At 40.3% G+C, this 58,792-nt stretch overlaps 3 protein-coding genes across 21 annotated transcripts; 2 read left to right on the forward strand and 1 right to left on the reverse strand.

Annotated features, from left to right (window-relative positions):
- The first annotated feature begins 820 nt into the window (after positions 1-820).
- add1 (adducin 1 (alpha)) lies at positions 821-24,132 on the forward strand. Of its 19 annotated transcripts, none has more exons than XM_029444071.1 (18): positions 821-981; positions 7,570-7,778; positions 8,554-8,716; positions 9,028-9,179; positions 9,555-9,635; positions 9,772-9,921; positions 10,022-10,165; positions 10,345-10,443; positions 10,835-11,008; positions 11,151-11,501; positions 14,286-14,381; positions 14,489-14,581; positions 14,957-14,974; positions 16,063-16,149; positions 16,994-17,150; positions 17,493-17,834; positions 18,686-18,778; positions 21,913-24,132. In XM_029444071.1, exons 2-18 carry the CDS (start codon positions 7,584-7,586, stop codon positions 22,197-22,199), a joined length of 2,682 nt encoding a protein of 893 aa, XP_029299931.1. In that variant the 5' UTR covers positions 821-981; positions 7,570-7,583; the 3' UTR covers positions 22,200-24,132. The 19 variants fall into 19 exon arrangements, with proteins under 19 accessions (XP_029299931.1, XP_029299920.1, XP_029299924.1 ...); XM_029444060.1 differs by lacking the exons at positions 14,957-14,974; positions 16,063-16,149 and adding exons at positions 19,575-19,612; positions 20,209-20,224 and having other exon boundaries at positions 18,674-18,778; positions 21,913-22,028; XM_029444064.1 differs by lacking the exons at positions 14,957-14,974; positions 16,063-16,149 and adding exons at positions 19,578-19,612; positions 20,209-20,224 and having other exon boundaries at positions 18,674-18,778; positions 21,913-22,028.
- Positions 24,133-25,053: 921 nt separating this feature from the next.
- nop14 (NOP14 nucleolar protein homolog (yeast)) lies at positions 25,054-35,541 on the forward strand. The gene is made up of 19 exons (XM_029445484.1): positions 25,054-25,238; positions 25,677-25,859; positions 26,721-26,855; positions 26,983-27,124; positions 27,403-27,548; positions 28,146-28,277; positions 28,396-28,518; positions 28,631-28,762; positions 28,898-29,237; positions 29,440-29,570; positions 29,689-29,774; positions 29,864-29,999; positions 30,362-30,463; positions 30,901-31,054; positions 31,731-31,890; positions 34,316-34,463; positions 34,564-34,682; positions 34,817-34,972; positions 35,064-35,541. The coding sequence occupies exons 2-19, from the start codon at positions 25,677-25,679 to the stop codon at positions 35,158-35,160; spliced, it is 2,622 nt and encodes an 873-aa protein (XP_029301344.1). The 5' UTR covers positions 25,054-25,238; the 3' UTR covers positions 35,161-35,541.
- A 2,209-nt stretch (positions 35,542-37,750) lies between these two features.
- Positions 37,751-46,058, reverse strand: LOC115017221 (alpha-synuclein-like). Its single transcript, XM_029445517.1, has 6 exons — positions 45,765-46,058; positions 45,214-45,373; positions 44,967-44,996; positions 43,073-43,203; positions 38,945-39,016; positions 37,751-38,462 (listed from the first exon to the last, which is right to left on the reverse strand). The coding sequence occupies exons 2-6, from the start codon at positions 45,332-45,334 to the stop codon at positions 38,445-38,447; spliced, it is 372 nt and encodes a 123-aa protein (XP_029301377.1). The 5' UTR covers positions 45,335-45,373; positions 45,765-46,058; the 3' UTR covers positions 37,751-38,444.
- Between the last annotated feature and the right edge of the window lie 12,734 nt (positions 46,059-58,792).

Raw genomic sequence — 58,792 nt, forward strand, 5'->3', positions numbered from 1 at the left:
CTAAATGTAATTATTTGAATATTATTTTGTTTTTGAAAGCTATGCCATATGGTCTATAAATAAAATACTAATTTAGTATTATTGTGAGTTGCTATAGGTTAAAAATATTGTTGTCAACAAATGCAAAACACGTTTATATGCTGCAGCACAGGAACACGTAAAATGCAGTATCATACCATATAGGTTAGCCTTCAACTTATTGGTATATTATTGTCACCAACAGTGCATGGTGGAAGAAGTACTTAGATGCATTTACTTAAGTAAAAGTACAAAAGTATTAACAACACAATGTAGGTAAAGTATCAAAAGAGAAAGTACTGAATGTCCCCTGCAACTAATATTGTTATAGCCTATTAGACATTATTAGATTGTTAATATTGATGCACCAATGTCATTCAATGTCATTCATTATATGTTTTAAAGTACAATCTTAATTTCTAAATGTATCAAATAAATGTAGTAAAGTAAAAAGAATACACTATTTCCCAATTTAGTTCAGTAGATATAAAGTAGCATAACAAGGAACAACTTAAGTAGAGTACAAGTACCTCAAAGGCTGCACTTCAGTATAATACTTGAGTAAATGTACTTTCCACACACTAGCCATCAATAGGACAGGTACATGAAACTGAACAAATATACGCGTAGCAGCTCCATGGCTTTAGCATCAGCAGTAAAATACAAACCATGGATGCATTTATACCCAAAGCCTTTTTCAGAGGGGCGGGCAAAGAAGCTCGTGCTCCAATCACTCGCCCCGGTGCTGTCACGTGCCTCCAGGTGACCAATAGTGAGCCGAAGATTAACCAGTTTGCCGCACCCAAGTGGGATGATGGTGGCTCGTTGAAGCGACGCAGGGACGACGAGCGCAGAGAGATAAACCCACTCTGAGATCACCAGGGTAGGGGATAAAGATAGTGTAACCCGCCGTCCTGCTTTCACCGAGCACTGTTTATATATTTCATCACATCAAAAGAGAGGGTAAGCTCGGAAATAATCGATACTGTTTGCATTTCAGTGGTACAACATAACCCATGTGTGTGTGTGTTTTTAAAAAATGTTTCTTCCACAGTCTCGTTGTGTTTCAGTGTGGCGACTTCTCCCACTGTTTTGCTAATATGTTGCTCGGTGCAGTCTGCAGAGAGGCAGCGCTGCACGTTTTCTCACCTTTTTAAAACGAGTATTTCTGCGTTTTAGTTTGATTTAAAAACTCGCCTGACCTTCGACGGTGTTCTGTGCTGAACAACAGCCCAGGGCCAAACACTTTGTGTCCGGTGTGTGTGTGTCGTTAGCCCGCCCTGCTGCCCGAGCAGGCCCGTGGTTGCATTATTTTGCAGTTCACATGCGCACAGTTGCTGTAGTTATTTAATATGGGCTGCTCGAGTCGATAGGTTTCTTCCATGTAGTGTTTCTGTTTGTTTCTAGTCTGGGCGTGTTTTAAAGCAGGATGATATGGGTTTTTGCGATGGAGCAGTTTCCTGTTGTTCAGATGGCACTATGTCCTGCATAATAATAATAATAATAATAATAATAATAATACTTATTGTGCACATTAGTTTTCCTTATTTGTAAGCACATCTCTTCTCACCCTGTCGTTTCACAGTATAAGGAGAAATACCATGCCACACTGCATCAGATAGATAGTTGTTACAGTATCCAAGGCCACTTTATAAGTGAAAAGGATTTAATAAAACATTATAGAAACCTAAAATTATAACCAGAGACAGAGATAAAACTGGGGCCATACTCTTAACTCCAAATATACAGTGTACATACGATGATAGTGCATTATTAAACACTGTACATTAGTAGTGCAAGATTGCAATGAAGCTATATCATCATATTCCTGCACCATAGCAACAAGGAAAAATGAAATATTTGCTGCTTCAAGTTGGATTATCTCCACGTTTTGCTCTTAGTGAGACAAAACAATGTCACCTTGGGCTCTTTCAATGTTTTCTGACATTTTATAGACTTACAGATTAATAGAGAAATTGAAGAAATAATTGTAAATTGCAGCGCTAATTGTCCAGCTCTCGTAAGAGTGTGTCAGGGGATTGAAGGTTATAATAACCTGAGGGTTTAATATGCTTTGTTGATGACTGTTTGTTTGTTTGTTTTTAGCCCCAAACTGGAGAACATAACCACATAGTTGTGTCTGGCTTCTTACTAAAGTCCACTGTGAATCCCTTCCCCCTCGCACTGTATGAGGATTAGCAAAGCCAAACTGTCGAGATGAAATGTCTGTGAGTGTTAAGGGATGGTAACTCCCTGGATTTGGTAATTCTGTTAGAATGAGTAAAACTCCCAAAGGAGGAGCTTAGCTCTGTCAGTCCGGCTCCATGTTGCCACCCTCGGCACACACACACTACACTACTACTACTACACACATAGACACACACACTCACTCTAGATACAGAGTATTTGTTTTACTCCCACTCCCCACGCCCACACCCTTGACTGCAGTGCAGCTGAAAATGTGTTCCTCATTTCAAGTCCATTCTCTCTCGATTTCACTCTTTCCTTCCTTCCTCCCCATATGTGATCACTTAGCAGGACACTTTATTTTTTAAAGTTAGAGATGCGAAAACAGTCATTCTTGAACTTTCTTTCACACCACAGGGGTCATTTAGGATCGTGTCAATAAATGTATCCATGTTTGCGTCAAATATTTAGCCTACACAATTCTATACAGATGTACACATGATGGTACAGGCGAAAGTGAGACTAAGGAAGCTGCGCAGGGAGGGGTGTGTTGTTTCAGAGAGTAATCTTCCACCCCTCTGTCCCATATGACATGCGACGACTAGATAAACCCCGAGCCACTCTACTCGCACTCAACTAAACACATCGCCTGGCCTGGCCATGATAGTCTGCAGCAGATAATACCTTTCCCATGAGCGATAGTGAAGCTTATATAGTAGGCTACATTTATAAAAAGCATTTTGTTGGCTTCGTCTCAGGAGTTATTTACTTGTCTTTCGAATGAAACTTCGATGTATCTCTTTGCTCTCTTGGTGGTGCAGATTCTGGTGACAATTGGCTGTAGGTTCATCAGTACAAGTGACCCCCTTCACGTTGTTATTTAATGCGTTGCACTTTACATTTTCATCGTAGTTCCTCTTTTGCTGTGTGCGTCTACCCAGTGTTTTTCAGATTGTTAGCATCAGATGGCTAAGCACAAAAACCTGGACACTACACTGTGGGATACAATTACATAATTGAAAAAATGGATAAAGACTCAATGTATTCGTGAAGTGGATGCCAATGAACTATAATTCTACAGCAGTCGATCTGACTCCAAAGGGGAAACGCACACGGTCCGCTGGAGTAAGGTCACAGCCTTTGCACATGGGCTGCCCCCTCTACCAGGTGCACAAGACCATACTTGGGGCAGAGCTAAAATGACACTTAATGCATTCCTACCAGTCATAGTATTAGGGTCTGTAGCACACACGCACACACACACACACACACACTAAAGAGCAGTTGCTGGTGGATTCTTCATCTCCAGTAATGACAGGCATCCAGCTCAGCGATATATAAAGAGCTTTGTCCAAGTGCATTTCTCAAATGTCTGAAAGAAGCTTCTCACACATGCACACTCTAAAACTGTAACAGAAAGACCAGCAGGAGGTCAATAATCTTTTTCCCACACCATAATGATCTTTTCACTGCCGAATCCTTGATTGGCATATTTCTGGAACAAATGAAACGGATCTCTTAGCTTCACTTTTTTTTTTTTTTTTCATAGAGCTTAGTCATGCTTTAAAATATATTTTTTAGTGCAAGCTTCCGTCTCTTTAATTATGATTGAAATATGCACAATGTACACCCAGAGCTTTAAAGTTGACACAAAGCCAGCCACCGTGAGAGCAGAGAGGCTGGTGCTTCTCTACATATATCTCTCTCTCTTCGTATCATTGGCTCACAGCAACTGCTGTTGAGAATGGAAACGTCTGTATTGAGTGGTGTCATTGCAAGTTCAAAACATCGGTTTAGTCAGTCATCTAGAAGAAAGAAATTCAATCGCTTGTTTAACAGCATCCTGTTCATTTTCCTTTTCAACTGTGCATTGTCATAGTAACCACATAAATTATGGGTTTGAGACTAAGAGATATTTCTTCCAGAGAACGTAGACTTCTCTACTGTGTTTGAGCGATTTTGAAGATACAATGAAGTATGTAAATGTGTCAACCTTCAGACATTTGGCCGTAGTGTTAGTACTGAGGTAACAATGAGACGTGTTGCAGGACTGCTTTATAGCCATGTTTAATTTGTACAGTTTATTTGATTTAATTCCTGAAATTATACTGAATCATGCGTTTTAATATCACAATATAGAATAAGATTAGGGCTGCTGCTAACAATTATATGATTGATTAATCTCTTGAAATCACAGATTTCCTTTTCCCAACAGTCCAAAGATTTTCAGTTTACTAAATAGTTCAATGCGAATGGCACCTGCAAGCTTTGTTCTTATTTAAGATATTTAACTAGCCACCTGTGGCCACTCGGTTTACAACAAACAGAATTAGTTGTGCAAAAGCAGATGGCATATACTGTTCTGTATGAAATGTGTTTCGATTTTAAGGTCACAGTTTGATTCAAGTCGATTTTAAAACATATTTTTCCAGCACAGAGAGCTATGCCATTGAGTCTGTATTCGTAAAGATCAACAGATTATTGGTTTTGTAAACTGCCATTTACATTTAAAAAAGATGGGCTACATGGTATCAAGCGGATATATCCACCACATATTTGTGGGAATGTTCCACACTCAGGACATGAGGTCAAATTTTAAATAACTCAAGAGTCAAAATCGTGATACGATCTGCACCATGAGTTTATGATCCGTTGAACCCTTTAGAGTATAACCAGGTCATGTTGTTCCTTTTTGAGATTCCTTTTGGGAACTCATTTTAATAATTATTTCAAAGCTCCATAAAAATATATTAACATTTCTAGAAGTCCCTGAATAAGACACAGAGTCCCTGACATGTTGTTGATTCTAATGTAAAAGGAGTAACACATTAGTTTGGAGTTGGCTTGCAGCGTGATGTTGGCCTACAGCTGGTCTTACATAACAGCAATCTTTAAAAGGCTGTCCCGTGTTTCCATGGTAATGCGTTTGGTTTCTATAGCGATTGCACTCCTAGCGGGAGTGGAGGATAGCCGATCCCCTTCACCTCCATATCTGAGGAGAGAGGAGAAGTAGGGGGTCTGACGAGGCGGGGGTTGTAAGGAGACGACATCGTGCATAGATAGTGAAAGCTTCCTCCATCTACGGCCTTTTGTTACTGCTGTATTCTCCACGGGAAACAAACAACGCACGGATCTGGTTGTTTGTTTGAACATAGAAAAAGATGCTTAGGGATGTTCATGCTGGAATGGTGTCTCTAGATTTTGTGGTCGTGCGCTCTGCAGTGTCTGACTGATGGCAGCCTCAAGACAATCAAAAGGATCGTATTACACAATTCCTGCAGTGCATAGAGATGGGTCGTTGTGAGCAATATTAGCATTGATATCGAGCCTAAATGACTATATTCTCCTCTTCAAACTAAAAAGCAACAGTATGAATGTTACATTTTTACATTTTCAGTTGTCCCGCTGTCCGCAGACATGCTTGATTCCTATCATTGCCGCGAGCAATAAGCACCACCAACATGAACCACAGACAGCAAATGCAGCATAAACAAGTCAGAGCAAAGTGAAGGAGATCAGACGGGCAGTCTAGAAGCATGAAGACCGTCTTTCTGTAAACTAGGCTGACAAGAGCCAGTCTGGCAAGGAGCTGCAGAGAATGTAGTAGGGGTGTCACGACCCTGTTGTGTTGTTGCTAATTTTCCAGCATCAATCCAACCTGAGCTGTTGTTGTTTGCAGTGCATGGCAACACTTTTGTATTAATAACAGGCCAGAGACTCTTTCTCCCTAATGAGAGTATTTGGAACCAGAGCTAATTGCTGACGTCCTTCTTCTTCTTCTGTCAGTGACTGTTGTTGGGCTCCACTTGTGTGATTACGACATCAGAGTTTTCCCTCCTGAATGTTTTCAGACTATGCAGCTTGCGGTTCTCATATTCTTTGTTTCGTAATTGCAAATTAAGACCGTAGTTATGATTAAAGGAAAACAGGAGAGACGAGATGCCAAAGAGAAGAATGTGAGAGGATTCGTTTTTATGAAATTGGGGGCGAATGTCATTACAAAGGCGCTGGTCTGGACCCCGACTACCGCCTCTTCTATGGACAGAGATTGGAATTTCTTCCAACGTGTTGGGCGTAAAGACTCCTAGAGTATTTAATTTGAATCTTGGTCTGAATAAATAATGTTAGATGTTGAAGTTAATCCAGAATGACCCTTTGATAAGATGCACAAAAACTACAAAAACGAATTTAGTTAAAAAATGAATCTGACTTTAAATGTATTTTATATAATTGTGTAATTTCAAAGATGCATGTTAAATTGGCAGTGGACAATACATGGTCATTGATTGGAGCAGGTGACCTGAGATTCGTGGAGAGATGTTGGGTTTGATGTTGTGTAAAATCTCAGAACACTAATAAAAGAGTGAGGCTCTGCCAGCTCGCAGTGTGATACTGGATGCTTTGGGTTCGGTCTACAGTTGTCATGGTAGTTGTGACTGAACATTTGTATTGATGCCGACTAATGGGCTGCATCAGTTTCTGCCAGAGCAACCCCACATTACCCATGCATGCTTGCACAGACTCATTTCCTTGTGCTCATAAATCTGTCTGTCTTTCAGAGTCACGGCTTGAGTAGCCTGAGCTGTGATGGACAGCTAGAGACTATTTATCCTCAAGTACACCCAGCCAGCTGGATTGACATGGATCTATAAGAAATATATCTCTCTAGTCTCTTTATGTCTCTAAATCAGCTGAAGGCGACGCGTGATAATGTTTTGAGCTAAATGTTGGTTATTGAATCCCGAGCATACAGTAATTGTGATGTCCACAACATACTTAGTGTTAGTGAAGACTTTTGCTCCTAATGTTTTTCAAGAGACATGTGGATATATTTCCAGCCTTGACAGCTGAGTGGTGTTGTTGTGATTCCAGGAAACACATTGTGGAAATCAATGAACAGCCATCTCAGCTGGGAAGAGTGGTCACATGATCGTGACAGGAAGTAGGGGAAAGTGTGGGCTCTGTGATCTTGGTTTTCTGGTCTAATGACTAGCAATGTTCATTTCTTCACTTTCTTATCGTCTCCTACTTGATATTTATTTTATATTTTCATTAAATATATGGACTGAAGAAACGAGCCCTTTTTTTAAAGTTGTATATAATTATACTGTTTAAAGTATCTATTGGTGACAAATGTTTTAATCCTAATGAACAAGATCTTTTATATACACAGAAGCTTACATAAAACAAAGCACATCAGAGACAGAATAATATAAAGAGTTCATCCATCACTGTCTCACCGCAGAGACGTAAAGCTTTGATTTAGTGAGTTATTTAGAAACCCATGTAATGGGAAGGGATGTGTGTTATCTAATTGTTTTTAATTGACAGAAAAAGTTAAATCTCTTATCGCTCCCTCTACAGGAGGCCAGCCCAGGATGAACGGCGACTCAGGTGCCGGCGTGGTGACGGCCCCCCCTCCCACCACAGCCCCCCACAAGGAGCGATACTTCGACCGGGTGGATGAGAGCAGCCCGGAGTACCAGAGGGAGAGAAACATGGCTCCCGACCTGCGGCAGGACTTCAACATGATGGAGCAGAGGAAGAGGGTCTCCATGATACTCCAGAGCCCGGTCAGTGGAACAGACGCATGAAATAAATTCAGATTCAGTTGCATACACTACATTAACTGACGACATACTGTGGTCACACTGCCATCACCAGCGTGTTAACATGTGAATGGGCTCTTTTCGTGTAAAGGCAGCAGCCGTTTCAACATCACATGATAAATCCAGTTTTTTCTCCAACAACAGTGTGTCTGTGACCTGCTGAGTACTCAGATTACTGTAGAGGCCTATTGTATGTGTGATGCATTCAAGTCCTGGAAAGAGAGTCCGGAGGTTCTCACTTTGTTAAACTCACGTCAGTGTTTTCTCTTGATCTCAACCTTTTACCTGGCTGTAACTATTGCGGTCTAATAAAACAGTCCCGTTGAACTGTAGTGAATTATACAAGAGCGGTGTTTCTAAAAGTAGAAATGAATGTTCATACCTGAGTTATGTTCATATTCTTAGATTTTATATTTATTTTCTCTCTTATTGAGTATATACGCATTTATTTGATCTTTGTCAATTAGTTTTTTTATTAAATTGTTTCTTTTATTTAGAAAATGTTTGTCACTTTTTTAATTTGCTTTATTTGTTTTGATACTGTTCCAATCCAAAAAACTATCTTTTTAAATCATCTGTTTTATTTCTGTTAATGTACATGCATATAATATTTTAAAATGTAATCACATTAATATTTAATTTATAATTATTTCATATGAATGGAAATGAACATTGACGCAACATATTTTACCATTTTTCTGTGTTTCTGTCTGTTTTTGTGTGCGTTGATGTCCCGCAGGCCTTCTGCGATGAGCTGGAGACAATGATCCAGGATCAGCTGAAGAAGGGAAAGACGCCCACTAGCCTTCTGGCTCTGCAGCAGATCGCTGACTTCATGACCACCAGCATGCCTTCCATGTATCCCGCTGCACCGCAGGGAGGCATGGCGGCTCTCAATATGAGTAAGCAGTGAAGAGAATGAGTGTGTGTGACTTTTTGACAGGCCTGCTATGTCTGTGCTCTCAATGAGTGATGCAGCGTATGTCAAAGTTCATTTCTGTCCAGTTGGTTTCCAGTAGGCAGACTTTATCTAACTATTATTATCTGTAAGTGAGATTCTTTTCCCATTCTTGCTAGCAAGGAATCAGGACTGTTTTCTTGTACAGAGCACTATATTTGATCCATTTGTCTCTTTTTCCACAATGTAATTAGTATTGTTTTGTACCTCCTTTCATGTAAGCGAACCCCGTCTGACCCCATCTCTTCCTCTCAGGTTTGGGTATGGTGACTCCTGTGAATGATCTGCGTGGCTCAGACTCTATTTCCTATGACAAGGGCGAGAAGCTGCTCCGCTGCAAGCTGGCTGCCTTTTATCGGCTCGCTGACTTGTTCGGCTGGTCCCAGCTCATCTACAACCACCTCACAGTAAGAACTGTTGACTGACTTTGTCATCCAGCAGTAAAGATATATTCATATTGAGGCTTTAAGGCTCTTTATTTATTTATTTATCTGTTCCACTTAAGAAATTGCCTGATTATCATCACATTTTTGAGCAAAAAATACATTATCCAGTGATAGTTATCTGTGTATCCATGGCTACATTGCAAACAGGAAGTGCTCTTAGCTAATTCAGCATACTTTCCACTTTCCCAAAATGTTAACAAATATAGTACATGCACAATGCTAAGTGGGTAGATGATTTGATTTAGAGGTGTATAACATATTCTAAGCGTGTATGCTTTGGTGTTTGTAAGTGAACAGTATAGTACCACTATAATCTAACGTGTCTATCTTTTTTAGGTCAGGGTGAACTCGGACGAGGAGCGCTTCCTAATTGTCCCTTTTGGGCTCCTGTACAGTGAAGTCACCGCGTCCAGTCTGGTGAGAATCTGTGCTGGTCTCTATTAGAGCTTTACTTCACATGTGATTTTAATACATTGAAACAAGTGAAATTCATAGCTAAAGTGATTAAAGCTGTGGCTTTGATTAACCCCTTGCTCTCTGCCTTGCTCTCCAGGCAAAGGTAAACTTTCAAGGGGAGATAGTTGACCGGGGAAGCACCAACCTCGGGGTCAACAAAGCCGGCTTCACTCTCCACTCTGCCATCTACGCTGCACGGCCCGATGTCAAGTGTATCATACACATACACACACCCGCGGGTGCTGCGGTAAGGGACAGTGTATACAAAGTAGTCATTCCCATTATAAGCACAGACACGGGCTCATTATAGTCTCACGTCATATGTTGTGTGTCCTGTTCGGTTGCAGGTGTCAGCCATGAAATGCGGCCTGTTGCCCATCTCACCTGAGGCACTGTCCCTGGGCGAGGTGGGCTATCATGACTACCAGGGCATACTGGTGGATGATGAAGAAATTGATATCATACAGAGGAACATTGGGCCTAACCGCAAGGTAACCGTGTGTTTCTGCATGCATGTGAAAGGGAAAATGAAAACAAGATCATTACTGCTTCCGCAGCTGTGGGGATGTCATTTTGAAACCTGCTATATTCTAATTGTGTAACTTCTGATAAACGTTTAAGAAATGAGAATGATTTTCTTTGCAACATTTTTACATTTCCTCTCTCCCAGGTGCTCATCCTGAGGAACCATGGCTTGGTGTGTGTAGGCGAAACAGTGGAGGAAGCTTTCTATTACATCCACAATCTGGTCACTGCTTGTGAGATCCAGGTAGGATGCACACTAAGCTCTGTAAAGGACATTCCCTCTGAAATATCATTTGCAATTGCGACTAGCACATGGACATTTATTTATGTCAATTACTCACACGTATTGTCACTTTGAACTGTTTATTTTCATTTGGGTTGTTATATTTGGCACCATATGTTCGTCTGCGTTTTTCATAACAATTGTCTATGTCCTTTGTCTCTCCACCTTTTTTTATACACGTTCATCTTTCTTCATGTTGATTTCTGTCTGTCTGTCTGTCTGTGTGTGTGTGTGTGTGTGTGTGTGTGTGTGTGTGTGTGTGTGTGTGTCCTCATGTCCACATTTTATTTTTCTTCTGTATTCTGGATCCGTCTGTGGTTTTTCTGTCGGGATCCCTCCCCATTTCTTTCAGGTGCGAACACTGGCCAGCGCTGGAGGGCCAGATAATCTGGTGTTGCTGGACCCAACGAAATACAAGTCACGCCCACGGGTCCCAGAGCCAGCTGGCGACGGCTCTTCTGCACACCCCAAGTGGCTGGTCGGGGAGCAGGAGTTTGAGGCTCTCATGAGAATGCTCGACAACTTGGTAAGTCTAAAACTTTTGCAAGGGACTGGAAGTATATTATTATCTCTTTCAAAACATTGTCATAGCTCTATGACCTCTAAACATTTATAGTTTGTGTATTAACAATTTGCTAACCCCTGTTGTTTGTCCTCCTGTTTCCCAGGGCTACAGGACGGGCTACCCTTACCGCTGCCCGGCATTGCAAAACAAAGCTAAAAAGTACAGTGACGTGGAGATCGCTCCCTCCGCCCACAGTGGTTACTCATACGGGGAGGACAGTGACTCAGGTGCTCGCTCCCCGCTGAAACAGAGCTTCCAGCGCGGCCAGCGCGACAAGACCCGCTGGCTCAATGCCGGCGGCCGGCCCGACGAGGCCCACGAGGACGGGCTTGACGGCAGCAGCCCCAAGTCGAAGCCTAAGGTGTGGACGAACATAACACACGATCACGTGAAACCCTTGCTGCAGTCTCTCTCGTCTGGTGTCTGCGTGCCAAGCTGTATAACCAACTGCTTGGTCTGTGCCTACCTTATTGTTCATAGTAAAGATTTTACAGCTACCTTGTTGGTGGAAACGGGCAGGTGGTCGGCATCCTGAGGTTCTGGGGACAGCGAGGAGTAAAAGTGTAGTACAAGGCTGAAACTGAGGCTTTCTTTTATTGAGCCTTTTTATACAACTGCTAGGCTAAAGCACAAGTTGGTATACTTCTGCTTTTTTTAGGCTCACTCGCACTGTACTTTCAGATTTCCTATTAACCCACCTTTCTAATGCAGTTAACTCTGCTCTGTTAATTACTTCGTAGCATAGCTGTGAGTAGTTGTTGACCCTCTTTGCTCCTTTTCCCCTTCTGGTCTCCTAATGCTTCATGATGCCGGGCCAGCAGCTCAAAGCATGCCCCACTGCATGTGTAGTAGTGAAATGCATTGTTGGTGTTGATGTTTTTCCCAAAGGAGCGAGCAGCAGGGGTGTGGCATGAGTCCTCAAGTGGGCAGGTGAATGTAGAAAGACGCGGTGAGGTTGCCGCTAACTATACTTTTGCCCCGCCAGTACACAATCTAAGTTTTGTCTTTGCATCTTGACGTTAGCTTTGTTAACTTTTGAGGATTTAGCAAACGGGATAAAGAATCAGAAATCCCGTATTAGTCCCACAACGGGGAAAGTTACCTTGTTACAGCAAAAGAACAAGAAAGTAAAGTGGAGAGTACACAATTAAATAGAATAAAATAGAGTAACAGTAGTATAAGTACAGAGTTGATAAGTGAATAATGCACATGGCAGTGATAGTTGCAGAAGTTATAAAAAGTGAATATTGCACAGTATGCAAGTACTATGAACTATATCAACCTCAAGTGTGAGTTTGCTTTGTGGGCTGCTCACAAAGCATAGTTATAAGATTTATATTGCCTGCACAAATAAGGGAGGTGGCATGTCTCTGTCTGAACATCTTTAATAACCAGAATAATGCCTGATATATTATAGATATTAAATCAAAAGCAAAATTCTCTTGGCAAACTATTTATGCAGCCTGCTTTTCTACAACTGCTCCCAGTTGTCTTCTTCTTCTTTGTTTTGGTTTCAATTTATTCTGAAAATGTTTTTGACCTCAAGGCCCGCATGAGTGGATTTGTTTGGATAAAAAAAAAACAAAAAAAACAATTTGACCTGACTTTTGAATCAATTATCTCCTGTTGGGAAAGTAGGAAATGTTGTGTTGTGAGACTCTTTCTCAGTGAGTATATCGCGTATACATGTTCATCTCATACTCAGCCAACCCAACCCAGCTACTCCATGCAGAAACCCTCCCTCATCCTGCCCCTGGCTTGGCAGCTAACCAGCCAAGCTTAACGTAAACACAGGAATGAGCTTACGCCGTACAACCGTGAATTACATGCCTAGTATAAAAAAAAAAAAAAGGTTAATGAAATAATTTTTGCATGAAAGCTGAAGATTTGATTTGTTTATTCACCCGCTGCTCATTCAGTTTGGTGCAAATAATGGGAAGAGGCTTTTTTTTTTTCTTTCTTCTTCAATCATGCTGAGCATTACCAGGTTTACAAAAGCATTGTGAAAAGTAGATGGTGGGGGCGGGGGGGGGGTATTTTTTTCACATTACAAGGAAAATGTCAAGGCAATTTAAAGGTTTCATCCTCTGCAGGAAAGATGCACTCTTGTCTCAGTTTGTAGTGTTGTGACTTTTTGTCCCAACGTGGGCGAGTGTCCTCGGGTGTGTTTCTCTCTTATCTCTGTCGTCCTTGTTGTTGTGTATCAGCCTGGGGAATGACTTTGGTGATGCCAGCTCACCCCTCACTGCCACTCTCGCTTTGTAAGCCAGCCTCATCATCTGTCACCCATCCAGCCACCCCTCACTCCCTCACCCTTTTTTGTTTTTTTTACTTTGTTTTTCTCATTCGGTGATGTTTTCAGTTGATCTTCAGTGTGCTCTTTCTATTAGTTTTTGATTCTAATAGTACATCAATGATGATGACAAATGCTTTTCAGCAGTACGAATACACTGTTAAGCTTTAGTCGTTGCATCTTATGCCTTAAACTGTCTTTCCATTAGCTTCTGACCGAGCATCACCAACACTGATGCCCTCAGAAGTATTCTGTTGGCACCTTTGACCTGTCATACAAGCTTTGCCTCTCAGCAACTTAAGGGAAAACACTTGCAGCTGCCTTCTGCAGGTTCATCTGGGGAGATTCTAGTTTTTACCATCGACTCTATTGGATGAAAAAATAGCCAATTTGTAGGAAATTCTATGCATAATCTCAAAATACTAAAACTGTTTTTTAATTAACTTAACTTGTACTCCTGTGAGCATTGTGCCTGTAGCTTTCTAGCATTTCCTGACAAATTATTACATTTTTGCGACTTCAGCTCTATGCAACAGTTTCATGTCTAAGGACAGCCCTAACGCTCTCCATTTAGAGAAAGTAGTCCCGGCTCCGGCCTGTTTGTGAACCCCGCTGCACAAATCAAACATATTAGACTGAATTAGGTGATCATCCCACATTACTGGGTACTGATAAGTAAGCATCAGAGGGAAATGTAGGTTTTGATGGAAAACAGTCCTCTTACTAAATTTATAAAAGTGTAAATGAATCTCATCATCATTGGTTCACTTTTTACATTCAAACCTTTTTACAGTCATCCAACTTTGTCCATTTCAGTTCAGCATGATTCCCGTATCGTGAAGCCTGCATAGTATTTTGTCTAAATCTATTTTTGTGCTTGGGTTATCATGTCATTCAGTTGATCTGTTTTTAGCTGTGTTTTAACACTTTATGTGGTGTTTACAGTGGACAAAGGAAGACAGTCTCCGCCAGGCTGCCGTAGCCAATCAGTTCATCCCATTGAACACCAACCCAAAAGATGTCCTGGAAATGAGGAATAAGGTATCTCGTCTTTCTCAATGTATTGCCTTTTTACTATAAGCCATCTGCTGCTCCTGATGCACATGGATGCACTTTATGTTTATCATTCTGTTATGACTTATTTGTAGATCAGAGAGCAGAACCTGCAGGACATAAAGACAGCAGGGCCTCAGTCGCAGGTTCTGTGTGCCGGCACCGGGATGGAACGCACCTTCAACCAGGTCAGTCTGCATACTCGCAACAGAAACCCCCTCGCTGCTACAGCCGTCCTCACCTGGAGATGAATATGGTTCTCATATTCATGAGATCTTTCAGTGTTTGTCTTGTTTGGTCACTTTTATTCAATTTAAATACAGTTGAATGAAAAACAAAGTCCGAGTATATTCTGTCCAGGTGTGGAGATAAGCCTTAAACTAAAATGCTGCAAAGTGTGAATATTGTCCGTGAAGTTGTCCTTAACTTGGACAGATATTGGATGCAATCAAAACCTATTCTTTGTAATCTGATCTGGCGTCAGTTGCAAAACGTGTCCTTCATGTTGTGTCCCGGAGCATGGGGGTGACTTTTGTAACTGTCACATTATTCTTTGACCACAGAGATTGTCAATCTGGCAGGTGAGTAGCGTTTGGTAGAGGTAACCTCACTCTGCTCTCCAAACTGGCCAGCTCGGGTTGTGTCCATATTCATACATAGTTTCTTTTTTTCTCTCCTGCATTTTGAGTTGAGGCTGTAATCTGTTTCAGCACTGGCTGACTGGTTATTTTGGACTCTTGTAATGTTTAACAAAATCTCCACTACAGTCTTGTATACTTTTATTTCTGTGCATGCATTCGTTATCCTCTTTTAAAAGTCAAAATGGAAAATTGCTTAACATTTCCCCTTTTTGTTCAGTTTGCATGGTTTGCCCTCCCTTCGCTGGGCTCAATCTTTTTCCGTTTGTAAAGCTTTCTCCACAAACCAAACGGCATGAGTAGCAGGACATGGGCAAATTAAAACGGAGCAGCTAATAATAAGTGCAATAACCAAGTTTTAGTAGTACCTAAAACTTCACCCAGCATGTCGGTAGTGAGACCGAAGGCGCCCTTGATGTACGATGATGATGCTGTTTTGTACGAGGCACTTACTGTATAGCTCCCCCTTGTGTGGATCATTTCTCTTTACAATGCATGATCTTAGCTGTTTGTTCCATCACTCCTCTGCTTCGCAAGGCCCTGCGTCTCTTTCCACAATCATCTCTCTTTGCATGCGTTTCCAATGCTTGTGTATGTGTGCGCTGTATGTGTGCTTGCAGAGGTGGAAAGCAACTTCTCAAAAACAAAAAAATAAGCACGTTATTAAACCTACGAGCTCTTACAGCTCAAATCATAAGCCTGCAGGTGTGTTTTTATTTTCTATGCAACAGTACTTCTTCATTTTGACGTTAGTGTATTTGTATTGAAATGATTTCACAGTAACTAATAAATATATTAGCCAAAGTAGTAGCCTGACATGTGCTTGAGGATTATAGTGTTTGTACTATCGAAGTACTCTTTCCACCTTTTGTGTGTGTGTGTGTTTGTGTTTGTGTGTGTGTGTGTGTGTGTGTGTGTGTGTGTGAAAGGTGGTATGTTTCTGAACGTCTGCCTGACGGACAGCTGATCTGAATGTGCTGGTGTTTAAGAGCTGGGTTGTGCTCCCCCCCTCACTGGGTTTACTATTGCAGGACGCCCCTCTATCTGACTGTACAGACACTATTGATGGCCTCGATGTGTCCGAGGGGTCCTATAGTCCTGCTAAATCAATTAGAAAGGTACTTGCTGCTCCAGTCACAAATACTATTCACCTTCACATCATCCTCCAGTCATTCCTCTGAGCCTGCAGATTGGCACTTGATATCTACAATGAGGCCATTTCCTTGTTATATTTGTATGGTCATGTGACGTAGTCTTTTATGGCGTGTTTATGCACTCCAGAGCCTGACAACTAATGTTTTTTGTGCCAGCTAAGATCCTTTATCTAGCTGTCATGCATCTGACTGCAGGAGATATTTTCAGCATTGTTTCAAAACGTGTTGTTGCAAGTTGACGTGGGAAGTGAAGAGAAGCAGGTATCAGATCCAGTGATGGTGGTGTTTGATGCATGTATTGTAAATAATTTACACAAAGTCCTTGTAAGTGCAGTTAAAACTAATGTTTTTGTTTTAAAGAACACACACATTGCTGTTTATGCAGTCGTGCTCTTTCTGCTTCACCTTGACACTGTGTTGTGCGCTTGGTGATATGCTATTGGCTTGAACTCTTTCTAAATATCTGTAAGAGCGTGGCTTTTATGCATCAGTGTTACTGTATGAAATGAAACCGGAACATTTTGCATATTCCTAATATAATACGAAGTAACATGTTTGACATCATAATGTGTGTTTTCTGAATTTTGAAATGGCGTGTTAGCTCTGAACACATACATGTATTCATCTATGGCTTATACTTCTGCTCACACTGCATAATAATTATGCGTGTAGACTGCCTCTGATCAAGTGAGACGTTGTAAACCTTTGATACTGCAGCTAGTTTACAATCGATCCTTCCAGAAACAACCTGCAGTGACTGTTTCCTTGATTCTCATCTCGTCCTGCCTTCCTTCTGTGTGTCCTGAAGGGGGAGCTGGTGACTGCATCCAAGGCCATCATCGAAAAGGAGTATCAGCCCAAGGTTATCGTGAGCAAGCAGGGTCCCAACCCCTTCACCAAACAAACCGACCAGGAGCTGGAGGAATACCGCAAGGAGGTGGAGCAGAAACAGAAAGGGCCTGAAGGTAAAGCTGATGAGTGGAGGAGATTACATGAATCTCAGTGTAATGTGGAAAAACTAACTCTTAGATTAGTCTTCACAGTAGTTATAGATACAGATCACCTGAGCTGGTACTTGTTGTTCTTCACTTTATTATGATGTCATAACATGAACATTACATTTTATTAGGTGCAGCTATTTTAAACGGTCACAATACAATTTAGAATAATTTTTAAAAGATACTTGTAATAAAATACCATTTGCCTTCCTGCAAAATCATACAGAAACATGAATGAATGAACTTCAGGTTGGTGATGTTATCTCTCCACACACACACACACACACACACACACACACAACTTCACAGTGCATGCAGGAGACGATAGTAAGGGGGGATCAACCTCCAGCGTACCCTGTCGTGAGCCTGAAACTCTACAGAGGAGTCAAGCTTCTGCCTCCACACCTCCGCCGTCTGCGACTGACTCACCCAGCGTAGAGAGAGCTCCACCTCCAACCGCCACACCTTCTTCCCTCGTCCTCTCCAGCGGGGCCGAGCCGGCTCAGGGTGGCGCAGACTCTGCAGATGATGTTTTTTCGACCGCAGAAGATTTTTTTTCGGCTCCAGATTCCCCACAAAAGGAGTTCCACTGTGCCGTGCTGCGAGCCCTCAGCAAGGAGCCGTCAGTGATAGAGGCCGATCAGGCTCCAGGTACACCAGATGAAGCGGAGTCATGCCTAAAATCCGGCTTTCCGCTTTCCTCCTCCCCCTGCTCAGCCCTGGTCACCGCTGCTCTGTGGGAGCGTGGGAATCCCTGCCTGCTGTGTCCTCTCCTTTTTCTGAGGGTTTGGAGTCTGCTGCCGTTGTTTTACCATGCGCAAGCATCCTCCCTACCCACAGTTCAATCTTCGAAGCCTTTGTTTGATTATTTTCCCCCCATCCCCTCTCTCTGATGTCTTGTCCAAAGGCATCAGAGTTCGGGCAGATCTGATATCTTTCTGCAGTTTGATTGGACGAGGAGCTGAGTAGAGAGGACGTAAGCAGTTAAAACAAACCCATTTTGAGATTTAAAGCCACCCCGCCCTTTAAGGGAGATCTCTCCTCAAGTCTAAAAGTGCTTTTGCAGTGGAGTGTGAGGGAGTGTGAGCTCAGTCATCCAATCAGCATCCCATGTATGGACATGAGTAATGGTGTCCTCCTTCTCTTCCTGCTAACCTGTCCTGGATATATCTCTGTCGGGGTCCACTCTCCCCCCCCCCCCCCCGTGCCTCTGACTGATTGCCAATAAAACAAATTGCAATTTTGGTTGCGAGATGCGCTTGAATTTGATACGGTTGATTTAGTTTTTTTCCATAACTTTTTCTCCACTGGGTTTTGTTTTGAAAGCGTTTGCCGTGTTCTCCTGATTAAATCTTCCTCCCTGGTTTGGTTCTTTGTGTTGTCCTCCCTTTTCTTCCATGTTGACATCTTAAAATTCTTTGAGGGTTAAAAAACAAATGGCCTATAAATAATTTAAATGCTTATTGTTTTTTATATTTTGTTTTCTGCTGATTTTCATTTAGACCTGGAGCAGCTTGTAGTGCCTGAGGAGGAAGAGCCCCAAAGCCAGAAACCCACCACCACACCCCCCAGCACCCCGGTCCGAGCAGAGGAAGGTAGGTTTGCCCGACATACTCAACATTACCTGGCGCGGCCTGATTCTGCCTGGCTCAGCATGGGTTTCTCCAGTCCTCTTGCTGGGTCTTGGTGCTTTTCTAGGTTCTGCAGAGGGAGTGCGGAGGCTCCTGCCCGTCCGCCTGCCTGCCTGTCTTGGGGTCTGTTCATGTTGTGGTCTTTAATACTACTACTACAGGTGCTGTGCTGTGTTCTCTGTAATAACAGGCCAAGAGGTTTAGATTATTTAATCAGGTCAATATTTAACCTATATTGATGGACCCCAGTATAGACATCTTCAATCTATTTTTGTTCTTTTTACATTTATTTTTCTCCCTCTTGGTCTTTATTACTGTTAGATTACACCTATGTGAACAGTATCATCCATGATGATACCAGAACTGGCTCTAAAAGTTAGTAAATCAAAATTGTAATCTTTTATTTAAACAACAATTGGCTTTATTTCAGTCAAACACTTTCTTCTTTATATGAGCTCCAGTCAACATGAGGGAGATCGCAGGTGTAATCTAATACTGAAATGTTGTTATATAACATGTGTCTCTACGTACAGTATCTCCTTTACCCCTTCACTTCCATTCTCCATCTTTTTTGGAGTCTACTAAGAATGGTTCCCAACCATTCTTTTTAAGATTTTCTTCGGGTGTTTTTGTTCTTCTTCTTATTTCACATTTTAATTTTTTTAATTTTTTTTAAGTTAACACTGGTCTGTGGTTTGATCTACATAGACATTTGTTTCTACTTGTGCTTTTTCTTCTTTGTGGCTGCGATTACAATCAGGAGATGGAAATACAAAAGAGTACCTGTTGCCATAGTAAGTACGTACTGTTCCACCTCCTAACCACCCTCTTAAATTACCCGTCACCTTCATACCCGTGTTTGATCCTTTACCCTTTTTTCTCTGCATGGCGTCACTAGTAGAGCTGTTCTGTGGTCTGAACTAACCCTTTGTCCCGGGGGCTTGAGACTGTTCAGTCAGTTTTAACTCGGTTCTCTGAGTCTCTCTTCTTGGGGTTGATGGGGGTTATTTCAGAGTTCCTCCTTCTCTCTTAATTAGCTGGGATTCACTGATTTTAAGTTTCTGTTAAGGCAAGAAATCTTGACACAGTTCCTTTACAAATTTCAGGTTTGATCATTAGATGTAATATCATACATTTAAGTCTCATTTACCCAAATGAAAGTGACCTGGTCTAAACAAAAGTGGAGGATGTTCCTGAAGTAAACCTCACAACTCTCCAAACCTTTTACATTAGATAACCTCTCTTTTCTTTCCTGCCAATGATTCACTGTCAAATTAATCAACCTTTCTTGCACATGTTCACATTTTTATCACTGTTATATGAAACTGTATATTTGTGTTTCATGTGGGGAAAAACATCAGGTAACGTTTTGAAAATGTTTGTTTGTCTTGCAGACGAGTCCTTTACCAGGTACATCACTTTGTTTGGGTGTGGCTTTCCAACCAAAGCTGCTGCTGCTGTCGGCTTTGCTGAGACTCTGTTGGTTTAGCTTGAAAGATGGTTGAGGTCCGATGCTTTGGCTGTGGTGTTGTTTAGTCTCCATTTTATCTGTGTTGTGTGTTCTTCCACATCTCTGTTCTGAGTGACAGACACAAGAGATGTAAAATGAAGACTGGTGTGTCTGTGTGGTGTTTTCTCAGGTATTGACAAAGGGGTTTCCTCGCTAGTCTCTCTGTAGCATGTGAGCAATATTAAAAAATAAACCAAGCTGTAGTTTTGCTCCTGGCTGCACCGTGTGAGCTTGTACCTGAGTTTGAGTTGGTGGTGTGGAAGCTGTCTGGGCCACTGAAGCAGAGCTTCTGGATGAAGCACCAGCGCTTGTTGCTTCTTGACTCTTTTTGCTGGGAGTACCGGTATTTTAAAAAGGATGACACAGGCTTTTCTAACTGTCGGGTGATGGGTGCATGATTTCAGGCGGAATCGGACAAAAGCAGCGCCTCGTTTTCAGTCAGAGACCGTTGATCTCAGCTGGAAACTGAGACTTGCAGATTTTTTTGTTATTTGTTAGACTGCTATTATCATTAGCCCTGTGAAGGGGTCTTGTCTTCTGACTTTTTAATGTCGCAATTGACGTGAATAAAAGGATAAAAAAAATCTGCAAAAAAGGTCTTTAATCTGCATTTTGCTAAAGCTAACAGGCCTCAGGTATTGCAGCACTGCTCAACTAGTATGTGTGTATGTATGTATATAGATATGGATGGATGGATGGATGGATGGATGGATGGATGGATGGATGGATGGATGGATATATATATATGTAGATATATGTAGATAGATATATATGTAGATAGATATGTATATATATGTAGATAGATATGTATATGGATGGATGTATGTATAGATATCCAGAATAATTAATAGATTATTGTAGTTGATTGTGATCTGTGAAAACAAGACATGCATACTCTTTAATAACTCATTAAGATCAGAGGGTAGTGTCTATACTCTCAGCAACTGGATTAAATTGCATTCAAATAATTCATCAAGGCGTCATTATAACTAATTTCTCCTTTTTAAGAGCTGCGCTATTCAACGCGATACCCTCCCCAGGCTTGTTATGTAACCTCTCTTGTGTGGTTATGTTATTAAAATCTTTGAAAAACACTTCAATATTCTGTGTTAGACTTTGATTTGTGTTTGTTTGTATGTAGGGTGCAAATGAGCCAGGGAACGTCCCTCATTAAGATTTGCCTGTTTAAATGAAGGTAAAACAAACGTGCTGTGTACCAGCACCCGGCAGAATAAGGACAATAAGGATAATGGTTTGGCTTTTGATCAGAGGAAAGGTGTCGGGTGTATTTTGTTTCTGTGAATTTAGTAGGAATGATTCCTTTGGAAATGTTACTTTTGTATTCTTGATATATCTTAAAGTCAGCAGTATCTTGAACTGATTTTAAATACAGAAATGTCAGAGGCCAAGTTGTGTGGAGTCATGTAATGACAAGTGCTAATGTTTTTTTTTAAAGTAGAAACTCATGGATTTACCAGCTTATCCAGCGGTCGATTTGTAGTAGCTTCAGTGCTGTGTGAGCTCAGCAGCGCAGATCCATCAATTTGTCCCACAAGATCAATAACTATCTCCTTCCTCCTCCCACCAGAGTCCTTGCCGGAGCAAACCTATAAGGATGAGAGCGACGCCGCCACCCTGAGACAGACCCTTCCAGATTTAACACCTGATGACCCCTCCGACGCCCCGGCACTTCCTGCCGAAGACTCCGACCCTGCCCCTGCCCCTGCCACCGCAGACGCAGCTGAGGGAGAGGAACCCGCTGATGCTGGCGACCAGGAGGGAGAAGAGTCTCCCAGCAAATCCCCCTCCAAAAAGAAAAAGAAGTTCCGCACTCCTTCCTTCCTGAAGAAAAACAAAAAAAAGACAGAGTCCTAGAGAGGAGCATGTTGGATCGGTCCTCAAGGCCTCTGTCTCTTTTCATTTTTGCTTTTTGTCTGCTTTCATTGCACCCTTCGAGCAAGCCACAGTAACAGTTATGCTTTTTTTGTTGTTTTGATATCATTTGTCGCTGGCTTATTAACCTATTTTTCCTCGTTAGTGTGTGCCAATTTTGTATACAGTGTAAAAATGATTGATTGCATAAAGGTTTTTAATTATTAGAGGCTTTTTCTTTAGTTGTGAGTGAGTGATGCATTCGGTCTTGTCCAATCCATCTGGCCTTTTGATGCATGTCTATTACTACAGGCCCACACACTTAATGTGAGGTTTTAGGGTTTTATCGCCCTCATTTAAAAAGTTTAGTATTACTAAACTGTTGTAACCACTAGAATGTATTGGGATTGTATCAAAAAATATGTCAAAAGTGTCTTTAAAAAAACGCTGAATGCAGAAAGAGGAGTTCGTACTCCTGTGTACTGGTGGTAAATTTGAGAACTACAAATTGCATAGCGCTAATTTGACCTCTGAAGCTGTGCACACATGTAATTACATGTTGGTAGGCCAGGGGAATTGCAGCTGGGTTGTTAAGTTGATTATTTATGTGAAATTCAGTCATACAAAGTCCATAATATGTCTCCATAATCCAAATGGTTTATTCATTCATCCACAAGCTAAATCACATCTGGGTGTCTGACTTCTTTTTGTTTTGTTTACTAAAAACCTTCTACCCTCAAGCATTTAACGCAGCCTTAGCTTACAGGTATGTCTTTTTATATGATGTGGAAGATAATATTTCTCAAAACTAGATTAATCTGCGGTGCTGCAAACCTGCATATGATGATGTTTCAACCTGGTGATGTTGGATCACAAGTGTGAGTCATCCCGGGAAGCATCGGCAAGCGTTGCTGATTATTCCAAGGGTTGATGTATTTGCTTTTTGTCTTTAGTATAAAGGAATGTGTAAAAAAAACAAACAAATTCTCAATTTTATGTTTTTCATTTATTCTAATTATATGAGCGTGGCTTTGTTTTGCATTTGTCCCCAAAAACTGGCAGAAAAGCGACATATTGTGTGAGATTTCAGTTTGTTTTCCATTATGTAATTATTTTTAAGTAGATCGAGCCATGATTGCTTGCTGTAAGAGTACTGTGAACCTCCTCTTTTGTAAACCACTGTCTGGGAGCTCGTACCTCTCGTCTATCATAAACGTACATACAGTTGTTACGGAACATGTAAATGGCGAGTATAAAGCTGCATGATCAATCATATGTCAGAAACCCTCAACCTGGACTTTCCTGTGTAAAACGCCACTCTGAGCAGATAGACTTTGTCATTGAATGCCTGTTTCCAGCTGCAGTAAAGACACAATGTACACTGGAGAAGCATTTTCTTTTTATGTCACTGATGTGTAATTAATGATGCGATTGCTAATGAGCTGTGTTTTAAGGTTTGCAGGGCATTAATACTAAGGCCATCTCCATGCATTGCGTCCTAACTTGTTTATTCATCCTGTTTTAGTGAAGGTAACTCATGGTGACAGGATGCTTCACTTAATCTGAGACGCTAAATAAACCTTTATTCAGGGCAGTTGGTGCATCATTGCAAGCCGAGTGTCTAACTCATGAAGGAGTGCATGTGTAGAGTGCTTAGCGTGTGTACTGTCCTTTAAATGGCTAACCACCCCTTTTTATTTGAATTGTTTTTACTTTTAGCTTTAGTGTGCTGATAACGATACTAAAGTCCTTGTCATGGTTTTCATTTAAGTCCATTTTTATATCTCACAGCTATGCAGATTTGTTTTCTGTCTGAGCTAATTTAAATGTGTTATAATACCATCTGCAGCCATAATATTTGCACCTGTTTTTCTCATGGCTCTGGCTATTGTACAACCATGCATTAAAAAAAAAAAAAACACTATCATGAAAATCAGTATTGTGTGAATGTAGTAATTTTTTGTAAAAGCTTGATTAGTGTAGAAATATAGTGTAAGCCAGCTCCATCAGTGCATAATCATGAGTCAATATTGAAATATTGCGTTCAGTGCATGATAAAGATGGATCAAGAATGTCAAATAGTAAAGAAAAGCATATAGTTTTATGGTTTACCGTTTATTAGCTGATTAAGAGTGAAAATATAAAGGATGGAAAAATGAAAATAAAAACATGGAGGGGAAATATATTGAAAAATGAGCATTAAAATACATAACAATAGTTGTATCCAGACATTTGATATAGTACCATTTATTTGACCTCTTTTCAGGGCCTGGTGTGATATTACCATGACCACTGGACTTACTGAATCTCCTGTTAGTGGCTCTGTGCTCACCTCAGCAGGCTAAAATGCCTACAACGATAGTGCTAGCATGTTCACCTTGTAAACCACTGTGAGCGGCATCTCCTGGATGAAATTTACTATACATATTAAATGTATTATTATTAATATCCTGCTGGCCAATGGGGACATTTCTACAAGTGCATTGGACCAAAATAAAGAGTTTCACAGTGGGCAGAGAAGAGATTGATAATGGATGTAAAGGATATCAGTAAACAGTACGCAACGGTTGAACAAGTACTCAGATCTTCCATTCGAGTAAAAGTAGTGTGTAGAAATACTCCGTTACAAGTGAACGTCATGCATTCAGTACAAGAGTATCGGTATCAAAATACACTAAGTACCAAAAGGAAAAGTACTCATGCAAAATTTCAGAATTATATTTAGTATACTGTATATTAAATTAGGATACATGCATGTGTAAGCATCACTTTAACTACAGTGGTAAATCTACATATGCTCTTATTTTGAAGGATGAACTTTTGTTCAGCGCTAGGGGCGCTGTGGGGAATCGCACAGGAGCTCTTGTTTGCTCCCTTCCTTGTTTTCAACTTTGACCTCAGACTTGTGCACGCTGTAAATGGAAACAACGTGGATAGGAAAAGATTAAAGTGTTATTTATTAAATACAGAGTTGGCAGAGAGTTAGTGTCCCATGTTTTCTTCCGCCTCGACTTAACAACTCGACTCCTCCGCGGCTGAAAGGTAAACGCTGCTTCTGCGATAATAATGTCACTTTGTTTACAAACGGTTGACGCCGCATAGTGAAGCTAGCTAGCTATAAAGTAGCTCCAGCGTTTTGCTTTTTGTCAAATAATCGTCGTTTTTTTTATTACATTTGATACTGTTGTTTTCATGATTATATTAGAGCCACTCATTTACGTCAGTGTTAACCTAAAACTCCCCACATGCTAGCTGTTAGCTAATGTTAGCCAGAGTAACCGTTAACGAGACTTAACTGATGCAGGAGGATCATTTGCACCATTATAGCTGCACACATCCACAATGTCATGTTATTCAATGCTCATTCAAATCATGTGGTGTATTAAATTAGAGTTGCGAAAGACTCAGTCTCTCAGATGAAGCCTGACTGACAGAGTCTGTAATGTCAGTGTTGTTAGCTCCATCACTTCTCTGTTACAGATGGGGAAGGTGCCTAAGAAGAGGAGTCTTGCCGACAAGGTCCGCAAGACCAAGACCTCTACTGAGATCAAAAACAACCCCTTTGAAGTGAAAATCAACAAGAAGAAATTTGACATTCTGGGCAGAAAAACCAAGCATGATGTGGGTCTGCCTGGTGTGTCTCGATCCAAAGCCATTAATAAGGTATGAGGAAATGTTATGTTTATTTTCATACACTTTTACCAACTTCTCTCTCTCTGCAAGCAATTACACAGAGCAAATCTGCTACTCACCATTTACAAACTCATTAAAACATCCTTTGTTTGTGTTTACAACCCATAATACAAATTAAGGGTCCAACAAGTGGCTGAATTTATACACGCATTTTAATTTTCTTTTACTTTTGGAGCGTAGTGCATGTATTCTCCTATAATATAATGTAATGTAATGTAATGTAATGTAATGTAAATGGACAATGAAAATCCCACCTGGTTCTCTGACCAAACGGATTAAATGCACAGGGACCTGCATCTGCAAGAAGAAGCCATAGAAGTGGAAAATGTTAATGTGAGACAAATCTGTGCAATACTGCAGACTAAGTAAAAAGTACTGTAGACTCTGAATAAAATAAAATTTGATTTTGCCGTCTGATGAAATACAAAATCACTGTAGCACTGTATCTGGCAGCCATGATGGGTCACAGCTCATCATCCATTTAACACTATCTGTGCTGTGAAGCCTGGTGCTCACAGTATCATGCTGAGAGAGGGGATTTCTGCAGGAGAGCTTTGTAGGGAACAGAGAAAACCATGAACAGAACTAAGAAGAAGTTAAAGTGAAGACAAAAGTTGAATCTGCACACTTGATTAAATCGGTTCTTATTTATGATTTTGTATGTTTGAGGTTTTTTCTACTTATCAGAGCAGATTGAAGGATCATTGAAGCATTACAACAACTCTAAAGGGTCACATTTGTAACTCTCATAGAGATGAAATGTTTTGTAACGTGTGTGTGTGTGTGTGTGGAGACATAAATCATTTGCAATTCTTGATTTTTGATCTGTAGAGAAAAGAGACTCTCCTGAAGGAATACAAACAGAAGGGCAAGTCCAGCAAATTCATTGACAGACGCTTTGGGGAGTATGACACCAACATGGCACCAGAAGACAAAATCCTGAAGAGGTTCGCGATGGAGAGACAGGTCAGTGATGTGATGATTTGTATTAAGACTCACCGGACATTTAGGAACATCACTATCTAAGCTCCCGTTTGATCATACTTTGACTTACCACTGTAGCTTTGAATGAATACTCTGCTTTCTCGTTCAGCGTGTGCACGATAAGAAGGATTTGTTCAACTTGAATGAGGAGGAGGAACTCACTCATTACGGCCAGTCGCTGGCTGAGATGGAGAAATTCAATGACCATGTGAATAGCGATGATGAATTAGAAGAGAAAGGTTCTTTGTCAGGTGAGCAACGATCAGAGCTTCCGATGTTTGTCAATTTTTTGTTTTATATTTAGCATCTATTTATTCGTGTGTGTGTAAATTAATAATGATGAAATATAACAATGATCAGAATCATGAATTTACAAACTGTATATTATCAAATAGCGAAGCGCATGAATGTTGTGGCTTTTTTTGGTGAGGGTTTATCATTCCCAGCCCACAAGTGGACTTTTATAAGCCATGTTATAGATGACGGAGCTGGTACATAACAGGGAAACTGTTTTCTCTTTGTCATCTAGCTGAGCTGACTGCCACCCACTTTGGAGGAGGGGGCCTCCTCAGAAAGAGAACATTAGGGGAGCAGGAGGGGGAAGAAGGAAGGATGAGGGCCAAGTCCAGGCAGGAGCTGATAGAAGAGCTCATCCAGAAGTCCAAGAAGGAGAAGGTGAGCCAGTAACACAATCCTGTCGATTTTTAATTTGTTTCCACACGGACCATTTCCCCCTGTTAAACATGGATATATGCCAACAATTGTATTAAGTCAAGCCAAAGTCTACATTTGTTAAATTGATCACACTAACAAACTTCGTCTGTGAGATGTTCCTTTACTATAAACACGGCCATTGTAGTTTATTTTGAGTCGATCCCACTTACACGTCCTGCTGCTGTAAACACTCACTAGTGCACCACATGAAAATAGTCCCCAACAAATGTACCATTTACTCCTGTTTTAATTAATTTAGGCTAAAACGCCAATACCCAGCTGTTTAAGAAGGAGTGTTTTTTAATAAAAGTATTTATTAGGGAACTGCCTTTTTTAAAGGCTTAGTTAGAACCAATGGGCTTATTGCCACAGATGTTGGGAAGTACTTTGTAGTTGTACTGTTGTTAACAGTAACACAAATATAAAACGTCACCAGCCTTTTACCTTTAAGCGTGTTTGCTTTATACTGACTACTGATTGTGGTCATATTTTATGGGAGATGTGGCTTGTGGTCCAGATGATTAACTTCTTCCATTTCTTTTGTTTTCACTTTGTCAGCGTGACCGACAGGTGCAGAAAGAGGAGTCACAAGAGCTGACTGAGAAGCTGGATCATGAGTGGAAGAGCATCCAGGCTCTGATGGTGCAAAAGATGCCCAAAAGCGAACGTCCCGAGGAGGAGAAGCCAAAGGTAGGGTCGCGTCATACCAGCCATAGAACAAAATGTTCCTCCGCTGTTTGCTTTCATTCATCAGTCGCAGAGCCCGATGTTTCTTTGTTCTCCCTCTGATTCCTCTGTGCCATTCCAGTTGGAACAGTACGACATGATGGTCAGAGAGCTCGTCTTCGAGATGAAGGCTCAGCCATCGGAGAAGCTGAAAACCCCAGAGGAGCTCGCCCGGGAGGAAAGGGAGAAGCTGCAGAAACTGGAGGTATGTTCCCACTGCGGGATAGCTGTTGACTATTTTTGCCAACTTCTTGTCATTACCACATATTTTAATGCTCTGTGTGACGGTAGATTTCTTGTGCTCTGCTGTTCTCCAGGCGGACCGTCTCAGGAGGATGATGGGAGATCAAGTCGCGGAGAGTTCACAGAGTCAGATTCACATGTCTGCTGATGACCTCAATGATGGCTTCATCCTGGATAAGGACGACCAGAAGACCCTTTCTTATCAGGTAAAAGACAAAAGCAACCAGAACGGTTTGCGTGATGAAGAACGGGTTCATTTCTGGAATATTCTTTACTTTTAAAAAATGTATCTATATGTTAATACAGAATGTGTTTAATTCACATTTACTTTGTGTGTCCAGGATGGAAAATGGAACATTGGAGAGGAAGATAAGAATGAAGAAGAGTTACAGAGTGGAGAGGAGGAGGAGGAGGAGGGAGAGGAGGAGGAGGAGGAGGAGGAGGAGGAGGAGGAGGGGGAATCAGAGGCAGATGAGGAAGATGGAGATGAAGAAGAAGAGGAGCAGGAGGGGAGCAGTGAAGAAGAAGATGCACACTCAGACCTGGAGTCCGAGCAAGAGAGCGAGGATGAGGAGAGAAAACAGGAGGATGAGGAGACCAGTGCCAAACCGAGTCTGAGCAAAGAGGAGATAAAGGCTCAGCAGGAGGCAGCTAAAGCAGAGCTCCCATACACATTTACTGGTAACTACACACACTAACAAACGTACAATACTCAGGACCGATGCCATTAAAGTCAGACCTCAATTTGACCCTGATCTTACAAAGGAAAGAACAATACTCTTATTTGTATGGACATTTCTTAACTAAAATAAAGACATTGCATCATCTTGAGTAAAGCTGAGATTAGTACCATCACCATTCTCTCTGCTTCCTCCTCTTGTAGCTCCAGAGAGCTTCAGCGACCTGAAAGATTTGCTGCATGGCCACACCCCGGACAACCAGCGCCTCATTGTGGCCAGGACTCAGAAAAGCAACCACGCTAGTTTGGCTGTAGGCAATAAGCTCAAACTGCAGGTACAATATAGTAGACTACATATTTCTCTGAATGAGTGTGTAGCTTCTGTCTCTTTAGACGGATTCGGGTCGTGTTCAGTGTCGTATGAACTTCCAATGTTCTCTCTGTTTGTCTCAGAAACTGTTAGGCTTTCTGTTGGAGTACGTTGGAGAACTGGCCACCAGGAGTCCACCTGAACTCACCACCATAGATAAGCTCATACCGTGAGTTTAAAAAGTTTTAACTTCCTAATTCAAACATTTAGTCCCTAGAAACGTATCTGCTCATGGTTTTTGTTTGTCTCTTGCTGTAGAGAGTTGTACACTTTGTGTCAGATGTTTCCGGAAGCCGCCTGTAAGGCCATGCAGAGCGTCCTCGGAGACGCTGGACACAGCACGGAGGAGGTGCTTGAGGTCAAAGGGCATCTTGCTTTCCCAACACTAGACATGGTATTCATCATATTCTGTGAATACTATAAACACATTGAACGTTCACCAGGGTGTATTGAGATTTTTGAGGTTTTTAAATGTTTCTCGACTGCTCTATATCCATTCTAGCCTCAACATAAAATGTTACAAGTTTGGATTTGAAAGTAGAAACAAAAATAAAAGGTTAGATATAATGTTGTATTTACATCTTTGCTACAAATATTGTACGGATCGATGTTTTGATTCTAATGTCTTTTGAGGAGAATATAAACTCCAAATAAATATTATTGCTCGAGATATTAAATGACAATATATGTTCATTATTCTCTCTTCTCTATAAGACAAATGCAGCTACAGTGTGTTTTTTGTTTTTGCGTTTCAAGCTCATCTACTTGAAGGTGACAGCCCTGCTGTTTCCTACCTCAGACTTCAGACACCCTGTCACCACTCCAGCGCTGCTTTACATCAGCCAGGCTCTCACCAAGGTACACGCAGTCTTCAGTGTGTTTGTTATTGTCTGTGTGCTTTGAGCTGTTTTTGTACCGTTTTCACTGTTCTTGCCTCCTAATGGGATTTCACCATCTCTCATTCCGTTTGAATCCAGCCCTCTTTTTAGTGTCTGGATTTTCTCCGTATAAGAAAATGCTTTCTTTATATATCCCTCCAAGCATTTTCAATTATTCAAGTTTTCCAGGTCACAACAGCTGTATGAAGTTACACTGTTGTTTTCTTCCCAGTGCTGCGGCTGAAGCACTCGCATGGGAGTTATGTTGACGTGAATCTCGTCCTTAAAGATCACAAAATCAATGTTGCTGGATGAATGGATGTTTGGTTTTCAGCACTAATGCCATGATTGTGTGTGTGTGTGTGTGTGTGTGTGTGTGTGTGTGTGTGTTTCTGTTCATGTTTTGTACGTCCTTAGTGTCCATTGAGATCCTTACAGGACGTGACGTCAGGTTTAGTGCTGTGCTGTCTGGCTGTGGAGTACGTCTCTTTTTCAAAGCGCTTCCTGCCTGAGCTCATCAACTTCCTGGCTGGAACGCTACATCTGGCCGTGAAGGACAAGACGTCTCTAGGTAGCTGTGCACTCGTGTTTAACAACACTTTTCACAATTCCATCATGCATGTTTTGAGTGTCTCCTGCTCACACTATGAGTGTAAAGCTTCGACGCTTCATTCATAACGTTACGTTCAAATTCTAAATCAACATTTGAATGCTGCTCAGCTTTTTATTTGCGTTGTTATTCATTGTGTTTAAAGACGGTATTTCTGCACAGTTTGCAAATAAAGATTAGGCCACACTAATATTATTAGTATTGTATTATTTATATTATTAGATTCCAGTGGTGGCTGCGTAGGATTGTTTCCTACTCTTGTGATAACTCTAGTCTAGAGAGTTGTAAAAAAAAATGTATTGAATAATTTCCAAATTCACAACATGTTTTAATCTGATGAAATGTTCTGTTTCAATCCATATTTGTCAGTGTTTAGCCTTTCAAAAACAAAATTTTCACTGAAGTCAAAAAACTGGCACTGACTATAAAAAATAAATCTATTTTAATAACAAATTTAACTGGATGAATCACTTCATTCAAATTGAGTTTTTTTTTTTTTTTTTTTTTTTTTTTTTTCTAGCTTCATTTGAAAAAGGGAAAGCGAGCGAGGAGCAGAAGTTCTCACTGCTCCACTCCGCTCGTGTGTCCTGGTGCCAGAAGTCCTAAACTCAAACGGACTTTGACGTTTGTGTTGCAGGTCGCATTGTGGTGCCGCCTTTTAGGCCATCGGGGAAGTGCAGTGATCTGCTGGTGTTGTCGGATCCCGAGTCCTGCAAGAACTGGAGCAAGAAAAGCCTTTCATTGTCCGCGACCCAACACCTGGAGCTCAAAAACGACCTGGACAGAGATCACCATAGGTAGGAGGGGAAGAAGCTGGTCAAACTCCAAAACCAAATTCATTAGATATTATTTCAATCAGTCAGCTAAAAATTCTATTATTAGCTATTCTATTTTAACATTTTCTACCACAACATTGAAAAAGCTCCAGCAAGGAAACTTTCTACATTTAAAAAAAAAAACCACTTAACTTTAGAAGATCCCCACTGGCGGCTGACGTTTCATATTGGCTTCCACAGAACAAGGACTTTACATTTTGTCCCCCATCTCTTCCATTGGAGAAACATTATGAAGGATGTCTTCACAGCCTGGATGAACAGGAGGATTGATTAAAGGAAACTAATAGATATTTCAATGTAATATGAGCCTGTGAGTAATGTTTTGAGATAAGATGTGAACCTATCCAGAAAGATTTTAATGAAAAGAACACTGTTGATATTTATGTGTTCACTTTTCCAAATAGATTTTTTTTTAATTAAAGTGAAATATACAGCTGACTCACAGAGACATGGCATTCAGACTGCACAGATTTAAGAATACTGCAGTTGGCCATTCAGAATAGAGTATGTAACAACACCATGTAATAACAGGAGTGAACACTTGCTCGGAGACAATTATAGGCCCAGTAGGAAGCGAGGGAGGGAGTGGAAGTGTGAGAGAACGTTTTGTCTTCACACAGCTTCTCGTGCTCAGTTTGGACCAGAATATCACCAAAAAAAAGAAACGGCAAGACAAGAAGAAAGGAAGTTGGACTTTTAATGGACTTCTTTTAAATAAGTGAAAAAAGCTCATTTGTTCTTTTGCCAAAAATCTTCATTAATACACGTAATGTATGAAAGATGAGCCATCATACTGTGTTCACCTGTACAGACTGTACGGCTCAGAGCTGATCAACCCCTCGCGTGATTCTGACGAGTCGCCAGCGTGGCTTCACACGGCAGCTGGTGTGTGGGCACAAAGGAAAGCATGCACACAGGCTTCAGCAGACCCATGATTATTCCTGAGAATATACATTTTTATTTCTACTCGACTAAAATTAAACACCTTAACAGACTCGAACTGATTATGTTGCAGAGAAATTAATTACATTTTTTTTTACAAAGAAATAAACCTGTAGGACACAAAGTAAATAAACCCAAATTTCATAATTTATGTGTCTAATATAGCAGACGATTAATAAATAATTTACCCAATGTATTAAGTTTTGAAAGCAGCAGTTGTTAAAGTATGTTAATTCCTCTTGAATCCCACTGAGGCTAGCTGCAACTCTAAATTCCCACTCTGTAAATCATCTTTAAATGACCTTACCTGGAGAGGTGTGATCCTCACTGCTACGAGTACAGCGCTGCATGAAGCTCCTGCTCCACACCTGGGTGCTCGCTCATATTCTAATTTTTGCATTTCTTCAGGCCTTACTGTGACTCATGCCACACCAGCAGCTGTGTGTGACGAGTCCAGTAGCTATGGTAATTACTGCCAGGGTGATGCAGCATCTGGGTGGGGAAGGACCGAGTGAGTGTACAAGGCATGAAGGCGAAAGCGTCCTTTGATGCGCACGGAGCGTTGAGCTCATCGACTCTTCTACTAGATACAGAAGAAGGATCCGCCGTTTCCACCTCTCTCTTAGTGTTTTGCATCTCTTCTGGCCGCAGTCTTGCTGTGAACTGCACTTCCCACATCCTGTTTAGCCCACCGACGCGAGACTCACTCGTCAAAAGTTTTAGCTTGTTATCTTTGGCCCGTCTGTCTGTTGGTCCGTCCTGTTGTAGGAGCTCGGTCTAGAACTGCAAGCTACTGAGATGTTAGGCGCAGAATCTGCAGACGTGTCCTTCGGTCGTAGAATAACAATCCTTTTATTGCTTCGCCGTACATAAATGTGAACAAAGTCCATTTACATTTTCCTCTGACAAAACACGCACGTTTATTATAAACAAACTGTCAAACACCTTACGAGAAAATTGACTTTGTGTACCGATATACCTGAACTCGTGCACACTTCTGGTTATTCCAACACCATATTGGTCTCGATGATGAATCCTTTTGATTTGATCATCTACCACTAACATCAGATCAAAACTGTAATGTTAGAATTTCTCCAATATGACCATATACGTGCACAAGTAATATCATCCCCATCAGACAAATGAATGACACTCGACATCATAACGTTAACAGTGTCCTTGTTAGCATGCTGACGATAACATTCAGCTTAATGCACCGCTTTGCCTAAATGCAGCCCCACAGTGCTGCATTTAAAAACAACAACCACAAATAAAAGAAACGCGGACATAAACATCCATACGCACAAATGATCCAAGTTGATCCTTTGCTATGGCGAGTGCTATGGGTGTGATGGCTCTGTTGTTGAGGAGGCTAATAACCATGAGACAAACATCAAACGATGAAACTTGAAATGTTCATGCATGCTTGTGTGTCTCTCCGCAGGTTGATGTGTCTATCTACTTGCCTGGACCTGGTGAAGCGGTGCTGCCTGCTCTACAAAGACCACATGTCCTTCACACACATCTTCCAGCCAATCAGAACGCTGCTTTCCAAACATCTTTCAGCCCAAGCCCTACCAGAGCTTTTACAGGTTGGTGAGGTTTTGATACGGCGAGGTCTCTCTTTCTCTCTCAACAAATCTTATTGTCAGTTTCTCTCTTAATTGTAATATTTGTTGTTTTTCTTTGCAGGAGCTGCACAGTGAGATCCTGGAGACCATCGGCAGCGTTCCTGTGACTCACAGTCGGCTGGTTTTAGAGAGGAAGAAGCCAATTCCTCTGAAGCTGCTCACACCCAAGATTGTTGAAGTGTAAGTGGTAATCTAAGTAATACAAAAATTTCTCATCTATATTGAATCAGTCACAGAATTCAGTCCAGAAGCTAATGTTCTCGTAGCGCGTCGCTTCTTAAATATCTAATTTTCTCATTTTTAATATTTGTCAGGTTGGACTACGGAAAGAAGCGTGGCAGCACCAGAGAGGAGAGAGAGAAGGAGAAACTGAAGCACAAGTACAAGAAGGAGTTCAAGGGCGCTCTGAGGGAGATCAGGAAGGACTCGCGCTTCTTGGCCAGAGAGAAGCTCAATGAGGTCATGGACAGGTACGGATAACACGAAGTGTCCATGTGGGAAGTGAACCAAAACCTTTCTGTTAGTAAAAGCTTCTAACTTTGTGCACGTTCCATGTTTCAGAGATTCGGAGAGAAAGAGGAAAGTGAGGGAGCTCTTCGGCAGCTTGGCCACTCAGGAGGGAGAGTGGAAGGCCCTGAAGAGGAGGAAGGGGAAGTAAAATACAGAGTCTTCATCGCTTCTCTCCATCACCTGTTCCCTGTCAAATGGACATCCAACAGCCTGTACGAGGTTGACATTTGTGGAACTGTTTTGTTCTTAATGGATTTTTGTTTGTTTTTAATCGCAAGATGATAAATTCAACTTCCTTGTCGCAACACACATTTTATACAGTTTGACAAATAGCTGTGAGAAATGCTCACCGAGTTGTCAAATATTATGAAGTAGGCGTTTGATGCGAGGATCGGATACTGTTGTTGGAAACGTCAGTCAACACAGCAGTGAATACTTGATTTGCATTCTTTTTGTTTTCACCAGAATGCATCAATATAATGTGCTAAGTACAGAACAAATAAACGACTGTTCTCTTATTTTCCATCAACAATGCACAATTATGTGTTTCCAGTCAAACTCAGTAAAGTCATTATTCAGGGTTATTCCCACCGTGATTTAAAAAATAAAATCTCAAATCATTTCAAAGTCAAATGCTGCAGCAGAGGGTAATACTAAACTCATGACTTGAACTCTTCTGTTACATAAAACTTATGGATTGTTCAGGGGGCGTCTTCAGAGGCAGTGAAGCCAGTGTTGTAGTTTTACTTTACTTATGTTTATGAAATGAGATTTAAACCACAGCTAAAAAGGATCGTTGAAAGATAGCAATGATGTGTGAGGAAAGATCGTGATGGGGATATATTTTGATCTTCTGAATGAAATCCAGAGAAGGAAGTGATCACACTGCCCTAAAGGCCCTGTCGCACATATCCGTATGACAGAAACGTATGCCGGCGCATACGACGGCAATAGGTTGATATAAATGAAGGGTATGTTGTGATCGTTTGAAGGACGCAGACGATATGCCGAACACGCCAGACATACACATATGACATACCCTATGGCAGAAACATGCTGGCGTTTATGAAAATTAGCTCAAAATGTGTCAGAGTCCAAATACGTACAACTTTTCCACAGCGCTGTTGTAGCCGACGCATACATAACGAATACATAACAAATTATTATACGCATGTCCAACATATTGATAGCGTATCACTTATTTAGAACGTATCAGAGCGTCTGGACAACGGAGCTGGAAAAGTGCAATCTGGTTCACTGTCATGCTGATGCTGGAGAACGGCTAACATGCTGAACGCTAGCTGTACTGTAGAAACACGTTTAATAAGTTACTCCGTCGTCAGGCATCATCTTAACATAGGGTAGGAATAGGGTATCCACTCGTTATCAATACGTTGGCTGTAGGGTTCACCGTCAGCCGATGTAGTCTATATCTAACATACCCCTAACGTAGTCACGTAGGTAAATATTCACGTACTGTATTTACGTAGGTAAATATTCACGTACGTATTCCATTTTGACGTATGTCTAACGTCACGTAACGTCTGCATATCTTATGAAACACACGTCGGGTACGTCCGGTAATTTTGAACATGCTCAAAACATCAGCGTTCAACAACGCACCTCAGCGTAACACAGTGAGCTCTTAACGAATACTACTTATACCTTACCTTATATCTACGTACACCAGCGTGTTGCCGATATTTTGTATACAACATATCTTTGTAAATCTTATGCATTCGTTGGGTACTCGTCTGATACATTCTGTATTAGTAAGTGATACACTATCAACAGGTTAGACATGCGTATCTGTATATGTTCACTTTTCCGATCCGATGAAAAATTGGACGTATTTGGACAAATTTTCGTACGTTTCTGTCATACGGATATGTGTGACAGGGCCTTAAACAAAGAATGTCCAAAAGTTGCAGAATTAAAAAAATTCACAAAGGCCGTGTTTTATATCTGTTAGATATGTGGCTTTAAACATGGTTTTCTTTTTTGGGAGAAAATTCAAATACCTGCTCTCAAGTAGTGTAGTATAAAAAAGATGGTACAGTATTCTGCTCTCTCTTAAACACACATTATAGAGCCTTCTGCTGGACAGCTGGGCACAGCTCATGAAGGCATACATGTGCTTTGTAATAACATGCTGGTTGGTTCAGTGGCTACAGGTCGGGATTATTACTGCTGTTAAACAAAAGACAGTTTCCTCTGATGAAAATAACATTACAATCATGAATCCTTATGTTGCTAAACTTCTTGGCAGATATTAAAATCCTTAAAACAGCAACATCTTATTGGTGCACATGTTAGCGCCTTGAGATTGCTTTTAGCTTTGAAAGGCGCTTTATAAATACAATTTTTTATTATTATTATTTTTATTATTATTATGTTGTCCCGCAGGTCTTAAACCTAGCTGACACACACACACACACACACACACACACACACACACACACACACACACACACACACATTGCTGCCGGGTGTTCTTTGTCCTCGTTTCATGAGATAATGAGAGGGATAAGACGACTGACATGCAGTTCAGGCTTCACAATGTTAGTGTTTTAATTTATGCTTGCAATGAGTTATTTGTATTAACAGGATAAATTGCTTGCCATGCTTAACATATACTTTTGAAAAATTAAAACATGCCGGTAACAAAAATGATTAAAATGGGAATTCTTGTCGTGTTAACATACAGATAGAAGAACAAAACTTCAGCAACAACACGCTTTCTTTTTTTACACATTTTATTCAACACTTAATTCCAAATTAATTCCCATCACTGCGGTCAAGCTGAGTAGTTTTACATGCTCTTGGTTTTCAAAAGTCCATTCAATATGCGATATATTTGTTACAGCAGTGATAACTTAAAAGATTACAACATGAATGCACAAATAGCTCAGCACTTTATATAGTCCACCGCAAAAAACAGTGACAGTATACAGACAAAAATAGAGAATATCATTACGCTTCCATTTCAAACAGATCACTGTAAATTGTTCATTTATATAGAGACACTTAGGTGCTTGAAGTGGTATATTTCCATGTTTGAGTTATTAACATCACACAGTTGACAGAAAACGTACATATAGACACACACACACACACACACACACACACACACACACACACACACAGAGTGACATTTACTCACTGTAAATAACAGCTGGTCACTCCCAGGACTGATGTGTTAAAAGGCACACACACTCACACTTTCACAGCATCACTCTTTCTCCACAACATTACACATATACTGCTGTACAGACATACGCAACAACACAAACAGAAACACACACACACACACACACACAGACGTTGGGCACAGACTCCATAAAGGACCAAAAAACGAGGCACAACGGGACTTGGCAGAGCGACATGGAATGTTTCGGTTGGTTCTTTGCTCTTTTATTGTGAAGCTCTGTATCAGTTATCATCGTCGTCCTGAGAAAGAAGAGAGACAGAGGATGAGCGGTGAAATGACCGTCCTTGAGACGTCGCCATACAGCCTGATGATATTACATCTCAGGAACTGTGTAAACCAGTAGAGGTAATGTTACAACACCTATTAAGGGAGTTTATTAAAGTGTTACTCAAGCTGCTGTCATGTTATTTAAGGGTGAATGTTTCCCTGCTCCCCTAACTCCTTCACCTTTATATTCCAGCTGATTTTGTTCAACTGTTTCTAGCTAAAGAGAATAAAAAGCATCACAAATCAACACAGTTCAGATTGTAGTGGTATAAACTCAATTATGTCTTTTTAACATCTGAAGTTCCACACACTGCTTTAAGACATCCCCTTAAAATATTCTAATATAGCAGTGGTGTACACTCTCATGTAATGGTTTTTAATGTAAGGCTCCACCTCTGTCCGATACCGACTGTCCATCCACTGTTACTTCAATTACTTTGAAATGCAGTCTTACCTCGGTAGCATCAGCAAGGTCAGTATCCATCGGTGACTCTGCCATGTCCTGGACTGCTGAGGATTCATCGCTCTGGGAAAAGACAGAAAAAGGTCAACTTTAATAAAAAAAAGATTCAATATGATGCAATTTGATATGTGCATGATCTTATGGGAGTTGCTGTATAAGTGTGAAATTAGACAATACAATAAAAGAGGGCTGTTGAATGCAGAAAAGTGAAATCATTTCATATGTGCTCTGGTCTGGTGCCATTGCTGTAGGTGCCTGTATTTGTGCACATATTGTGCATATTAAATGAAATAACTTTTTCTTTCACTCTCTTCTTTTCTTCTTTGTGTCATTACTGACACATTTGGTAAGACTTTATATCCACTGTTTTTTGTGGACAAAAAGAAAAGAAAGAAAATAGACACAGGTTGAGTTGCAGTTGATCAACACAAGAGAAAATGAACAGTAAACTAAATATGTGTGGCTTTACATGGACAGTGGGATCTGAGCATTGGCATTTTTCTTTATTTTCTTTACATTTTATAGACAAAACTATCAATAAAGAAACAATCAATAATGCAAATAACACACATATGATGCACCTCCACACTATCAGAACAACATCTGGATGCACTTACTGCCATTATACCATAGTTTATGCAATTTTATATAACATTTGAATATAAACAACCCACACAATGCACGCAGCTCCTGCTTTGTCCCTTTCTACATTAAAACGCACTTTCATGACGATCATTATGATTAATGGTCATTCCGAGTGAGTGGGATGCTGAGAAAGAGACATGAAGTGCTAATGAAGAAGGGGAGGTGGGGATGTGTGTGACGTCTCTCCTGTCTAGCTGAAAGGAGGCTTTGATTACACCGTGCCATTGAACTGACCTTCCTTAATGGGGAGCGGTCACAGTGCGCTGACGTGTGCACATATGTGTGTGACGCGCTCACCGGCGGCTGACATAACCTTAAACCACTTATTGCACCTTTTCCTCCTGCTGTTGCATTTAACACCACCCATCAAGCCTCCATCTGTTTACCCAGCAGAGCGGGAGAGAGATGTGTAGCTCGTGTAAACACACCGACACAAACACCACCTTGTCTTTTTTTTTACTGTGGTCACATTAAACTTTGGCCAAAAGTTAAAGATTTGTTCACTTTTCAGAAATATCTGTGTCAACCATCTTCCAAAGCAAAATCAAAGTAATACCTCGCCTCCAATCTGTGTTGTTTCAGAGCAGAAATTCCTTGGGGCGTGAAATACAGCAGCCTCCTTTATTGCAAGTTGCTGAAAAGATCCGAGCAATAAGACGTGTTTGTTGTTGAGACCATTTTCTATTTCCTGTCATGTCTCCTCCTCAACTCTGCCTTCCACTCTCTATCTCATTGTCATTTTCCTCCGTCTACCTTTCTGGCTTTTGCTGTCCCTTGATATGAGTCACTGGCAGCTGATGCATTGTTGAAACAACTAGATGAGATCAATCAGACTGTTTGTGTGTGTCTATGTGTGTGTCAGGCATATGAGACCATCTTTGATGGGCTCTCTCAACCTGGCATCAATTTTTAAAAATGAAATCAATATTAATGACGTTTAATGGCTGAGCCACCTGGGAATGAGCACAATCTGCTGCTGTCTGCGTGTCAATCTCTCGCTGGGAATACCAGGAATTAGCTTTTGTTTTGTTTATTCTTCTGTCCGTCATTCCCCCATCTCTCCGTCTGTCAGTGCACTCTGTGTCTGCTTGTCCATCTGTGTGTCTGTGCTGCCTGCCAGTTTGGCTTGTCAGGGTTCTTCATGATGAGACTGATCACGTTCCAGGTGGAGCTCCATCAGTGCTTTATCCCTCAGGGTGAATATTAACTACCTAGCTGCCTTAATAACACAACTACTCACAAGGATGAAAGATTCAAATTGGATGTTTGTGAGAAACACCACAAGCATCTTTTGATAATGAAATCCAATGCCAGGACTGAAGGATGAAAGCAGCGTTGGAAGAATTATTTGATTGCTTCACTAAAAGAACTGCTTATTCAGGTGTCAGTTGTTGCCATTGGCAGGAAAATAACTTGATAATTTCTTTGGTATCTGATCTTTTTATCTGGTACTCTTCACTCATCACAGCCAATTAAAGCAGAGCTGAAGAAATGTGCGTGTGCTGTTATCTCTTGGTGTCTAAATTGTGTTTCATCACTAATTAAGGGACGAGCAATGGAGCATCACAACAAACATTCAATAAAGTGTTGCCGTTGCCCAGGGAAATAGTTGACAGACTTATCATTTCCTGCGACTCACGGCGATATTATGGGAGAAGGAGGGTAATTACAGACACATTTAGTCTTACGTTCAGAATTCAGAACACCTTATTGAACCAGATACAAACCATGGGGTAATGTAACTGCTATGGTTTGACAACAAAAGAACACGGACAACAGTGTTCTTCAGCGTAAAAACAGCAGAGCATGAACATGAGGGCCATCTGTTCCTCTTGTTCCTCTTGTTTAAAGAGTTTCTGTGCTAATAGGAGCTGGTGTAAAGTAAATGTGAACATTTAGAGATTAGGGTTAGGGATATTTGAGTAAAGGTTATTTTATTCATGTATGTATCATTGAGGTCTAACAAACCTGTTGAATGGCCTTTCTCTGTAATGTCTTTTACATGTTCATTTATATATATAGAGAAATACATAATTCCTTATTTATTTGTTTATTTATTTTTGTTGGTCTAAACGTGGTCAAATGTACCCTTACAAAAAGCAAGAAACATTTATTTAACATGTGAATTAATTACCCTAACCACATATACTCATAAATTAATTCATCTCACATGTCAAATAAATGTTTCCACATGTGCTTTCTTAGCTTTCACGTGTGAAATATTTCAAAAACACAGGTGTATATCAGTAAAATATATCCCCATGTGCCAATATCTACATTTTTCAAATTTGAAAAGGTGCTCCACCTTTGTGCTGACTGTATCACAAATCTACATCAACAGCAATCAAAATCCTTGCTAGAGAAAAGGAAAGGGCAAAAAGGAAAAGGTGATAAGGAAAATATTTTTTTTTTCATATTTGACTTTGTGTCGCAGCAGTAATTTGTTTGCTAAAGTAAACTGCCTTTATCATCCTCCTCCTCCTCCTCCTCCTCCTTTGGACAAACGATGAACATACTGACAAGATGAACAATGCCGGAAAGCTAACAATATGTAACAGCTTTCATTTCAGACAAGAAAGACACACAGGAGATATGAGAAGTGATGACAAATGACTCAAGGTCAGGAGGCCATTTTAGCACTGTCAGGAGTTATAGCCACTGTCATGAAATGGACGGATGTGCTGTGCTGCGAACCTTTAATGATGTGTTATATATATATATATATATATATATATATATTGTATTTCAATATGTCTGTAGAGAAGTGTGGCTATTTGGTAAGTGTAACTGCATTAATGTAATAATCTGGAAGATATTACATTTCATTACATACTCACATTGAAATTGAAATTATTTTCCCTTTTCGTGTAAAGAAACATTGTAATTATTTTTTTAAACCTTTTTTTATTTTCAAAAGATGATAAAACCGTTTTTTTACATTTCTTTTTTTTTACTCTGGCTGGCGTTTCCTATGTCAAATATATGAAATATGTGCTACTGACTGCAGCACGTTGTGGTCCATTACAGCAGAGCCCATGTACTATTAGCATTAAAATATTTCTGTACAACGTCCAACTTTTGGAAAATGAAAGCTAGGAATAGGCTAACTATCCAAAGTGGAAATCTAGTTGGAAAGTGGAAGCCGGTTAGCCTAGCACGCAAATGATAGCAAACACAATAGACGTTACTTTTTCATTCATATTTCTACACACTGTGTGTCGATACAGATTACAGAAGAGAAGTTCATGGGGTGGTTTACGAGTCACGGGTAAATAAAAGGAACCAGTTCTAAGAACACTACTGTAGGGGGCGCTATCATCGGCAGAAAAATATATAAAACTTAGATTTTGGTAATTACAATTAAATAAGTACACGTCAAGTCAAAACAAACCCTAATAATAGGTTATATACTGATTTCTTAATTATGACTATTTTTATTTATGTTTCATTTTAAATGAATTGTATCTTTCTTACTTGTTTGGCTGGATCCTTCTTGACCAATCCAGTGGCAGCAGCAATGTTTCCTGCACCCTCCACAGTTTTGTGGGCCACAGCGGTAACCCCGGTAACCATGGCTCCACCCACCTGAGACACTCCAGACACAGCTGTCGGGACCAAAGAAGAAGAAGAAGACCCCAAAATCTAAATGGTTCTTTTTTTTTTTTGCAAGTGATCACAGTCAAACAAATCAACTGACACATGAAGGTGAGGACTGTCACATGTTGATACTACAACAATCCAAAACACATACTTCTTTTAAAATATACATTTTATAAATACTGCTTTTGTGTGAATTTAGGATATTGTAGCATTGAGATAAATGTGAATGAAAAATGTTAAGTTGCAATAGTGTTCTCAAATGTGGTGGGAGCTACTTTCTGCACTATTGCACCTTGAGTTGGGTAAAACAGTCATTATATACTGTAATGTTTCTACTTGGACCGCCCTGTAGAGTTATTTAAGACTGGATCATCACCTGTATCAATTGGTTACCTGAGAAACCTCAGAAACAGCCTGGAGGCACTTTCCTTTTATAGACTTCATCGAGTTTCACCCCGCCTTAAACTCTTTGAACCATGCATTGTTGTGAAAAGTGCATCTGATCTTACATGTGGTTCTCCTGATTTTAAAGTAAACTTTTTCTGTATCTGTTTTGGACAAGGTGTGTTGTAAATCTTTTTTTGAGGATTCATTCTTAAATTAAGGCTAAAATAATATCATTCAATATAAACATTCTCCGTATATATCCATTCACAACATTTCTGCTTGATTAAGGTCCCATGGTGCTAAATGCTATTGTATTTACAGCAGTTGTAACTCAACCGGGGAATCAGGGCCATAACAAGGGTTCTCAAGTTAAATTCAAGGCGAATGGAGATTATTAGCAGGATAGGATAGCAGAAAAAACATTTTAAAAATAATGTTCATTTATATCCGTCATTACCTCCACCAAGGAGGTTACGTTTATTGGTTTGGTTTGTTGGTTTTATGCGTTTGTCTATATGTCAGCAGGATTAAGAAAGACTACTGGCCTGATTTCCAAATTTTTTAGTGAAGGGGCGTAGCATGGGCTGAGGAAGAACCAATTAAACTTTGGAGCAGATCCGAATAAAGTGGCGAATATATAAGTGATATTTTTCACTTATGAAAATGGCCTTGGCGGAGGTCTGCGCTCTCCCAGTGCCCTGCTTATTTTAATCTGTTTTTTTAACTGGTCACATCTGGTTCATACACTACCAGTGACGTGGGGTCACAAGTAGAACTTGCTTTGTTTTAAGGGGCAACAAGCCAAACAAAGTTGGGAAGTGATGCTCTGCACTGTATGGTGATAGAGTGTTACACATAAAGAGTAATCACAACTAAGCTGCACTTTGCTATAAGGCATCATATGTCAACCTCCTGAAAGCAGATTATCAGATATAGGTCTAATGTAGGCCGCTTAGTCCCACTGAGAAAAAAAGATATCCTCCCTCCTCCCTCATTTAGTGGCTATATTAAGACATTCTGTATAATTGCATTTTCCAAAACACTCACTTTACTTGCAGCTATGATACAACAATACCAATTCCCTGGATACCTATAGCAGGAAAGCTCTAGTGGCTTCTCTGCTTGTTATTTATGAGAAACGGCAAGGCCTGGTCCATTGGGAGTTAGGGAGGTTGTGTTGAGTAAGGCGGTGAAATATGACACTTACTCACCTGCAGAGTTACCGTACAACTCTCTTACCTACCACCTCCAGTGAGAATATCTTTTGTTTTGTTTTTATGTCAAGGATATTTTCCAAATGTGTACATTACATACTTTTTTTTCACAGACCGACAAAAGAATTGAACATATGCATTAAATCTGCATTGATATGTGATGTTACCTGTTGTGACTCCATCCTTTGTTTTGGTACCTGAAAGGAAATGCAGGTGAAGCTCAATTAGTGAAAAATCAGAACATAATAGACGGTAGCACACACATCATCAAAATGCCCTGTTTCACTCAGGCTCAGATGATGTGTCATAATAATGATACTATTAATAATGATAATGACACAACAACGTTTTAAATCTTTCTGTACCATGTTTCCTGTAACATCATCATCAATCAAATTAATTCTCAGCACCCACCGACAAACATAACCCCGTCTTTCGTCATCTCAGCTGCTCCAGTCACTCCCTGCTTGGTTTTCTCCGCCGCCGCCACGACCCCATCCTTGGCTTTAGATAAACCCTTCAATAACGTGTCCATGGCTGCTTGATTGGCTCCCAAATAAACACGCACGCACAGCTGTGTGGATGTCAAAAACAGGCGCAATGAGAAGGCACTCCCGGTTCGAAGCGCTCGGTATTATAACGTGTGACAAGAAAACCAAACATAACGATGCCACCGCCCTACTTTAGTGTTTGACAGGTTTGTCAAGCCAGTATCATCGTGTGAAATATTTGAGCAGTTGATCCTATAAGCAGCTTTGAGGCTGCTGAAAATCCCACCTGTAGGATCTGGTTACAGCCCAACTGAGAAACCATGAATGGATTTACTATTCGTTTAAATAAATAGAAAACTCACCTATTATGTTGCAATGTTGAATCGGGAAATGAAATAATGCTGTAGTTGATATTCTTCAATAAAGGATTTTTAACAGATGTGTTTAGAATAAAGATAAATGTGAATCACGCACCTGTTCGCTTCAACTTCCTTTAAGGCGAGAATGAGATGAGTCTTCCGGGATGACAGTGGAGATTCCCTCAAAGGGCAGTAAAACCGGTTTATTGTCTCCAAACTACAACCAGCCTACTCTAAAAGACGGCGTGTGTGTAGTGCCTTCCGAACAGACAGACGGACACAGACAGACAGAGAGAGAGACAGACAGACGCTCCACAGGTTTGACAGACGCCTCCTCCTACGCCTCGGTGATGGAGAAAGAGCGATTAGACCCCGTGATGCTGATGGGAGAGAAGAGACGCTCCGCTGTCTGTCTGTCTGTCCGTGACACACACACACACACACACACACACACACACACACACACACACACACACACACACACACACAAAGATTACGTAGCTCTTTCTGTACGTGGGTCGCCCACAACGTGTAGGCATCTGCGGCCGAACTACCAATTAGTAGCAGTACGTCTATAATTATGCAAGATAACATGACTGGGATGTTCAGTGTCCCCACGTGTTAATAACATATTAACTGCACAGCATGTCCCTGAGGGATAGTTTGCTTTAGAAATTACTATAAGAGGCCATGTTGGAATTGACTTTGAATCCGACTTTTTACATCATACAAGTAACTTAAAAAAATAAAAAAAACCTTTAAATATTATAGTGGTGGTAATAAGGTACTTTTTTTTGTAATTAATGGCTGAATCTGGACTATTTACTTATTAACACTTAATTTAACTGCAGCTTTGATGATTGAAAGCTTTTATTAATGCCATATTAATTTATAACTTTAGACTTCAGGTTTATTAAGAAGTGAGGAACCCTTGAACTTTTATTGATGGATTACAAACATTTATATTTCTTATTATCAAAAAGGATTACAACAACCTGGCAACTCCCAAATGTTTCTTATTAATGGTTTATAACTCATTTATAAAACATATCTAATTATTTTTCAACCATTATTATAATAATGAACAACTTATAAGACTTTTTATAAGTCATAGCACTTTTGATGTTTAATGGGATAATAAATCAATTTTAGATAATCTTTTCCATTCTTCTTCTTCTCATTTTCACTTTGTCTGTCTTCTTATGTTCAACAGTTTTGGTTGTCAAATCTAACCACCTACAGTTTACGTAAACAGCAGCAAAGTAACAACGCAAACATTTATGGAAATTCATGAACAGTGGTGGTGGAACAATAGGCAAGCAAGTTGAGTAATGCACATTCAAAGTCCTTTGCATAATTCTCTTGTTTTGTAATTTGTGTATATATACAAACAAAATAAATAGCATGAAAAGCCTCACACATCCATTTCTTCTTATTACTACCCCACCATAATACTATATTATTCCTTTTTAAACATTACTATCTTCTATTAATGCTCTTACATACTGTTTGTGTGTAGCCAATCTATACTTTACATTTTTATTTTCAACTACCACATAAAAACAAGATTTAATCTTTGATATTTCTGGCCAAAAAACTGCATTAAAAAATCTTGCTTATTTATGCATGTAATACAAAACAGACAACACATTTGCTGCACTGAGTTAAAGATGTACAAAACACTATTTATATAAGAGTACAAAAGGGATGAACTTATACAAGCTCTAACATTATCACAGCCTGACCACTACCAAGGATGACTGCAGCACTTTAATTGCCTTCCAGTACAATGAGTTTGTTCACACAGGCTTCATTACTTTATTCTGTACTGACAATCAACACATACTGTTCAGGAAAAACTCCAGGACTCACTCTCTTTACTTCACTTTCCACAATATTCATGCATGGCAAATAAACTATGGATAGGCATTGCTAGGATTAGGCAATTCCATGGCTACTGGGGCTGGTATAAAGGCACTGAAGATGGACATTAGTGTGAAGCCATGCATTCACAATGTGAGCTGCTTGGGTGTCACTCCTTTCAAATTCAGGGTGGTGTCAGAGGTTCAAGTTTCATCCTTGCATTGGTGTACAGCAGGGGTATTCAAGTAAAATTCTAAGAGGTCCAGTTAGAGAAAATTTCCGCGAGCAAAGGTATCAGAGTATCATAATGTCTAACTTGCGTTATGAATTAGTGTGAGATATATTGAAGCAGCCTAGTAGCTGTATCAACGTCTGCACGTCATCAACAGCTGACTGTCAAATCTAATAAAGAAAGTACAATTCAAAAACATTTCGACAATATTTATTTTTACTTGACATCCTGGGTTAAACTGTTCTCTGTAGCTGATGATGATGACAGATGGCCTATTTGCTTTATTTTGTCACAAATCAAAATCACATTGAGTTCTGAGTGCTTATTTTCTGTGCCCTCAGTTCAGACTTAAGTAGGTATGTTTGGTCAAAAACGTTGTGCTTTGTCTCGTAGTGGCGTTTCACATCACCACTGTTAATGAGCACCACGGTCTCTGAGCATATGAGACGCTGGTGTTGTGCTCCAGTGGGAAGGATGAACATGAATGAGTCCATTCTGGGTTGAAAGCTCTGTTGACTTCTCTCTTCTTGGAGAGCGCCATGAGTAGTTATTGTTCTCTTCTTCAGTGTTTCTCTCCCTTTCTCCGTCTTCTCTCCCTGTATCGCTAACTTGTCTAATCGATTTCCGTCTGTCACGCGCCTCTCGCCTTTCATCTGTCAGAGTCGCAATGTTTGCCGCCTGGAATGTACATATTTGATTGGCTGAGTAGCATCACGTGGGATGGCTTAACTCGCATGCAATTGGTCTGTGAGTTAAACCGAGTAAACCGGGTCCGGATAGGTCGGCGTCTGGGTCCGGACTCGGACCGCGGTCCGCTTGTTAGTGACCCCTGGTGTACAGTATCAAAGTTTTGAGCAGGAAAGTGATACATTTGTGTCACTGTCAAACCACTTAATTTCATCATTTTAATGCATTTCTATAGTTTTTTATTAAAACAGGAAATGCATGTGTTTACTCTGACACACATCTAAATACAGTGGACATAAGTATTTGGATTAATGATGCATTTAACTCTCCCCAGCCCATGGTTTGAGCATTGTTGCCTCTATTGAACAAATAGTCATAGAGAGGCAAACAGGAGAGAGAGAGAGAGAGAGAGAGAGAGAGAGAGAGAGAGAGAGAGAGAGAGAGAGAGAGAGAGAGAGAGAGAGAGAGAGAGAGAGAGAGAGAGAGAGAGAGAGAGAGAGAGAGAGAGAGAGAGAGACAGAGAGAGAGAGAGAGAGAGAGAGAGAGAGAGAGAGATAGAGAGAGCCTTAAACGTTTGTCTACCAGGGCACTGCTCCCTAGCATTATGACAGCAAAACCTTTGCAGCCATTTTCCTGGTTAATGCTAAGTGGTTAGTTGATATTGCCTGCTATAGCGGCATTATGTCCAGGTGCTGCATTGTTGTGGTAAACACTGATACCGTGGAGCCATTGGGTGTGTTTGAAAAAGTGTAGGTACTCAAAGTGGTGTAGCACACCAGAAAATGTATGAAATAAAGTATTGAAATAAAAAGCTGCTGGCCCCTCACTGCTGAATGGCACAGAACACATTCACAGCCTATATCAGAGACGTATGAATGAAAAGATGAAAGATTTATTGAGAATTTAGAGGACAGTGTAGAACTTATGGAACTATTAAAAAAAGGCTTTGCTTATTTAACTTAAGAAGTTAAATACAATGAAGGCAGCGTGATAATTGTCGCCCCTGGATGATAATTGTCATCCTGCATGTTACCCATTCAACTCTGTGCTAGAGCTGCCATCTTCTTCTTGAGAAACCAGATGGCCTCAACGCTTTCTCTGCACTACCGTTCTGTATTTTGCTAGTGATCTCTCTTCTCAGAGCCCCAGTGCCTGCCAGGAGTCTGTTGCTATGTTTTCTGTCTATGAATCATCCTCCACTATCAATATCCACAGCAAATCTTATGGAAATGTGGCCAGTAGTCGCCAAGATTTTGGACAAACAGGTAAACCTTGACTGAGTGAATGACATCACTTATCTTTTGTATCCAAAACAGCACAAAAAAATCTGCTGGCAGGAAACAAAAGTGTAGTTTTAGTGGTACAGAGTAATTTAGAAATCATAATTCTGGATTAATGCATGACATAAAACATTATTATTGTCCTATTTATCATATTTCTTGTGTGGATAGCCTCATGTGCAATATCAATTGCTGTTAGTGTGTGAAAACAACAATGCACATGTTCAAAGAGCTGATGAGGCTGACCTATTGCCACGCTGCCCTCTGATTGGCTTTTTGCCAAGTTACTGTTGTTGTCATTTGGCTGTAGTTGTCTGAAGTTAGACGATAGTAACTGTAGTCACCGTGAACTATTTAGATTATTTTCTATAGCACACATTTGAAAGTCTGCCTTTTGAAAAAAACATTGAAATTAAACATGTCGGAGTCCACCTGTCGCGGGACACTGTTATAACCCAAACATCTGCTATTAAGCCCATTCAACGTGGAGTTGTTCTCCAGGAACACATGGCAAACTGCTTGCATGCCAGCGAAGATGCTTTTTTGGAGGGAATGGTACCTGGTCAAGAACAAGCTTTCAGGATCTCAAGCATCTTTCTGAGAGGATTACCAAACATGAAGGAAGCAGCACAACTCGATAACATTGGGGAATTAAGCCATATAAGAACAGGCCAGTCCACTGTGTTAAACTGTTTATCAAATGTGTGTGAAACGGTGTATTATGTCAAATGTTCAAACTGTGTAATTTTCTGGTTTTGCATCTGTCAAAAATAGTTGTTGACCCACCATTTTTTCCACATTAAAAAAATGCCCTTAAGGATATCATTTTTATAGAAAGGCTATTGACAAGTTTTACAGTCTACCATGCATTTATGGAGATTATTTTCACTTTACACATTGCACATTGAAGACAATGCTGCATGTTTTGTCTTTTACAGTGTGTATGACTAGATATGGAAACTCTGTGGCAATTTGTAAAGCACATGACAATTCAAAACACACACACACACACACACACACACACACACACACACACACACACACACACACACACACACTCACATGTGTGTATATCTATATATATATATATACATACAGTATATATAGGGTAGGCTACACTGCTGCATTGGTTATTCCAGATCATACAGGTAATTCATTTTGAGTTTTGCTACAAAACTGCAGTCAAATATCATTAGTATCTAAGAAAACAGAAGTGGTTACAGTGACCGTCTTTGTACTTTCAAAACTACAACATGCAGACTAGTTTAAAGATGTTTCAGATTAGACGGTAAAATTGACTAATGTATAATTTAATGAGCTGAACACAGCTGGGTTGATGGTTAAATTCAGTTAAAATGGAACATTGTCAGCACCACACTCGATCATAGTTGTTCTGCACATGCACTGTGACGCACTTTATAAACAGGGCTATTTTAAGTATGCAAAGCATTTATTGATTTGTTATTTGTAGCTTGGTATGTTGCAGTGTTGCTGATATGTTTTAGCGTTTAGGTGAACACTGGGTAAACACTAGGGGTGGGCGATACTGCAAAATTTGGTATTGATCCGATACAAAGTAAATACAGGGCCAGTAATGCCGATTCCGACACTTTCTTTGAAAGGCCTCTGCCAGTGACTTCTGTCTTGGTGCTGGGGGTCTGGTTGTGGTTTGGGGATTTCCCTCCTCCCTCCTTTTAATTTGCAGCTTGGAGTTGTCTTTTGGGTGTGTTTTTAGATGTTTGTATACATTTGTGGTGTAGCCACAACATTGTTTTCGGCAAACATCGCAGATTGTATTATTTTGGTCTGCAGTTGTAAAATAAGACCAAACGCTGCTGAGTGACGTCACGTTACTGCACGGCGGCAACACTCACATGGGGGGGGGGCAGAGTGAGCATGAGCGAAGTGAGTGAGAGGAGAAGTGTTTGCACAACCTCGATGATTTAATGGGAGTTGTGTACTGAATGTAGAGAAGAGAAACTGAAACTTAAGTATCGATCTCATAACGCAAGTATTGATCAATACCGATACCAACGTTGGTATATGATGTATACGATACATCGATATTTTAGATCGATCCGCCCACCACTAGTAAACACCCAAACACAAAATATTCAAATCATTACCTTTACAGTACGCCTACATAATGTAACCTGAGCCAAATAATAATTTAAATCATTATCAGAGAGAAAATCATCAATGACGAGGAAAACAGAACAGAGGGAACTAAGAAAACCCTGCGTAGTGAACTCTTAAGCTACATGCATACGTTTCTCACCACTGTTGTCTCAACAGTGTGTGCGTGTGTGTGTGTGTGTGTGTGTGTGTGTGTGTGAATGACAGGGCCGAGTCCTGCTTCACCGTGCTGTCAATCACATGAGTGGAGCCATTATGGCTCCGTGTCATTTATCACTAACTCCAGTGGACAAGCAGGCTCATTACTGTGTGCTGGTGAGGCCCAGGCAGGTGAGCACAGCAGCCCACAGGCTCAATTACAGGATCTGATGAATTCCACACTAAGAGCATCAACCTTTCTTTAGATTAATGCATGTTGACTCCCTGTAATCCTCTCTTTGTCTGGATGAGTGTTCAAATCCTGGACATGTATACTCTTATTGTTGTTACTGGTAGTACTGACAGAGAGTGCTCAATGTTGATTTTTATTTTTTGTTGAGAATATTGATTCAATCTTATGAGACGGCATGAAATGAAATCACAAAATTTTTGAATTTGACCATAGGTTACTGTACAAAGGTGACGGACACAGACAAATACACAGACAAATGGCATTTGAGAATGGCTTGAATAAGGTCAAATGTCTTTTTAAAATTAGACATCGAGTTCCCCCACAGTACTAAAGCGACTGTTGTGGAATAAATATTAAATCATTGTCTGTGATGATTCCCATCCTTTTCTCTCAGACCTCCGCAGCCTTCATCAACACCAACAGTCAATGTTTAGGTTTTCTATTCCACCGGGCTATTTATCACTTCTATCTGTGAATGTCAATTTCTCTAACGTTTTTGAAAAATGTACTTTTAGCTGACAATTTTAATAACGTATCCATTACTAATGGTTCCGACCATTTATCCATTTATTTTAGCCAACAATTTAAACCATTTATCTAAGCTATTTATTTCAACTAATCGTTTAATAATTACTTTTAGCTCTCTATTTCCACTGTTTATCCATTATTTCTTTAGGTTATTACACTTTTCTTCTCTTCTTGTTTGCTTTTTATGCACCCTTAGTTGCATCAAAGTGTTCTGCTGTTTATAGACTCAAAATGTGTATTTTCATCAAATTTAAATGTAATCAAATGTATTGAGCTGCTTTCCACGTACAGTATATACTCCCTGGCAAAAGGTCAAGGACCCCTGGGTGAGAATTGTTGATCTAAATTATTCAGCCAGACAGTCAGATCTTGACTTTGGGCTAACCTCGTGCATATTTGCTGCCATGAAACGATGCATATTAACCGTCAGATATCATCCATAAATGGTGGGTTTCACTTAGAGTAATGACTCAGTATTTATGACTCTGATGGAAAAAAACCAAGAATGAAAATACTCTCGATCTGAGCCAACAGTAATCAATCAAAACTGCCTTTTACCACCTTTATACCATCTTATTTACGAAAGCACTGCAGTCCATACATGTTACATTTTGTATTAACGAGATACTGCTATATCTTTTCATATGTAGGTCGGATAGGGCAGGGGCCAGTAAAGCAATATAATTTATCTCGCTGTCAACTGGGCTACAGATCGTTATGATCGGCCTATTTTCTCCAACATGATCTAACACCATAAATCATTTTGATGATACAAAATTATTGGTGTGTTTCTGTGATCTTTGAAGAGTGGTCGAAGAGAGACGAGAGTAGTAAATTAGACCTCGCCTCTGATGTATTTACTGGACAGCTTTGAGAGAGGTATGTCATGTAGATGCAGTTTCTTTCGTCAGCTATGTCAATCAATATAACCAATCTATAATAACATGCTGCTATTTCTAGTCAAACCAAGCAATCAATTGAAAGTTTTAATTATTTAAAATCTTTTTTATTAAAAAGAAAATATATATTGTAAACAGCAGAAAGTGACACATTTGTTTTTCTCTATGTAATTCTCTCTAAATGACCACCCTCCATGAATCACCATCGAGACGGATGACATAACATGAGTCATAAAAATGTAATCTAAAAAATAATCTCTTGTACGTCTATCGTGCAGTGTGCAAATCTGCTTCCTCTTCTCCTCCTCCTTCTTCTTCTTCTTCTTCTTCTTCTTCTTCTTCTTCTTCTTCTTCTTCTTCTTCTTCTTCTTCTTCTTCTTCTTCTTCTTCTTCTTCTTCTTCTTCTTCTTTTGTTACAACTGAGCCCAGTGCAGGGCATTGCAGTGTGTGCATGAAGAGAGGAAGATATGGACGCAGTCTGGTGCTGCACATTAACCAGTGAGGCATAAAGAGTTTTATGTGGATAACGACACATCAAAGTCCCAGTAGGACTGTGCAGCTCTGCCCTGCTGTCACCAGTGGTCACACAGTAATTGGTGTATCTTTTGTGTGTGTCTGTGTGTGTGTTAAAAAAACACAGAACTTCACAGTGAAACCTTTTCGAGTCCGGCCTCATTAAAGATGAACCCACTGCGATCTGAAGTTACAAAATCATTGAGATTTAGCGACAAAGATCTGAAAAATTATGCATAAAATAAAACCTATTTTAATTCAAATAGGAATGATTATGCTATTATCTACAGCTACTAATGATAATACCAATGACACAATTTTAGATTTCATGATATGAATTTATGTCATGTGTTGCAGTGCCGCCTACTGATGGATTTATGCTAAAGCTGACTGAACCCACTGACCTGGATGAGAGAAGAACCAGAGATATTAAAAGCCATCGATCACTCGGGTACAGAGAGATGTAACTCTGCCTGCATTTGAATTGCTTTAGAAGTCACATTGTCAGATTTATGATGGCTATGAAGAGGTAAAAGAATCCTTCAGAGAACATTTCAGACCATTGCTTTCTAAAGATGTTTAGGAATCGTTAAATTCCATGAACATGCTTGTCATTCCTGTATCACTCTGTGTTCTCTGGCTTAATGAGCCCCAGATGAATAAACGCAAACATCAGGGTGATGAAATCTCAAGGACATGTAGACTGAGGAAGGAAGAAAATAATTTCTGTGGCTTCAAATATAGAGCAAATTCCAAACTGCTGTGAACCAAAACCCAACATAAATATTTTCAGTCGTAGTTCATCAGAGCAAGCACTTACACATAAAGACACGATATTACACAGGCATGTTCCTCGTCTAGGATACAGTTGGACTTTGTTGATCTGGACAACATGTTTTCACCAATCTCTTCCAATAATGGCTTACAGACTCTCGCTCCCACTGCATTTTCCTGGACATTGTCCATGCTTTGAATCATCAGACACTTTGCCGACCGTGAAGTAGAGATGACTGTTAGTCACTCTTTGGGCGTTGGTTGGTAGTTGTCCTGATCTGAAAGTGGGTGCAGCAGCAAGCGGTGAAAAGGTATCTGTATCATCTGTGCCTCTTCTTGTATGTGTGTGTGTGTATACGTGTGTGTGTGTTTATATTCCCACATACAACCAAATGACACTATAATAGCGGGCTGTATTATAAAGCTTTTGCCATCTTTTCTTTATCTGAATCAAGCGTCTCGGGATGGACTGTGTACAGATGGTAAAGCCCTCATTGTGTCACTGACACTGACATTATTTTCTTAATATAATTTCTGTGAGTCAGACACAAATGTTCAGCCACTATATATGATCGTTCTCAGGGAGTGAGCCCAGTGAATATGATTAAATTAATTACAGCGGTGGGGTGATACCCAGATCAACCCTTACATTATGCAATACTTCTTCAAATCACATCTGTTTTTTTGCTCTCCCACCTAACAATGGTTTCTGACATTCTGGTTTCCCTGCTGGAAATTTCATGCAGCTATCCTTTGATCCAGATGTTATTGCTTTACCGGCTTCATCGCTACAATTCCCATGAACAGCCGTGACTTTTTCCACCTTGACGTTCTCACTCTCACATATTTGTCGGCTCTGTATACTGTAGGTGTGGGTTGCCTGCGTTTTTATGGCTTTGACCCAGTTTTCCTTTTGAAGTCAAATGGAAATCTGTCAGTGTCCTACACCACTCTAACATTTATTTCATGATGCATTACTTTCCTTGTATTACAAACAGTCAGACAGCACAGAGAAAAGGTCACTAGATGGCGCCAAAAGATACTAAAACAGAAGACCGTCACATATCTAAGTCCTGTCACATGGCATAAGACTTAAAAGGGATCTGGCTTGTTTTGGACCATATTTGTGATTGTTGTTTGACTTGCATTTGATTAACTTAATTTGCCACTGACATTATTATACAGAGCAAATCCTAATAACACATTCAACAGCAGAATAATGTAACATCTGCCTGGAGGGTTTATGTCCTGTCTATTGCTAGGTAAAGACATTTTGAAAACGGCTTAAATAAAGATGGAAAATATTTGAAATATGAGAGTGGGAGGACGGTGTAATAAAAGCGTAATATTTCTTTAAGAGATCTTGGGGGACAGGGAATTGTGCAGCTGTGATATCGGCCTGACACAACAGATTGTTGTCCACAGTCACCCTGAGATTGTTAGCAGTTTGTGGCGTGCTCATTGAGTCTGCTTTAGATGGCAGAAAAAAGAAGACCATACCTCCATACCTGAGCAATAAAGGAAGACAAATATAATTGATGCGTTACAAAGGAGAAATGATGTGATGTGATGATACGAATATGAGATTTAGTAGAGAGAGAAAAGTTGAAGGCAGTGGAGAATCTGCTTGTTCACAACTGAGGTTCTTAACTAGGAAATTATAAGTGAGTCTCACTGGTAACATATATTGAATAATATTAATAGACTAATAAAAAATCGACTTTTGTTACCTTGGACTAACACAACCATGTGATTAGGGATTACTCCATAAAAAAACTAAAAAGATCAAACATAAAGGGTTGTTTTGTCTTAATTACTATACACTTGGGAAATTAAAATTATGTTCAATGATTATCTTCAATATGCATGTTTGCCACTGAGGGCTTTACCCAAATTCTCAAAATGCTCTTACATAACATTAAAATTTAATGAAAGCATCAGCAGTAACATGCCCACTGAGATGATTGGTAACATGAAAACATCTTTGTATCCAGGTAACTCCTTGGTGAGCGTGTGATTGTTATTTATGATAAAGCTTTGCCATGTAACTATGTTTGTCCCTTCCACTGTGAGGACTTTCATTGTAGATCTGATAAGACTCGGATCACATGTGCGGAACACGCTGGTAGCAATGTAATGCATCTAATCCCATCACAAAACTGCAAAACGTCTGTGTGACTCATCGGAAAACCCACCTGGAAAAAGACCGCTGAAGGTCAGATTAAAGTGATGACTTCAACTCACGGTCAAGTTTAATCTAATCTGATGTGTTCTGTCACTCCGATCGTGAAAAGACAAAGCACTTTGAGATACCAGGTTTGTCGGTTGGATGGATTGCCATGACGTTTGATTTGAGGGATCTCCTGACTTTTCCTCTAGTACCATCACAATGTTTAGATGTTTAGCTCTTATAGATCCCTCAGTCTTGATATATTTTGGATGGATTTCCTTGAAATTTGGAACGTGTGTCTATGGCGTCCAGAGAAGGAATTTGAATGACTTTAGCGATCCCCTGACTTTTCCTCTAGCGCCACCAGAAGGACATTTCTTTACTTAATCTGTGAAATATCTAAATATTTTATAGATTGATTGGGGTAACAGTTTTGACATTCATGGTCCCCTGACTTTTCCTCTAGCGCCAGCATCAGGTTGAAATGTCTAGTCAACTATTAGATGGATTGCATTAGGATTTGCTACGCACATTTCCACTTAAGGATGAATAGTAATCACTTTTGTCGTCCTCTGACATTTTAATAATAAGATAATAAGGACATAAAGATAAGAAATACCCACATTATGTACATACTTTCATTTGTCTTCAAAGGTTACCATCATCACTCAAATAAAATATTTTGTTATATTATATAGTTTTTTGAAGAAGTCCATGGACTGAATAAGAAAAGCATTCTGTCCAGTGTCACCATAAAGGAAATACACAATTTTTCACCATTAACTTGAAAAACACAACTTTGCGTCTTTAGTAAACAAAGCTCTCCACTCAATGACAATCTGCGCTACAGCTCGAGAGGCTCCAGCACAATCTGGACACTTGGTGATTAATAATCCATACGTATTAGCTGTCTGCATGGCTGATAAGAGGATGCAGCAGACTGTCGTGACCGTCCAATGTTTTTCATTTCTCAGTCCACAGTGATGGGTTCAAAGGGAAGTCGGGGAGTTTCAGAGAGAAAGGGGGCCAGCTTGATGGATGGTTGACTGTACAGTATATACAGCTGGGATCCCATCGCTCTTGTAACTTGGATCAAGAGGACAACCTCAAAGATTTAATTAGTTAAGTATGTCTTCTTCCAAAACATTTCCATTAAAGACGAGAAAAGACAAAGAAAAAGAAGATCGTAGAAGGAGGTATCAAGTTCAAGTTGCTGTTCGGGGATGAGTCCTAAAAAACATTTGGACATTTTTTAAATCCAAGGCATGTGAAGTTTCCATCCACTCTAGGTATGTGAGGGGGGGGGGGGGGGTAGTTTTTCCTTGGGTTGACCAATTGAATTACACCCAACTGGAGTTTTGTTTGGCTGCCAAGAGCTTCAGGATGCGGACTTACACATGTTAACATGCCAGTGCATTCATCAGATGTTCATTACAGCCATGATGGCAACCTGTTGCAGGTTGTTTATCTTCGACAATGCACTCGGTTACAATTATCGTTAGAGATACGAATGAAACCAACTGAAACCTTTTTAAAGCATGCTTGGCCTACCGACACACTCAGAATTACTTACATACACACATTTTCCTGTGGAATTGGATCTGTGTAGTGCTAGAGGAAGGCCTACATGGTCCTGTGCCATGGATCTGTGGTTTCCAATACAAATCTCT

This window comes from Cottoperca gobio, chromosome 12, assembly GCF_900634415.1.
Source record: "Cottoperca gobio chromosome 12, fCotGob3.1, whole genome shotgun sequence".
Classification (NCBI taxonomy): domain Eukaryota; kingdom Metazoa; phylum Chordata; class Actinopteri; order Perciformes; family Bovichtidae; genus Cottoperca; species Cottoperca gobio.

Excerpts from the sequence above, each read along its gene's own strand:
- add1 (XM_029444071.1), top strand. The coding sequence starts at position 7,584 with ATGAACGGCGACTCAGGTGCCGGCGTGGTGACGGCCCCCCCTCCCACC. Across the intron at positions 9,180-9,554 it reads TCATCTACAACCACCTCACA|GTCAGGGTGAACTCGGACGA; the intron begins GTAAGAACTGTT and ends TATCTTTTTTAG. Across the intron at positions 14,382-14,488 it reads TCCTGGAAATGAGGAATAAG|ATCAGAGAGCAGAACCTGCA; the intron begins GTATCTCGTCTT and ends ACTTATTTGTAG.
- nop14 (XM_029445484.1), top strand. The coding sequence starts at position 25,677 with ATGGGGAAGGTGCCTAAGAAGAGGAGTCTTGCCGACAAGGTCCGCAAG. Across the intron at positions 31,055-31,730 it reads GAAGGACAAGACGTCTCTAG|GTCGCATTGTGGTGCCGCCT; the intron begins GTAGCTGTGCAC and ends TTTGTGTTGCAG. Across the intron at positions 31,891-34,315 it reads CTGGACAGAGATCACCATAG|GTTGATGTGTCTATCTACTT; the intron begins GTAGGAGGGGAA and ends GTCTCTCCGCAG.
- LOC115017221 (XM_029445517.1), bottom strand. The coding sequence starts at position 45,334 with ATGGACACGTTATTGAAGGGTTTATCTAAAGCCAAGGATGGGGTCGTG. Across the intron at positions 44,997-45,213 it reads AGACGGGGTTATGTTTGTCG|GTACCAAAACAAAGGATGGA; the intron begins GTGGGTGCTGAG and ends ATTTCCTTTCAG. Across the intron at positions 39,017-43,072 it reads AGAAGGATCCAGCCAAACAA|AGCGATGAATCCTCAGCAGT; the intron begins GTAAGAAAGATA and ends GTCTTTTCCCAG.